General features: G+C 34.4%; 4 protein-coding genes across 5 annotated transcripts in view; all 4 read left to right on the top strand.

The window, feature by feature from the left end:
• LOC115955564 (subtilisin-like protease SBT5.4) overlaps positions 1-2,712 on the top strand; it is a 4,897-nt gene extending 2,185 nt beyond the window's left edge. Inside the window, exons 6-11 of the mRNA XM_031073736.1 lie at positions 1-355; positions 755-852; positions 989-1,234; positions 1,339-1,453; positions 1,568-1,781; positions 1,895-2,712. The exon at positions 1-355 is cut by the window's left edge and continues 189 nt beyond it. Coding sequence (XP_030929596.1) covers positions 1-355; positions 755-852; positions 989-1,234; positions 1,339-1,453; positions 1,568-1,781; positions 1,895-2,442 — 1,576 coding nt within the window. The 3' untranslated portion in view covers positions 2,443-2,712. The remainder of the gene's footprint in view (positions 356-754; positions 853-988; positions 1,235-1,338; positions 1,454-1,567; positions 1,782-1,894) is intronic.
• Positions 2,713-28,821: 26,109 nt separating this feature from the next.
• Positions 28,822-33,812, top strand: LOC115955570 (subtilisin-like protease SBT5.4). 2 transcript variants are annotated; one of them, XM_031073743.1, is made up of 11 exons: positions 28,822-28,946; positions 29,154-29,263; positions 29,421-29,476; positions 29,613-29,777; positions 30,464-30,572; positions 31,034-31,577; positions 31,956-32,053; positions 32,190-32,435; positions 32,539-32,653; positions 32,778-32,991; positions 33,105-33,812. In XM_031073743.1, the coding sequence occupies exons 1-11, from the start codon at positions 28,863-28,865 to the stop codon at positions 33,650-33,652; spliced, it is 2,289 nt and encodes a 762-aa protein (XP_030929603.1). In that variant the 5' UTR covers positions 28,822-28,862; the 3' UTR covers positions 33,653-33,812. The 2 variants fall into 2 exon arrangements, with proteins under 2 accessions (XP_030929603.1, XP_030929602.1); XM_031073742.1 differs by having other exon boundaries at positions 29,379-29,476.
• Positions 32,343-65,473, top strand: LOC115955572 (subtilisin-like protease SBT5.4). The gene is made up of 5 exons (XM_031073744.1): positions 32,343-32,367; positions 64,503-64,635; positions 64,740-64,854; positions 64,963-65,176; positions 65,290-65,473. Exons 2-5 carry the CDS (start codon positions 64,514-64,516, stop codon positions 65,316-65,318), a joined length of 480 nt encoding a protein of 159 aa, XP_030929604.1. The 5' UTR covers positions 32,343-32,367; positions 64,503-64,513; the 3' UTR covers positions 65,319-65,473.
• LOC115955466 lies at positions 61,472-61,993 on the top strand. The gene is made up of 2 exons (XM_031073589.1): positions 61,472-61,624; positions 61,712-61,993. Exons 1-2 carry the CDS (start codon positions 61,472-61,474, stop codon positions 61,991-61,993), a joined length of 435 nt encoding a protein of 144 aa, XP_030929449.1.
• Positions 65,474-72,089: the final 6,616 nt, after the last annotated feature.

Raw genomic sequence — 72,089 nt, 5'->3', positions numbered from 1 at the left:
ACCAAGAGCCCGTGTGGCTGCCTACAAGGTCTGCTGGCCACCAACCGCGACTGCTGGCGGCTGCTATGATGCAGATATCATGGCTGCCGTTGATGCTGCAATTAGTGATGGTGTTGATGTGCTCTCAATTTCTCTTGGTGGCACTGTTCAGAATGAATTTTTCATGGATGGGATATCAATAAGTTCCTTCCATGCTGTTAAGAATAATATTGCTGTGGTTTGCTCAGCTGGCAATTCTGGACCAGATTGGGGGACTGTAACAAATGCGGCTCCATGGATTTTCACAGTTGGGGCTAGTACAACAGACAGGAATCTTGCTAACTATGTTTCTCTTGGCAACAAGATGCAAATCGAGGTATTGTGTATCTTATTTTTCACGGTCCACGTATAAAAATATTCAAGGGATTAATTTCAGTATGCATATAACACAAAAGTGAGTTGTGGCTAGCCAAGTTCTGTGCTGTAGGCTTATTCAGCTATGCCCTTACATTGAGAATCTGCAACAATTAGATGATTCTTAATACTAAGGTGCTTTGCCTTTGGCATTGCAGTTGAATAAGGTGGGAGTTCAATCCTACCATTTTTTTTCCATATAATGCATATTCAATAGAGCATTATTGATAAACTAGTTGTGGAAAGGACCAGGAATTTTTAAAAATTTCCTCCAAATGCAACTTTTGACAAGAAATATGTAAGTTATCCTTATTCATTACATGAAAACAGTTGTAGTGACATTCCTAATTTTCATTGTTAGGGAGTAAGTCTTTCAGCTTCAGGCGTGCCAGGTGGAAAGTTCTATCCATTGATCAGTGCTGAAAATGCCAATATTGCAAACGTATCCACCACATCCGCGTAAGCACAACCACTCCATGTCCTCAATATAACACAAATATAATTTTGTAATATCAAATTTTATGATTACCTTTCTTCAATTCTCTACCATATAAAACTGAGTTTTTTTTTTTTTTTTCCCAATCTTTTCTGGTAGTCTGTTTTGTTATGCTGGAAGTCTTGATCCCATAAAGGTGAAAGGCAAGATTGTGTTGTGTCTACGAGGGGAGAATGCAAGAATTGAAAAGGGCAGTGAGTGTCTTAGGGCAGGTGCTGTAGGTATGATATTGGCTAATAGTGAGATTGATGGGAATGATCTTTCAGCTGATCCTCATGTGCTACCTGCTTCACTTATAAAATATACTGATGGCCAAATCATATTTGGTTACCTTAACAGTATCAAGTACTTATCTTTTTCACTTCTTACAGTCATTTTTGAACTAGTTAGACCCAAGACTATTTTCTAACAAGTTATAATTGTTATGAATGGATATTTCATTGTAATAGGAACCCCACTGCTTCCGTTACTGATGTAAAGACAGTATTAGGAGTAAAGCCAGCACCATTTATGGCTGCATTCTCATCTAGGGGACCCAGTAAAATTGAGCCAACAATTCTCAAGGTCTGCTAAGCAATTCAATCTTCGACATTTTTTTTTTTTTTTTTTTAGCATTATTTTGAAGTATACATCATGTGTAGATTCTCTTATGTGCTTAACTTTTTGTGTTAATTGCAGCCTGATATCACTGGACCAGGAGTGAGCATACTTGCTGCTTTCACCGAAGCAGTAAGTCCCACTGGATTAGATAATGACAAACGCCGGTTTCCTTACTCTATGATCTCTGGCACTTCCATGTCATGTCCTCATGTTGCTGGCATTGTTGGCCTTCTCAAAACACGGTACCCTCACTGGAGTCCGTCAGCTATCAAATCTGCAATCATGACTACAGGTAAACATTCTCTTTAAGTTCATATGGCAAATCCTTCATGCTGTGAAGTCAGAGAAGTGTCGCACATTCTTGTTCACCACCTCTAATCTTTCCATTTCCATTTTCAACTCCAGCAATAACCCAAGATAACACCAGGAAGTCAATTCTGGACTCATCCACTGTCGAAGCGACACCATTTGCCTATGGTTCAGGACATGTGAACCCAAACAGTGCAATGGACCCTGGACTCGTTTATGACGCTACAACTGAAGATTACTTGAACGTCTTATGTGCTCGTGGCTACAATGATACCATGATCCGATTATTTTCTCAGAAGCCTTATTCATGTCCCGATACTTTCAGTCTAGAGGACTTCAACTACCCTTCAATCGCAGTTCCTAACATCCAAGCACGCAATGTGACTCTTACTAGAACAGTAACTAACGTTGGTTCTCCAGGCACATACAAAGTGCGTGTCAGGCAGCCCTCTGCAGTTTTCGTCACTGTCAAACCTAGTGTTTTGGAGTTCAAGACAACTGGTGAAAAGAAGACCTTCCAGGTTATTATTACGCCCAATGTTGCCAAATTAGGCACTAGAGCCGGCTATGTATTTGGAGATCTGATTTGGTCAGACGGCAAGCACTCAGTCAGGAGTCCTATTGCAGTGAATCTTGCTAGCTAGAAATAAAAAAAATAGGTCCATTTTTAAGATGTTTTCATTTGCTAGAGCCTACGGTGTTCTATGTTGGAAGAACAGAATTCGTCTTTCCTCTTGGACACAATAATTATATAATCCTAGTTCTAGTAGAAAATGAAAACAGAAACATCAAGATGATTTGATTATTTGATTGCCTTATGTATCTTATGCCTCTTTCTTGTTCCTTCAAACTGCATCACCACGTGTAAACCCCAAAATGTCGGCTTATTGGAATAATATTCTCATTTATCATGATGACTCATAAAGTTGTGACTTCAACATATTTCCAATAAAACTTTTTTTTTTGGGTGGGCCATTTCGTCCCTCTCAATCTCCTAGGCTTTGCCTATGAATATGATAGGATTTAAACCCTGTAACATCTACTTCTTGACAAATGACAAGTACTCATCATCATTAGGCTAAGAAGGATTCAAACCTAAAAGTTTTATTTTTTATTTTTTTATTTTTTTATGTTAACTTAAGTTTTTAATTACAATAGATTTTACCTTTTTATTTTGTGGATAGAATCCAATAGATTTTATCTGTTAAACTAAACTTGAACCTAAAGTTTCTCACCAAAAAAAAAAAAAAAAAAACTATTGCCCACATTTTATATACTATGGTGAACCAACCCAAGGTTCTTCAATGATGAAGTTCACAGTTGAGACCAACTCTTTGAACCTAGTTGTCAATTTGAATGAAATGTGGTGTGCCTCATATTTGCCATAATCTAATCTTGGAATGTTGAAAACCCGTTTGAAAAATCATCATCAATATATATATATATATATATATATATCTAACTAAAAGGTAAAGTATAATATTTATTGTTGCTACGCTTCAATTAAGCTACATCAACGTCCACATCATTATCCTATTTCTTTCTTCTTCTTTTTTATAATAATTTTTTAACATTTACTCATTCTTTAAATATTTACACTTTATCCAACCTTTCTCCCTCTTTTACCTTTTCATCTCCCCACTACCTTGTACTTTAATATCACTCTTCATCTTCCCTTATTTTGTCTCTTCTTATTCACACCCTTTTACTATAAATTTGACATTCTTTCTTTCATTCTTCGCATAGTTTTTCCTCACAAAAAAGGTTATTTCTCTCTCTCTCTCTCTCTCAATTTCTTTATTGATTTTTTATTTTTCTTGCATCTCTGCTTTAGTATAATTGTGGTTTGTCATGAAATATCAAATCTCAACTTATATTCAAAGTACGACCAAAATTGTAACTTTACTTTCTAGTATTAGCAGCAACAACATTGCTAATTGCTTCTGTTACGAATTCTAGGCGACGATTGGTAAGATTTTGATTACACCGTAATGAGTATTTGGTCTAACTTTGGTGGCCTTTCTATAAAGGACTTGAAAATTTTCTCTTAATTACATATATGAATTTGCTCCACTATCTGCTTAAAATGGATTTTGGCCATTTGCTTATCATCATGTACATAAATTATTGTTGACTCATTTCATCCACACCCTTTTCAAGGCAAAATAAATCATAATTATCAGAGATTAGTTCTCTTTTAATTTTGTGTACGTAATTTTAATTAAAGATACATGTGACTACATATGAAGTGATATCCACTTTTTTAATAACTTTATGGGCAGAGAAGAGTATCACTGTATCAGGATGGAGAATGCAAGGCAGCTATTTGAGGCCAAAGAAGAATACTTCATCCGCAATGGAGCAATGTTACTAGAAAAGCAAATTACCTGCAACTAAGGTAGAGATATAGAGCCAATCAAGATTTTCTCTGCCAAGGACATCAAATAGGCTACTAATAACTTCAATCCTAATCTAATCCTCGGCCAATCCTAATCTAATCCTTGGAGCTGAAATTGCAACATTCTACAAAGGAACACTAGATGAATGGGAAGTAGCTATTAAAGTCAAAGGTCCTCCAACACATTGGCCCTTTGAGATGATAGTAGATTTCTTCTTAAATCAAGTCACAATAAAACAATTGATCAGCCACAAGAACGTTATGAGACTTTGGTTGCTACCTTGAAACTGAAATTCCCATGTTGGTTTTTCAGCTCATCTCCAATGGCACCCTCTTTGATCATCTCCATGGTCAATGCAATGAGATTCCTTGCCGGATCTCATGGCTTGACCTTGTAAGAATAGCCACTAAGATATCCTAAGCTGTTTGTTACATGGATTATGGTAGGCCAAGGCCAATAGTCTATTTGAATGTCAAATCATCAAATATATTTTGGATGAGTCCTGGACTACCAAACTATCAAATTTTGGTTTTTTTGGTTCCAATTGCACTTGAAGCAGACTTTTTTCAAGGTAATTCCATTGATGGAACCATTGGATACATATATCTAGAATATCTAGATACACTACATGTCACCGAAAAGTGTGATGTTTATGGCTTTGGGGTTGAATTGGTGGAAGTCTTAACAGGTCATCATCCCATAGAAATGTTCCTAGGGTATATAAATTTGGTAGATTGCTTTGTTTTGTCAATGGAAGAGAATTGCATATTGCGAATTGTTGATGATGTGGTGCTAAGTCAAGGAAGCAATGAAGATATTCAAGCATTCACTGAGCTTGCATTGAGATGCATCAAGAAGAAGGGAGATGAGAGGCCAGCCATGAGAGAAGTAATGCTAGAGATTAGGCGGATACAACACCTCGTATGGTCAAAACAAAATAATGAAACTAGTTCAGCCCAAACACCCTTAAAGTCATGCAACTGAATTGTCATTATTGGCATTAGAAGCCCATTTTATTGTCTACTAAGCCTGTAAAGTAAACTTTAGCATATTATTATATATTTGGGTAGGGGTTGGTTTCATTGGGATAGAAGCAACCAGTGGCTAATCAAATTGCAGAATATGATACTTGAGGACAATTTGCTTGGCATATTATAATTCATTGCAGTATGATCTCCCTAATGCATTGTTGTCAATGACTAAATTGTCTCTGGCAATAATTTCATTGGCATGTGGTCCAATTCTAGCTCAAATGCCCACACCATTGATTTTTACTCAATATTGTGTATATAAACACCTCTACGTAATACATCAAATCAACATAGTGTAGCAAATAACATAGATCATGTTAATTTTTTTTTTCCTAATCCTGTTTGTTTTTATCTTTAATATTTTCAAATAGTATAAGAGCCTATCAATCTATGGCAGGCCATTTACTAGTCTATGCCTCAATTGAAGCCTTCCTTTTCAAATCAGAGTTTTTTTTACCACCAAACTCATAATAAACATGAACTAATCAAATCCACAATCAACCCCATTTTTTGTGTGTCAAAAGAACATTACTATTCACTCTATCTTGTGCAAATTCCATAGCAAGTATCTTTGTTTCCTTTCAAAGGTTCTTCATTTCAAATTCTAAAGTCAGCGAGTCACCTCATCCAATTAGATGTTCAAACTTGTAATTAGGTTTCTTAATTTGATAAGTGGAACTTCAATTTGACAAAAAATCATTAAGAACATCAATAGCACAAAATTTGGCCTAAGTCCTAATCTTAACGATTTTAATTCTTTGATTTATTCCAAATCTTTATGTTTTCTCCCAATTGGTGTTACCAAACCCTAAAAAAATATCCCAATTACTTATTATTTTATCCAATTTGGTTACATCCTAACCAGATTGAAAAACCATAATTTTAATAATAAACTTAATACCTTACTATATCTTTTGTTAAATCCTACGGGGAAACATTGAGAAAATTAGGAGTTTAATTTTTAATTGGGACCCTTAATTACATTATTGAGAAATCAATTTGAAGAATCGATAAGCGCAAAATTCCCAATTTTTCTATATCCATACATATTTAAAAACTGAAGCGTAGTATTTATTTTTACTACGCTCTTATTAAGCCACATCAGCGGCCACACTAGCTTTTTTCTTTTTCTTTTTCTATTTTCCTTCCTTTTGCAATTAGCGTTTTCCCATTTATTACACCATCACATTATATATATATATATATATATATATATATATAAATATATATATATATATTTATTTATTTATTTATATTTATTTTTATATTTATATTTATATTACTCTCTCTCTCTCTCTCTCTCTCTCTCTCTCTCTCTCAATTAATGTTTCCCTAAATTTTTTCTTTCCCATAAATTCAATTGACCCTTAATTCAAACTTCCTTCAACTCTATGACTCTCCCTCTCTCCGATCAAGCAGTCTTGAAAACCATTCAATTGCCTCCCTATTATAATTTTTTAACATATATTCAATTCGCCTTTAATTCAAACTTCCTTCAACTCTATGACTTACTCTCTCTCTCCCTAATCAAGCAGTTATGAAAACCGTTCAGATGCTATTATAATTTTTTTTAAACTATTGATTTGTTGCCTATATATATTTGCAATTATTCTACCCCACTTTTACAAATTTCGAAAGTTCATCTCAAGTTAGTTCTTTTTCTTTTCTCTTTTTATCCCGCATATTCTTTAGGTTTTCCCGGTTAATTTTGTTGGAGATGTGCCATCGGAGATCTCAAGTACCAACAAAACTACTCTCAAAGCCATGCTAAAGAATACAATAAAAGAATTGTAGTGGGATCTGGCTGCTATATTTTATTCAAGTCTCACTCTTTTGGAGCTCATAATTGGAAACTAAATGTAGTTGCAGAAGCAATAACGGAGTTGATACTGATACTTTTGAGTTACATATGAGTAGGTTTCATTGGAGCTGTTTTTTCCATTGCTACATTTTTTTCATACAATGCTACTTTAAGTCCACCAAAGAAATGTACAGGTCTTTATGTATTACATTGAAATGTCATTCTTTTTTTTTTTTTTTTTTTTTTTTTTTTTTTTTTTTTTTTTTTTTTAAGAATCTTCTTGCTAGAATTTTTGTGGTAGTGATACTTTTCCCTAAATCATTATCACTAAGAAATTTTGAAGGTTTTGGCATATGTCAATATCCAATGACCATTAAAACTCCAACGAGAAGTGCTGCATTTTGCACTAAATCTATGTATGCTACTTATCACAGGATAAAAAGGTGGGTGATAGAAGAAAAATATCCAATACCAATGTTGATTTCTCTTTTGATTTTACCACTATCGATCAAATTGAGTTCCTTTTATGAATGAAAGTTCAAATATTGTGTAAAACACCTATGAACGTTTAGACCCCCAATATACAAATTACCAACACAAGCTTATAATCAAACAATGTATATGCGAAATATGAAAATAAGCTAAAACAAAATTGGTAAAACAATCTAAACCAAAATTAATCACAACCACAATAGTAATTAAAAGGCAAAGATTAAGGGAAGAGAGATGCAAAAACAAAGACAACACAACGATGTGTTATTGAAGAGGAAACCGAAGTTCTTGGCAAAAAACCTCTTTGCCGCCTCCAAGTGGTCAATAATCCACTAGAGAATAAAGTTGGGATACATGAATAGCAGAAGACCCTCCAAGCCTAATCTACCCAGTGCACCTAAACCCTCCAAGCTTCTTGCTCCAATAGGGTTATGTTGAACCTTGTCTTTTCTAGCTTACTAGATCCTGTAATACGCCCGATTGCATCTGCCAAAGCCTGACTTCTTCTAATGCTTTCCAATAGCATCAAAAACTCACTTGACACTCTGAAAGGGTGTGGTAAGTGTTTCGGCTATTAACCTCTCAAGGATATGAAAATGGAGAGGTAGGAGTTGAGGAAAATCCATAAGCAATTGTGTAGAGAATTGTGGGTATAACAATCTCTAACTCTCAATGTTTGTGGCTAGGGTTTCCTCTCAAAAGCACTCCTCAACATATGTGGGTAATGGAGGTATATATAGTGTGGGTGCAAACAGTGTGTATCAGATATATTAGTTCAGCAAAACAGAATGTTTCGTGGGTATCTTGCAGGAAGGCCTTACCCGTGAGACACTCATGAAAACCAACTATCTCCATCCTATCCTGGCTCTTCGCATTCTAGTCATGTGCAAGACATACGCTTCACTTTGCGGGAAACTTACTTGCGAGATACCCGTGAAAACAGCTTTAGTCTTCAATTGCCTTGAGTCTTCACACTCTCTCTCTCTCACACACAACCCTTACAAATAAATCCCACATGAAATACGAGGTACATAAGATTAAACAAAATTACAATCAAATTTGGCACAAAATAAAAGACAACAAAAACATAGTTGCAAATTACAACTTTACAATCTCCCCCTTTGGCTATTCCATGACAAAACCCCTAAAACAGAATCTAGACTTAAATGTGAGTTTTGGAACAATGGGAAAACTCACTCACACCTAATCTAGAAGCTGTGAAGCACTTGCATGTATATACCTGTAACCTGAAACATTCGCACACAAACAAAACTTTCATTAAGCTTATGACAAGTTGAATACATGGTACATATATGAGCAAGTAAAGTGCGATCAAGTTCATAAACACTATATAACTTGTAAGCATATCTTGATCAAACAAAGTCAGTCATTAAAGAATGACTACAATAAACATTTAGCTAGTAAATGCTCATCCCGATATGCAAAGCAATAAAGACCAATCACAATGATCAATTGCATGTCCAACACACAACCAATACAAAATACACAAAGTATTTGCATCTAGGATACAAAATCCTACTGGGGTACAAGTGTGAGGTACTTAAGATAGTTTTGCAACATCTAAAAGTACAATAAAAAGTGCTACAAAGCAATGAAATAAACACAAGTACTGAATATTAAACTGAAATATAAAAACAAAGTACTTAAACTTTAAAAGAAAGCAATAAAACTATCCAAGAGCTATAAACACTAATAAATTTTAAAACAAAACATAAAAATGCTAAACCGCCAATAATGATCCAATATCTATGACTAAGCACTGCTCCCCCTCAATTGTGCATGCTCCCCCTCAAAAGTTTTCTCCCCCTTTTTGACCATAATGGCCAAAAAGGCTAGAACTGCTCGGACTCTAAATCTAAGCCCTGCATCATCAACATATCCTCAATTTGAGAAGATAATGCAGTGATTTGGCCCTGGATGTATGCAAACTGGTCCGCAATGTGCTGCATATGGGAGTCAAGCATGCCAAACATTTGGTCTACTATAGCAATGAGGCGATCAAGTCTATCGGGTCCCCGTGCCTGTGCCTGAGAGGATGGTTGAGCAGAACTCTCTAGTGCAAAGGTGAATCTCTCAATCTCCTCGTTAGTATCTCCACCCTCTTCCTCAACACTATCCCTTGGTATTTGAGAAACACCGGTTTTGGATCCAGTGATGTGAGCTTTGCTTCAAGTCACTATGTGTGCACCAATGGGGGTATATATAATGTGGGTACAAAAAGTGTGTATCAGATATGACAATTCAGCAAAATAGAATGTTTCGCAAGTATCTCGCAGGAAAGCCTTACCCGCGAGACACTCGTGAAAACCAGTTGTTTCCATCCTGTCCTAACTCTTCACATTCCAATCATGTGCAGAGCACATGCTGCACTTCGCAGGAAGCTTACTCGTGAGATACCTATGAAAATAGCTTTAGTCTTCAATTGCCTTGAGTCTTAACACACACACACTCTCTCTCTCTCACACAACCCTTACAAATAAATCCCACATGAAATACATGATACATAAGATTGAACAAAATTACAATCAAATTTGACACGAAATAAAAGCCAACAAAAACATAGTTGTAAATTACAACTTTACAATACATGATGAGCATTGACACATCAGGAATTGTTGCACTATAGGAACTATAAAAAAAAAAAAAAAAAAAAAAAAAAAAAAAAGGTTTTCTTAGGGAATAGAAGTAGGGAATCACCTTGCATTTCAGTATTTGTGATTTTTTTAAGTTTATTTAGTACCTAACCTATTCCTTATTTGTTTTTTTCTTTGGTTGTTTCCAGTTAGCTATGGCCTATCCGAGGTAGCAAGTGATTGACAAGCTGAAGTTCGCTAAATTTGTAGATAATTTATTTCTTTCATTCTTTTTTTTTTCTATTTGATTATAAAATTTTGAGATATCATTTTTGTGTTTTGGATATTAAGGAGAGAAAATTTTGATTTTTATGAGATTTTATTTACTTATTTATTTTTAAACTTTTGAATCATGGTTTTGTTAGGCTTTGGGTTTGAGTTATAAAAGAGTTTGTATACATTTTTTCTGTTTGATATGAGGGTGAGAAAATTTGGGTATATATATTCCTTTTAGGTTTTGAATCATAGTTTTGTAGGGGTTTGGTTTGGGAAAAAGTTTACATTTTTGTGTGTTTTTTTTTTTAATTATAAAATTTTGAGATACGTTTTCTATATTTGCGGTTTTAAAGGTAACCTTTTTTTTTTTTTCAAAAATGTGGATTTATTGTATTTTAGGTCTTGAAAGTAGTTGTTTCATTTTTTTTCTATGGCTTATCCATTTTTTATATACGTTTTCTATGCTTTTGATATCAGAGAGAGAAAGTTTGGATATTAAGAAAATTTGTCAAATTTCTAACATAGTTTGTGTACAAAATTATATCAATAAATATTATATGGGAAATAATATTTTTATGCTTCACCTTTTGAGTTCTTAATTAAGATTGTTTTGTTTTTTTGTCTTTCTTGCAACTTTACTTTAAGTTGACGAATCATTGTATTTCTTATAACTCTATTTTGGTTTAATACTTTTTGGTGTTGTGTTTTTTGAGTTCCATATCACAAGTCCTCTCTCTCTCTCTCTCTCTCTCTCTCTCTCTTATAGCTTTTTTTTAAAATTATTTATTGAGTTAATACTTAGTCATTTTAGAAGTGCGAATTTGAATATATATCAAAACACAATCTTGGCTATGTATTTGAATGTGCCTATCAATTATTTGAGTAATATCAAGTGTAATTTTGTGATGAGTTTTGATTATAATGATAATATCCTTTAAGAGAATGAGAAATTTGAATAATATATTTGAAACTTAAAAAGTTTGGTTGTAAAAAAAAAAAAATTTATGAAACATAACACATTATAACATAATTTAGAATAATATGGACCACTTAACATTAAAAGTTTAGAAATTGTTTAATTTTTTGTGAGAGTAAATTATCTTCAAAAAAATTTAGGAAAGAAAATTATACATTATATCAAAATTACAAAATAATTATCTATTCCCATGCATCGTGTGAGTCTGTGACTAGTATATATAAAAGCAGAGACCTCATGTGAGAAAGCACGAGGTTCTGCTAAGTGGCACATTGTATGCCATTCTCTTCATTTAGGCTTCCACCTTATTTACATTTAGCATTTATGTGAAACTATTAAGTAATGACAAATGCATTCATTTCTGAAAGCTCGAAAATGTGTTAAAACACAAGAGTTGTTTATACCCCCAAATTAAAGATTACAACTCGGTTGATTTTACTCTTACTTAAACTAAGTGCGGAATAGAGTAAATGCAAGCGAACAAAAAATAAAATTACTCTAAGCCATATTCATCATATCACAGCATTAAAATAAAAGCTAAAAGAGTAGGGAAGAAGGATGCAAACACAAGATAACACGCCGATGTGTTATCGAAGAGGAAATCGAAGTACTCGGCGTAAAACCTCTCCGCCGCCCTCCAAGCGGTAAATCGATCCACTAGACATTCAGTTGGGATACATGAATAGCAAGAGACCTTCCAAGCTTAATCTACCCAATGCACCTAAGCCCTTCAACCTCCTACTCCAGTAAGACTTCTCGAAACTGTGTCTTGTCTAACTCTCTGGATCCCACAATACTCTCGATTGCATCAGCCAAAGCTTGGCTTCTTTCAATGCTTCCCAACAACACCAAAACCTCACTTGACACTCAGAATAGGGGTGGTAAGTGTTTGGGTTATCAACCTCTCAAGGATATGGAAATGGAGAGGTAGAAGTTGAGGAAAATCACAATGGATTGTATAGAGAATTGTGGGTATAACAATCTCTCACTCTCAAGGGTTGTGGCTAGGGTTTTCTCTTTGAAAAGCACTCCTTAACATCTATGGGTAATGTTGGGTATATATAGTGTGGTTAAGGACATAGTGTATCAGATATGACAAATTGGTAAAATAGAATGTTTCGCGAGTATCCAGCGGGAAGGCCTTACCCACGAGACACTTACGAAAACCAACTATCACCATCTATCATGACTCTTCGCATTCCAGTCATGTACTGATCACATGCTTCACTTCACGGGAAGGCTTCTCGCTAGCTACCCACTAAATCTTCTTTGCTCTACACTTTGCCTTGAGTCTTCACATTCTCTCTCACACACACAACCCTTACAAATAAATCCCACATAAATATATAGGGTACATAAGATTGAACATAATTACATTCAAATTTGGCATGGAATTAAAGCCAACATAAAATAATTGTAAACCACAGGTTTACAATCTCCCCCTTTGGCTATTCCATGACAAAACCCCTAAAACAGACTCTAGACTTAAACGTGAGTTTGGGAACAGTGGTAAAACTCACTCACACCTAATCTAGAAGCTGTGAAGCACTTGCATGCATATACCTGTGACCTAAAACACTCGGACACAAACAAAAATTTCATTAAGCTTATGACAAGTTGACTACAAGGTTTGTATATGAGCAAGTAAAGTGCGATCAAGTTAATAAACACTATATAGACAGTTAAGCATATCTTGATCATACAAGAACAGTCATTAAAGAATGACTACAATGAACATTTAGCTAGTAAATAATCATCCAAACACGCAATGCAATAAAGACCAACACAAAGATCAATTGCATGTCTAACACACAACCAATGCAAAATACGAGAAATATTTGCATTAAGGATACAAGATCTAACAAGAGTACAAGTGTTTACAAGATTGTAGTACTCAAGATAATCTAAAAGCACTAAAAAAATGTTACAAAGCAGTGATATAAACAAAGTATTGAATATTAAACTGAAATTAAACCAAAGTACTTAAAGATTTAAAAGAAAGTAATAAAAATATAAACAGGTGATGTGAGACAAAAAGTCCTATCACTACACTCCCCCTATTAATAACCATCTCCCCCTTTTTGTCATGGAATAGCTAGTCTCTATATTCTTCTAACTTCCTCTGAATTTGGTCAAACTGAGTCTGGAGAGATGTGAACTTTGTGTCAAAGTGAATGTGTTGGGAGTGCATGATGGTAGCTAGTCCGGATACTTTAGTGTTGATCTCTTAGAGAGTGGCCATGATGTTGTCTAGCTTTTCATCATAGGTATGTGAGCTAGAGCTGGAACTACCCAGAGCATGGCTCTCTTGCTTGGTGCTCTTTCTGGTGTGACCTATGCTGGCATTGAGTGTGTGGATGTTTATTGGACTTGGTTGTGGGTATGGGTGCTCATCTTCCATAGGATGCACGCCTTTGAGCTTTAGAATCTTTGAAATAAGGCGGCAGAAGGGAAGATAGTTTCTTGAAGCAGTCCTTTCAACTGTTTTGGCCAAGATATGGAAAATGTGAGAGCACACATCAATCTCCTCGTCAATGATCAAATTGTGAAGGAACAACACTTGATCGAGATTCATGTACCCAGTGCTTGATAACGGGTAGAGGTTGTGAAACGTGATCGTCGTGAGTAGCCTCAATTCGAGAGATAGGGATGCCACACTTACTGATTTCCCATTAGATGAGATCTCCAAGTTATCTCCTAAGGCTTCTCGAAGAACTTCCTCTTCCAAATTCAAGTCGTCATATACCGGTGGTTTTGGAAACATCGGCCAGTTGATGTGTAGGATCTCCACCAGATAAACCGGTATCACTGAGAAACTCTTTCCCCTAACCCAGCATTTGAATTCATCCTATTCAAAAATAGCATTAGCATAGAACTCTTTCACCATGTTCTCATATGCATCATCAAGGTTGGCAAGTGGGTAGTTCCAATCCTTGGTGGCAAACCATTTAGGGATTTTTTTTCAAGAAGAGACGCCTGCTTAACAGCCCTTTCAACCAATAATGAAGCTTCTCTAAAATAATTCTCATAATTCTGAAATGTAGCATAGGATCTGAACTTGTCAGGATCAAAAACCCCTGTCAGTGATTGAGTCCTCTTTGGCCTTGGAGAGAGGTTATCAACATCAATCATAGGCTCTTTTCCTTTGCTGCTACCTCCTTTCATAGTTGACTTCTTGAATAGATACTTCTACACACATAATCACAAAACAAGAGAAAACTAGTGGAAAACACAAAACAAGAGCAAAAACTTGATTAGTGTTAAGTTAGTCCAAAACAGAAGTGCAACACTTAAAATAGAACATAACAATGTCAAATGAACATGTTTTAAGTGGTAAAACATGTAAATATCATTAAAATGCAAAAAAAAAGAAAAAAGAAAAAGAAAGACAACTGTGCATGTGTGTACATCAAGTGTGCATGTAGTGTGCATAAGGTGTGCCTAGGAGATGCATGGCAAGGCATGGATAGGCACCTTTAGGTCAAAGTGTGTAAAACACACACCCAATGATTAAAACATGTTAAACAAGTTCAATCATGGGTAATCCCAGAATTTGGAACTCATTGGAGTCCAAAACAACTCAAAAATGCCACTTAAGCATTTTATCAAACACTTGATATGCAACACTCTATTTAGCATGTGGACAATGCATGATCATTGAAAATCTACCTAAATACAAGTTAAAATTGCCACATGGGGCCAACACAGATACAAACAAGACAAATGGGACAAAGCCCAATCAAAAATTTTGAAAAAAAAATCACAAAATCATAGGTTCCCAACCCTTTTTCGAAAATATCCAATTCAAGAAAAACCTAGAAATTTTCTGCATAATCTAAGGAAATAAAGAGAAAAGATTGTAGAGACATACCTTAGAATAGATTTGAAGAGCTTTTCCTTTGAGATTTGATTGGGTTTTGGAGTGAAATAAGGTTTTGGGTTAAGAAAGGCACGAGGAAGGTGAAGAGAGGGAACTCAAGTGTGTTTAAAAATCTATCACATTAGCCCTTTAAAACTGAAAATACGCATTTTTTGTGGGTTACATACTCACGAAGTTACTCGCGAAAAATGCATCTGAAGCACAAAACTTTTCGTGGGAAGCCATTAGTCGTGAAATAGTCGCAAAAGTCTCTGTCTGAATTTTGTATTTTCAAGTTTTTGCCTTAATCTCTTTACACTGGAAGAGCTTAGTCGCGACCTTCTCATGAAAATGCCTTTGAAGAAGTTTTTGAAGAACAACACAAAAATGCATTTTGAGCAAAAACTTAATGCATGAAAACATAAAAACACTTTCAAAAACATATAAAATACTCAAAAATCTTTTTGGGTTTGATCGACAAACAATTGAGCATACACATCACATTTGATTATGTACAATCACACAAATGAAATAAGCATTTGTTGAACAAAAGTCTTGTGTGTTGTGTGTGAGTATCAAATGTGAAATAGTCCTCAGTCCAAAGTAAAACTTCAATGACCAATTCAATCAAGTCATGCACAACTGGTACTAAGTCAAGTGGCCTATTTCAATTAGAGAAATGAACATATATGACCTCTCACAAGAAAATGATTACACATCTTTGGAGCTTTTCATTTGGCTTCTTTACAAATCATAACATTTGATCATTTTTGAATAATACATCTCATTTTAAGATCAATGCTTGAAATTTTTGATATTTCAATATTGCGAATAAGCCTTTGGCTTTTTGAGCACCATACATTTCAATATAAGTCAATTTCCCTTTTTCCTAGTCAAATATTAGTATATGCGATGGCTTTTGTAGCTCATTATCTCTTTTCATTTTGAGATTTACATTTGTTGAGCTCTTCAAGCAAAAATATAAAAAGTATGGGAAGATATATAGACACAAGTCTATGCATGTATCAAAACTAACAAAACTATTGACCAATCATACATGACAAGCTTGAAGATCAATTTACAACAGTCACACATAGATTTCAAGATTTTTCCCACAAAGATAGATGTGCATACATAACAAGCTAAGCTCGTAAATACACTGCGCCATTAGTACGAAGTTACTAGGCCAAACTCACATGTGATATACACAACACAAGCGATCAAACTTTTAGGAGATTTTTCAATTTTTATGGTTTTTTGAATTTTTCAACACACTAAAAAACAGAACATGTAAAGTAAGATCAACGACAACAAAAAAACAAGTACAAAGCAAAACTTGAAAAAGAAACATGCTCTAAGCCAAAAGCAATGACACAAGAAGATTATGTATGTCATGATGCATGAACCTATGACCTTAAACATTGGAAGTATTAATGCATGGACATAGGAAGTAATCATGCATAAGTACCCTTCTTCACCGACACTTTATGAGTGTTTTAGGTGGGAGCCTTAGATGGAGGGGTATGATCAACATAACCTTCAAACCTCAAAGTAAAACTAGCAAGGTAAATGATATGTTCTTCAACGTTTCCATAACATCTCCAATGAGATGTCTCTCACTATCTCTCTTAGCTTGTGCTCTCTTTGGTCTTCTCTTTGAACTTTCCTGGCCACGCATAGAGTCAGCCTTCTTGAGTGCATGAAGCTTGAAACAATTCGGCCTTGTGTGCCCTTGTATGCCACAATGATGACATAAGTGCTTTACTTGAGGCCCCCTTTGATTTTTGGGTAATGACTTCCCTTTTCCTTTGGTTTTGCACCAATGGTTCTTTTTACTACAGTAGGGATCTCAATCTTAGGCTTCACTTATTTGAGTTTCTCTTCATTCTTGGTTGATACAAACCTTACTTCCTTCTTGGGTTCACTGCTAGAGCTTCCTTCTCCAATATAGCTCAAACCGGTCTTATCATGTGACGATTTTTGTGAGGATAGCACATTGTCAAGTTTCTTGGTGGAGATGCGCTCAACGTTGACATTAGCTTGGATAATTTCAAGTTCAAGAAACTTGATCTTCAAATAAGCTTCAACCAGTTCTCCTTTGAGTCCTTCTACTTCACATTTTGCTTCCTTAAGTTGCACAAGTATACACCTATGTTCTTCTTCAACCTTTTTCATCTTTTTCACAGCTAGGTTTGCAACTTTGGCTATTTGCCACAATCTTTCAATAGAGAATCATATGCTTCTTGAAGGTTGTTCTCCCCTTCATTTTGGCATACGTCTTCATCTTCCAATTCTTCAACTTCCTCATCCTTGGAAAGATCACCAAGTTCATCAACCAAACTGCTCAACTCATCCTTAGAATCAATGAAGGTAATTGCCATGAAGGCCCTATAATTTCCTTCACTATCACATTCTCCTTCCGTGTCATAATTTGAGCTTTCAGAATCACTAAAGGTAGTGGCAAACACTTTACCCTTCCCTCTCAAATAGTTGGGACACCCCTTCTTGAGATGTCCATGACCGTTTCATTCCTAGCACACGATTCCTTAAGGGAATTGAGAATCCTTCCCATCTTTCTTCTTGAACTCCTTCCTATCACCTTTGGGGGATGAATACTTTCCTTTATTGAACGACTTCTCACTGTTTTTTATCTTCAGAAATTTTCGGAAGTTCTTTGCAAAGAATGCTACTTCCTTCTCCACATCATCTTCTTCGGAGGAATCATCCATTCTCTCATTGATGGTTTTGAAAGCAAGTAATTTGCTCGACTTGAGCAAGTGATTTGCTCGACTTGTGGGACGGCAGTCCAAGCTCATATGTTTGGAAAGATCTAATGAGTTCTTGGATCTTGATCTCATCCAAATCTTTACTTTCTTCTATAACTGTGACCTTCACACAGAAGCTCTCCGGTATGTACCTTAAAATCTTTCTCACCACTTTAGCATCCTCAATCTTCTCTTCGAGATTGAGCTTGGTAATTATGATTTCATTAAGCTTCCCATAGAATGAATCAAAAGACTCATCTTCACCCATCTTGAGCTCTTCAAATCGAGTGGTAAGCATTTGGAGTTTTGTGTCATTGACTTTCTCAGTACCCTCATAGGTAGTCTCAAGAATTGTCCAAGCTTCCTTGGCAGTCTCCTCATTCGATATCCTGTGAAATTCATCAGTAGACACACCACAGAATAGAGTGTTAATAGCTTTACTATTTGCATTCGCCAAAGCAAGAGCTACCTTGTCCCATTTGAACTTGGCTATCGTGGGTTTAACATACCCATTCTCGACGGAATCCCATACTGACTCATCTATAGCACACAGGAATGCCCTCATGCGAACTTTCCAAAATGCATAGTTGCTCCCATCAAAGAATGGTGGAGCATTGAGCGATTGTGATCGGTCCATCACAAAGGGGTTAAGGATCAAACTTAGCTAATGAAACCAAATAAGTGTACCCGCTCTTATATCAATTCAAAGCTCGAAAATGTGTTAAAACATAAGAGCTATTTAGACCCCTAAATTAAAGATTACGGCTCGATTGATTTTACTCTTACTTAAACTAAGTGCGGAATAAAGTAAATGCGAGCAAACAAACAATAAAACTACTCTAAGCCATATTCATCAAATCACAGCAGTAAAATGAAAGCTAAAAGAGTAGAAAAGAAGAATGCAAACACAAGATAACACATTGATGTGTTATCGACGTAAAACCTCTCCGCCACCGTCCAAGCGGTAAATCAATCCACTAGACATTCAATTGGGATACATGAATAGCAAGAGACCTTCCAAGCCTAATCTACCCAATGCACCTAAGCCCTCCAAGCTCCTACTCCAACAAGGCTTCTCAGAACCGTGTCTTGTCTAACTCTTCGGATCTCACAATACGCCCGATTGCATCTGCCAAAGCTTGGCTTCTTCCAATGCTTCCTAGCAACACCAAAACCTCACTTGACACTCAGAATGGGTGTGGTAAGTGTTTGGGCTATCAATCTCTTAAGGATATGGAAATGGAGAGTTAGGAGTTGAGAAAAATCACAATGGATTGTGTAGAAAATTGTGGGTATAACAATCTCTCACTCTCAAGGGTTGTGCCTAGGGTTTTACCCCTGAAAAGCACTTCTCAACATCTGTGGGTAATGTGGGTATATATAGTGTGGTTAGGGACAAGGTGTATCAGATATGACAAATTGGCAAAACAGAATGTTTTGTGGGTATCTCGTGGGAAAGCCTTACCCACGAGACACTCGTGAAAACCAGTTGTCACCATCTGTCTTGACTCTTCGCATTCCAGTCATGTACTGATCATATGCTTCACTTCGTGGAAAGGCTTCTCCACAAAATCTTCTTTGCTCTGCACTTTGCCATGAGTCTTCACACTCTCTCTCACACACACAATCCGTACAAATAAATCCCACATAAAATACAGGGTACATAAGATTGAATATAATTACAATCAAATTTGGCACAGAATTAAAGCCAACATAAAATAGTTTTAAACCACAAATTTACAATTTCAATGTTTTTTTTTTTTTTTTAAATGGAAAAGGAATTTTTTTTTTTTTATATATTTATAACTTATTGCTTTAAATAGATATGAATGGATCTAAAAAGTCATGGGAAATCTAAGAATTAAGAAAACTTTTCAATTTTGTGCATAAAACTAACTACAATACAGAATTGCAAGAGTTTGATTCAATGAATTAGGTAAATATTATTTGTCTCTACATTTGTCCAATATAAATCCTCATTTTCATTGGACTTAGAAATTAAACTTCCATAATTTTTCTCACAATATATTTGGTTTTCTTTTTTAGAGGTGTGTTAATTTTCAAAATATTATGTTCATTTTAAATATTTTTTTTAGATTTTAGGTATACGTTTTTACTTATGTAGCATTGTAATGTATTTAGGCTTATTTTTTCATATTATGTGCCGATGTATATTTTGGATATTTCGTATGATGCATATACTTGGTAAGGATTTGTTTTTGGCTACTTTCAGTTCAATTAAAATTTGTAGGTGACAATGTGAACTGTGTGATTTGGTGACATTTCTCGGTTGTATGTGTTAGGTTCTAAAGTTTAGGACTTTATGTATTTAGAACTCTAATGTATATTGTTGGCAAACTATAATCAAAATAATGTGTTTAGAAGTGTTTTAAGCTAGCTCAAAGTTGTGTGTCAATGTAAAGTTGGAATCGAGTTAAAGCAGGAAGCATTGTGCCTTTCGGCCTGGCTCGATCGATTGAAGCTTAGGCTCGACCGATCGAAGCTCGGGCAGAATGCTTTTCTGCAGATTCGTCCAACTCAGCCCTATTTGTTTTAAAACGTTTTTAGGGTTTCTTATTTGTCCTAATTATAAAAGGAAAACCCTAGCCACGTTTTAGTGTTGCTCATATTTGCGGTTTGTGTAAATCTCTTGTGAGATCTAGAGGAGTTTTCCTTTATACAAACTTAGGGTTTTCAAAGAGGAGATATTTTCTACACCTTGATGATCAATTCAATTGCTGCCATTGAAACTTAAAAAATACACAAGTGGGTGTGCTTGTAACTGGTGGTGAATCCAAGAAAGAAGGAGTCCGTGGATTCAGAGCTTGCACGTGGTCGTGTCAGTAAGTTCTACTGGTTGGTAGTAATAAGAAGTTGAGCGAAGGAGCTTGTAAGTCTTATTGTATGAACTTCGATTCTTTCAAGATAGTGGATTCAAGTTTACCTTAAGGATAGCTAAGTCAAATCCTCCCCAGGTTTTTATCAGTTTGGTTTCTTGGGTGATCATATCCTGTGTTATTTATTTTCCACTACTTTGCATGATTTGATCTTTATTATTGTGATAACTTAGACTTGTTTAATTGGACTAAATAACAACTTGGCTAATTACCTAGGTTTAATTAATTGTTTAAGGGGTCTAAAAACTATCAAACGGTATCAGAGCGGGTAGCTCTTTTGTTGTTGATCCTTTGATCGCTGAGCTGATCTTTGACCTCTGTTGTCATGGAACACGGACACTCTCTAGTTATTTCTCCTCACTTTGATGGAAATAATTATGCTTACTGGAAAGTAAGGATGAAAGCATTTCTGAAATTCATTGATGAGAAGGTGTGGAACTCCGTTGAATACGGATGGGAGAAGCCCACTACTCCTGTTAGTGAGTGGGAAACTTCTCAGAAAGAAGCAGCTTCGTTTAATAGCAAGGCTATGAATGCGATTTTTAACGCTGTTTCTATGGAGGAATTTAAGAGAATCTCGAATGTTGAGATCGCTCATACTGCTTGGAATATCCTTCAGACTGTGCATGAAGGCACAAAGGCTATCAAAATAAATAAATTGCAGCAATTGACTTCTAAATTTGAAAGCATTAGGATGTCTGATGATGAATCTTTTGATGAATTCTATGCTAAATTGAATGATATTGTTAATTCTGCTTTTAACTTGGGTGAAATCTATGATCAACCTAAAATTGTTAGGAAGATTCTTAGATCTTTGACTGAAGACTTTAGACCCAAGGTGACTGCCATTACTGAAAGCAAGGATGTGGACTTCATCCCTGTTGATGAACTTGTAGGATCTCTTCAATCCTATGAGTTGGATATATCCAAAACTACCAAATCCAAATCAATGGCTCTTAAGTCAGTTGATGATGTTGAAAGTGGTGGATTTGATAATGAGCTCTCTGCTACAGAGATTGCCTATCTTGTCAAGAACTTTAGAAACTTTCTCAGAAATAGCAATAGAAAGGCAAGAGGCACAAACATTGCTGAACCCAGAAATTTTAGGAAGTATGATTCCACTAAGGTTAACAACAATGATAAGCCTAGAGAAAGAGTAGGTCAATCTTCCAATAATTCCTTGGGATCTCAGTGTTTTGGATGTCAAGGGTATGGACACATGAAATCTGAATGTCCAGCCTACTTGAAGTCTAAGGGTAAGGCTATGGCTATAACCCTTAGTGATGGTGAAGTTTCTGATCATGAGTCTGATTATGATGAGGATGGAAACTTCATTGCTTTCACTGCTACTGCTGTAGTTGATGAGAGCATATCTGTTGAAGAGAACCCTTCTGATGGGGAACTCTCTAAAGATGCAGATCTTGAAGAGGCCTATAACAAACTTTACAAAGTTCCTGCAAAGGATGCTATGAATGTTGAACTTGGCCTGAAGAAAATTGAATCTCTTGAGCTTGAAAAGAAAATTTTGCTTGTTAAATTGTTTGATGCTAATGATCTTTTGAACAATGTGAAAACTGAAAACATACTTTTGCTTGATAAAGTTAAATCTTTGGAACTTGATTTATCTGTTGCTAGATCTGCTAGTTCTAAACTTGATCAAATGCTGAGTGTTCAAAAGTCGTCTTTTGACAAAACTGGTTTAGGTTATGATGATAGCATCTCTGTGTTCGCTCCCCATTCCACTAAGTTTGTTCCTTCATCTTCTTCTTCTGAACCTTCAGTGAGTGAGATTGTGAGTGAAACTGTCAAACCTTCTGTGAGTGAGGTTGCTAAGCCCTTAGAAGGTTCATCATCTAGGAAGATTAGGGATGATCTAAAAGAATCTAAGCCTAAGAAGCCTACCCTATCTAAGGACAAGACACATGATAAACCTGCATGGGTTTGTCACTTTTGTGGAAAGATTGGACACATCCGTCCAAATTGCTACAAGCTGCAAGCTGCTAAAAGAGCAAACAAACCAAAAGTACCTGTGCCTCAAGCACTTGATCCTATGGTACTTATTGGTGATTTGGTAAAGGCTTTAAACCTTTATTCCAATCCTGGAGTTGGTAATCATTCTCAAGTGAATAAGAACTCCAATGCTCGTGGTGCATCTAAAAGGTTTTGGATGCAAAAGACTCGACCTAACTGAGTCTTTCTGACATGGTCCTTGTGCTTCATTGCTCTAACCCTTGTGACCATTGTTCTTTGGTTTTTGTTATGTTTTTTTTGTTGTTTCTAGGATTTGCATAGCATAATATTCATGCATTTCATTCTAGGTGTTTTTTATTTTTATTAAAATAAAAAAAAATAAAAAAAAAAGGAAGAAAAAGGAAGCACATTTTGTTTTGCACTATTCTTCTTGGTTTTTGAGAACAAGGTTGGTCAATTTATTTTCACATAACATGTCTTTTGTACCTTGTTTAGCTTTGATGAGCTTATTTATTGCACTCTACTAGTTGAAGATTTGTAGTGCATGTTATGTGGGAAAGATGTGTATGGTTTTTGATTACTATGTCTTAATCTTGAAGTCACATGCTTTTAATTGTTAGACTTGATCTTTTAGAGAAAGACATAAATAACCATCTCACCACTGTTCACTAGCCAATCATGAACACCTTAGTGCATATCATAAGATTTTGTGCTTGAGAAAGTGTAGCACATGCACAAAAAGAACATAAGGTGAAGTCTCGGTTAAAGTGCTTAATTCTTAAAATCAAAATTGGTGTGTACTATTAAGCTTGATGCCAAACTCACATAACTTAAAATTGGAATGTATATTATGAGGCATAAATACAAGAAACTTACATGATTGCAAGCTTATGATCTAGGAGATGTGGGAGTTATATGATGTAACTCTTTAGGTGATAGTCTTTTTTAAATTCTTTGTGATGAATTTTGTAGACTTTGTGATTGATTGCTATTCACATATCACCTCACATGTATCTCAAGCTTTTGCTAGTTGTACACACTACACGAGTTACTCTTTGCTAAACATTATACATATTATTGTGTGTATTTATGGTCTGACCAACCAAGTGTTTGCAAATACTTTGAATTATGTGCAAACTTAATTTGTGGAGAATACAAGAAATTTTGTTTTTGGGAATATTGGGCTTAAAATCCTTGATTTGAAAATCATATCATCTCATACTCATGCATTTTTATTGCTTTGAGTTAAATCATCTTGTTTTTCAAATATTGTGTTTTTCCTCAAAAATATGGTGAGCCTCTGCCAAATTCGATCGGTCCATTCTGTTTTTCGACCGATCGAAATTTTTAAAATTTTTAAAATTTGAGAAAGGGAGTCTCTGTCTGTTTCGACCGATTGAGGCTGATTTTCGACCAATCAAAACTCGTGAATCAGGTTTTTTAAAAGACAGATTTGGACTTTTTCAAACTTACTTTTCAAATAGTTCTTTTCTTTCTCTCTCTCCGCGTTGGCTCTAGGCTCGACCATTCAATTTTTGTCATTTTTCTTCAAGATTTTTGCAAGGTTTTTGTCCTTGGAAGTCGGTAAGTCCCTTTTGCCCTTCTTTTTCAAGTTTATTTCTTGATTTCATGCATTATCATAGGTATTTTCGGCACTTTCAAACATATTGGGGTTTTTGATGATTCGAACCTATTCTTGTGAAATTGATCAATGGGTTTTTGTGCTATGATGCTATAATGATGTTCCCTATAGTTTAATTTGATCAATTTTGTGGTTTTTGAAAAATTGAAAATTCTAGGGTTTTAAATTAGATCCGAATTGGGGATTTTGTCAAATTGGCTTAAATTTATGAAATTGGCTTATCCAATTGATGTATTTGGTCATTATTTTTGTTATTATATCATGTGTAATGATCAATTCGTTAATATTTTTCAAATTGATCAAGTGGTTTTCCAAATTTTGGGTTTTTTGTGTTAAAAACCTTAATGTTCAAGCCAATTTTGTAATTTGAACCTTTTGGACTTAATTCGCTGCATTAGAACATGCATCATGACATTTAAACTTGTTCATACATCATATAGATTTTTATTCTATATTCTGTTTGTGTGCTAACTTGCAGTCTGCCCTTGGTTTTGGTTTTGTGGTTTTTGTTCTTTCGCTCGGTGTTTTGATCCTTATCTTAGCACCATGCCTAGGAAAACTAGAGCCCATAGGACCACTTCCACTTCCTCTGAGTCTCCCACTAGAGTTGAGCTGTTTAAGAATGATAAGTGTAGAGAAGACTATGACACTTTGAACTGTAAGTGTAAGATCTGGTCTGAGAGAGATGTTGTGTTAGATGCGCTTGATCCGGCCATTAGGGCCAATTTTGAGTCTAGAGGTTGGTTACCTCTCTTAGAGAGTTCTACTCGAACCTCTCTTGCCACCTCTATGATTCCAACACCTTAGTTAGGAGTTGGATACGAGGTGTAGAGTTCACCATTACCCCTCGGGTAGTGGCTGAGGCTCTTGGGGTGCCGGTTGTTCAAGATGCTGACTATCCCTATGATGAGTCACTCTCATTAGACGTTGTCATGTCTTACATCACTGGGTCATCTATCCAGTGGGGTTCTGATCCCCGGATCACGTCCACTGAGCTTACCGAGACGGCCTATCTCTTCTTTAGGATTGCGTGTCATTTCTTATGGCTTATCTCTCACTTCCACACCATCCCTTTAGAGCGATGTGTGTTTTTGTACGCCTTTGTTTCTGGAGCCTTTATCAGTTTTCCTCACTTGTTCCTTCGTTCTTTAAACAAGGTTCATAGGAGTTCTGCCGTAGGGCATGCACTGATTCATCCTATTTTCATTCATAGGATTTTGCTCTACTTAGGTCTAGAAGGTTTTCCGTCTGGTGAGCCTATTCATGTGATTGCTCCCATAGGTGCCACCTTTCTTCGTCAGAGGGCTGCTCAGTTGAGAGTTGCTCCTTCTTGTCCTAGAGGTGCGTCATCTAGTGTTGTTCCTCCTCATCCCTCTTCTATAGGTATTGTTGCTGCTGAGACTTCAAATGCTGCTGTTGATGCTGATGTTCCTCCACCGACTACTTCCGATGATTCAGACATTCGTCGCACGTTGTATCATGTCTTGACCGTTCAAGCGGCTCAAGGACAGATTTTGGTGGACGTGCTTAATGAGATCCGTGCCTTACATTCGGAGTTGGCACAATTTAGACCACCTCCCTTTTGATGATGGATGGCTTGTTTGCCCTTTGGCATTCCGTCACAAAAAGGGGGAGTACTTTGTCGGTTTTTTGTTTTTAGTGGGAGTTTATTTGTTTTTGGTTGGAACTTGTGGAGTTTAGATTGTATCTAGGTGCTTCACTTTGTACTTATACAATTTTAGCTCTTACCTTATTTTTGATGGGATATTCATGTTAGGGGGAGTTTTATGTTTTGTTGGTACTTTATTTGTTTCTTGTTTCAAACTGCTTATTGATTTATATTTATGAGTTATTCATTGATATATGTCTTTATTTGTGTGTTGTTTGAAATCAAGAAGTTATTTTGTTTACTTGTATTGTTTCCACACATAAGGTTATGCATTTTGTTTAGTGTTTCAGGAAATATACAGGTTGATTCAACTGAGCTGCTGTCTACACTTGCAACTGATGGATAGTAATTAGGATTGAATTTGGTTTATGAGCATTATTTTGTAAAGGGCTTTTCATTTTGTAAACTTTGAGCTTCTAAGTTGTGTTTTGTCACGAATTGCCAAAGAGGGAGTCTGTTAGGTTTTAAAGTTTAGGACTTTATGTATTTATAACTCTAATGTGTATTGTTAGCAAACCATGATCAAAACAATGTGTTTAGAAATGTTTTAAGCTAGCTCAAATTTGTGTGTCAATGTAAAGCTGGAATCGAGTTAAAGTAGGAAGCATTATGCCTTTCGGCCTGGCTCGATCGATCGAAACTTAGGCTCGATCAATCGAAGCTCGAGCAGAATGCTTTTCTGCAGATTCGTCCAACTCAGCCCTATTTGTTTTAAAACATTTTTAGAGTTTCTTATTTGTCCTAAGTATAAAAGGCAAACCCTAGCCACGTTTTAATGTTGCTCATATTTGCGGTTTGTGTAAATCTCTTGTGAGATTTAGAGGAGCTTTCCTTTACACAAACTTAGGGTTTTCAAGGAGGAGATATTTTCTACACCTTGATGATCAATTCAGTTGCTGCCATTGAAGCTTAAAGAATACACAAGCGGGTGTGCTTGTAGCTGGTGGTGAATCCAAGAAAGAAGGAGTCTGTGGATTCGGAGTTTGCACGTGGTCGTGTCAATAAGTTCTACTGGTTGGTAGCAATAAGAAGTTGAGCGTGGGGGCTTGTAAGTCTTATTGTATGAACTTCGATTCTTTCAAGATAGTGGATTTAAGTTTACCTAGAGGATAGCTAGGTCAAATCCTCCCCAGGTTTTTACCGGTTTGGTTTCCTGGGTGATCATATCTTGTGTTATTTATTTTCCGCTGCTTTGCATGATTTGATCTTTATTATTGTGATAACCTAGACTTGTTTAATTGGATTAAATAACAACTTGGCTAATTACCTAGGTTTAATCAATTGTTTAAGGGGTCCAAAAACTATCAGCATGAATTAGAAGATATTTCCCCCAATTTATTTAGTTTAAATTTAGTTTTAGAAGAAACCTTCATAGATTAACTGTAATTAACAATAACAGTATTCATAAAATCGATAAGGCAAATAATTTCTAACAAAATTTATCAAAATATACTGCACATCGTGCAGGATACCAGCTAGTAGTTCCAAAAGGTAGTAGGTAATAGGAGGTCATCTTGTTCCATTTTTTAGTGTGGGTTAGAGTAATGGCAGTTACATTTACATCATAGACACAAAATGATAAGAAATTTTCTTTTCTCTTCCTAGTTCCTCCTCCTTTTAGGTCAAAGAATTAGACAACAAAACTCAGTGATGATGCCAAAAATCATTAGTAAGTCACACAATCCTCACGTGCTCGAGACAACACCTGTGCAACACAGAAAAAAGAGAAGACCTTGTAGAGTACCGGTGTGGTACTGGCCAAATACCCTCCGAAGGTCAAGTTAGGGAACTTTCACAACTCTTGAGTGCCAGAGTTGGGGTAAATTATGCGTACCTTGATTTGTGAGGGTTTTAGGTTTTTTATAGTAGCATAGGTTTGACATCTGCTCCTTGGCCTAGAAGATCTTTCCTTGTAGGAGAGATCTTCTTCAACTCGTTTATCTTGCGGAATCCTTTCCTTGTAGGAGTCCTCTTGATTAGGGTTGAGCGTGGGGTTCAAGATATTTCCTTACATACATCCATGCATGAAGACCAAGTAAGGCCACATCACACCTGTCAAAGGTCTACTTATCCCCTTAAGCTTCTTCCCATCAACTTCTTATTTCGTCTACGTATTCCAGCCATCTCGTTCATGGTGCCTCCATCAGCTTCTAGGTGGAACTGTTGGCTTCATATTTTCGTCGTTTGTCTACAAACACACAAGCAAGACTGACGAGTTCACTGGGACCGTCACCTTCGCTTCATATGGACGAGTTTATCAATATTACAAAATTACACTTATCACTCGAAAACACTTTTTTTTTTCTTATTTTGAGAACACAAACGCATCATTTCCAACCATGTAACAACTGTACGTCATTTTTCGGGGAAAAAAATTTGGTATTAAAAAAAAAAAAAAAAAGAATCGCAAAGTCATTCTGTCTAATTTTTTTTATTTTTTTATTTTTTTTATTTTTTTATTTTTAGAAGCCCATTCTGTCTAAATTGACCATATTAGATTGAAAGGTTATCGTCTTGAAATGGCAAAACCATACTACTTTCCGTTATTGAAGGATGGCCAATTATCTGTATCATCCAAAGACACAGCAAAAATGAGTTATAAAAGCAGAGGAAAGCAGATTCTCTTTACTATCTCTATTCGTAAAATTTTATTCTTTGGTTTGTGACTTGAAAGAGTTGATAGGGAAAAAAAATGGCCCTTTCTTTTCTCCCCTCGCTTCTTTTATCCCTTGTTGTTTTCTTTCTGTTGCATTCCACCACCAATGGCGCTAAAAAGGTAACAACATTTTGGTTTCTCATCAATGTTGTCATTCAAAGTTCGATGTTTTTTGTTTTCATGAAAAGGTTTTGATATTTTGTGCATGTGAATAAAATTTCAAGTTCTTAATGTATGTCATTACCAGTATTCATCTAGATTTCTATAACTGTTTTATCAATGGCCTTAATTTTTACATCATGGTGCAATTTTTACATCATGGTGCAGTCTTATGTTGTGTACATGGGAGCACAATCGCATCTACTTGATGCTTCATTGCAAGAACTTGAGAGTGTGACGAATTCTCATTTAGACTTGCTTGCATCATTCGTAGGAAGGTATAAAATTTGATAACAGGTGTCCTGTATAACTTATTTTCCTCTTTCTTTTTTCTTTTTGGTCAATGTTGAATAAAAATGACACAACTTTGTTATTTATAAATTTCTTGACAAGTACTTTGAAGGCTAAGGAAGCAATCATTTACTCTTATACAAGGCATATCAATGGCTTTGCTGCAATGCTTGATGAGAAAGAAGCAGCAGAGATTGCAAGTGAGGAATACAATCTAATTCAGTTCTCTGGATTTTTATATTGATGGTTCTGTTTTCCTCTGTTTCTGTCCCTGGTGCAAGCTAAATTTATGGAAGTAGGGACTATCTCTGACAATGACTGTGTTTTCACTTACAGAGGATCCAAAAGTAATATCAGTCTTCCCAAACCTACCAAGAAAACTGCACACAACCCGGTCATGGGAATTTCTTGGGCTTACTAAAAAAGGAAAAATTCCTGTTTCATCAGCATGGAAAGCAGGGAGGTTTGGTGAAGATGTAGTCATTGGAACCCTCGACACCGGTGAGTCTTATATTCTCTTTTACTTCAAAATTGATTGCTTTTCCTTTCACAAAGCGTGAAGAAATATGAAAATGTTGCATGCATGTTTCTAGCCCCACTAACTTCTTTGTACAAGCCCTTAAAGTTGGCTATAATGAAAACCATATGCTTTGTATTACTGCTTTGACATGACCATATTTGACTCGAAACTCTTTTTTTTTTTTTACTAGATCAATTATCAGGTCAATTTTGATATGTTTCAAATCAACGTATGATGTTTCTTAGTTGATCTGACCAACCCAATTTTATATTTTTCAGATTGTGTGCTAATCTCATGTTACAAAAAAATGTATATTAGAGATTCATGGCATGTTTTTTTTTAACAACCCATAGTACCCATATATATATATATATATATATAAAATAAATATACCTTTTTTTATTATGGTTGTAACTCTCTCTCTATTAATTCCTCCATTGCTTAGGTCATCCACATTTACTTATTCTTATCTTTGCAACTTGATATTTATTATCATTAACAATTTGCAACTTTTAAGAGTCACCAAAGAAATAAATCTCAATTATCCATAAATGCAATATGTTCGCATGTATATATAAAAAATATTTGTGCAAATTTTCCTATGTTAATTGCTATTTTGTTTTGACATTTTATGGTGTACCCTCTTTTTTCAATGGGATTGTGCTAGGTGCTTGGCCAGAATCAAAGAGCTTCCAAGATAAGGGGTATGGTCCCATCCCAGCCAAATGGCGTGGCATCTGTCAACCTGGCCATAAAGATGGAGTTCGTTGCAACAGGTTTTTTTTTTTCCCCTCCACTCATGCTAATTTTCTCTAACAAATTTTGAATAGGAAATACCTCATCCGATTGTGTGTATTGCCTAAATGAGTTCATATTGAAAGAGTTTATGATTACTATCAAGAAGTATATGTTGATAACCAAAAGAGACAGTTTCGATTTTGATAACAGAAATGAGTTCATATTAGCTTCATGGGAATTATCATGTCTTAAATGCTTAAGTAAATTTTCGAAGCAAAAAACCACATGGAATGGCTAAATTTTCAAAGCAAAGAACCACATGGAGTGGCTTCTAATGTAATATGATTAGATAGAAATCACCCTCTAGTCGTTCTTGTTAAGTCAATCTGGTATTTGCTTGTATTACTACTAAGAAAGGCTTCCTTATATGCTCTCTATTCTCATATGTTCACATTTGAATATGGCCCGGCTTCACCGTTTTTAATTGTTTTGTATGCAGGAAGTTGATTGGAGTTCGGTACTTCAACAAAGGTTATGCTGCAGATATAGGAACTCCTCTTAATGAATCCCTTAACTCTGCTCGCGATCTGGACGGCCATGGCTCCCATACCTTATCTACCGCTGGTGGTAACTTTGTACCCCACACTAGTATTCTTAACATTAGCAATGGCACTGCATCAGGTGGATCACCAAGAGCCCGAGTGGCAGCCTACAAGGTCTGCTGGCCAGTCCCCAATACGGATGGTGTGTGCTATGATGCAGATATCATGGCCGCTGTTGATGCTGCAATAAGTGATGGTGTTGATGTGCTGTCAATGTCTATTGGTCGCACTGGTGGCTATGAATTTTTCACTGATGGGATATCAATAAGTTCCTTCCATGCTATTAAGAATAATATTGCTGTGGTTTGCTCAGCTGGCAATGATGGACCAACTCTGGAGACTGTAACAAATGTGGCTCCATGGATTTTCACAGTTGGGGCTAGTACAACAGACAGGAATTTTGCTAACTATGTTTCTCTTGGCAACAAGAAGCAAATCAAGGTATTCTGTATCTTATTTTTCACAGTCCATGTATAAAAATATTCAAGGGATTAATTTCAGTATGCATATAACATGAAAGTGAGTTGTGGCTAGCCAAGTTCTGAGCTGTTTGCTTATTCAGCTATGCAATCAGATGATTCTTAATACTAAGGTGCTTTGCCTTTGGCATTGCAGTTGGATAAGGTGGGAGTTCAATCCTACCATTTTTTTTTTCCATATAATGCATATTCGAGAGAGCATTATTGATAAACTAGTTCTGGAAAGACCAGGAATTTTTTTAAATTCTTCCAAATGCAACTTTTGACCAGAAATATATAAGTTATCTTTATTCATAACATGAAAAACAATTGTAGTGACATTCCTAATTTTCATTGTTAGGGAATAAGTCTTTCAGCTTCAGGCGTACCAGGTGGAAAGTTCTATCCATTGATCAGTGCTGCAAATGGTAATTATGCAAACACATCCACCACATCAGCGTAAGCACAACCACTCCATGTCCTGAATCTAACACAAATATAATTTTGTAATATCAAATTGTATGATTACCTTTCTTCAATTCTCTACCCTATAAAACTGAGTTTTTTTTTTTTTTTTTCCAATCTTTCCTGGAAGTCTACTTTGTTTTGCTGGAAGTCTTGATCCCAAAAAGGTGAAAGGCAAGGTTGTGTTGTGTCTACGAGGGGAGAATGCAAGAGTTGAGAAGGGCAATGAGTGTCTTAGGGTAGGTGCTGTAGGGATGATATTGGCTAATAATGTGACTGGTGGGAATGATCTTTCAGCTGATCCTCATGTGCTACCTGCTTCACATATCAACTACACTGATGGCCAAATCATATTTGCTTACCTTAACAGAACCAAGTACTTATCTTTTTCACTTCTACAGTCATTTTTGAACTAGTTAGACACAAGATTATTTTCTAACAAGTTATAATTGTTACAAATGGATATTTCTTTGTAATAGGGACCCCACTGCTTCCATTACTGAAGTGAAGACACTATTAGGAGTAGAGCCAGCACCATTTATGGCTGCATTCTCGTCTAGGGGACCCAGTACCATTGAGCCAACAATTCTCAAGGTCTGCTAAGCAATTCAATCTTCAACATTCTTCTTTTTTTTTCTTTTTTTTTTTTTGACATTATTTTCAAGTATACTTCATGTGCAGATTCTCTTATGTGCTTAACTCTTTGTGTTAATTGCAGCCTGATATCACTGCACCAGGAGTGAGCATACTTGCTGCTTACACCGAAGCAGCAAGTCCCACTGGATTAGATAATGACAAACGCCGGTTTCCTTACTCTGTACTCTCTGGCACTTCCATGTCATGTCCTCATGTTGCTGGCATTGTTGGCCTTCTCAAAACACAGTACCCTCACTGGAGTCCCTCAGCTATCAAATCTGCAATCATGACTACAGGTAAACATTCTCTTCCAGTTCATATTGCAAATCCTTCATACTGTGCAGTCAGAGAAGTGTCGCAAATTCTTGTTTACCTCCTCTAATCTTTCCATTTACATTTTCAAATCCAGGAAAAACCCGAGATAACACCAGGAAGTCAATTCTGGACTCATCCACTGTCGAAGCGACACCATTTGCCTATGGTTCAGGACATGTGAACCCAAACAGTGCAATGGACCCTGGACTCGTTTATGACGCTGCCACTGAAGATTACTTGAACTTCTTATGTGCTCGTGGCTACAATGATACCATGATCCGATTATTGTCTCAGAAGCCTTATTCATGTCCCGATACTTTCAGTATAGAGGACTTCAACTACCCTTCAATCGTAGTTCCTAACATCCAAGCACGCAAGGTGACTCTTACTAGAACAGTAACTAACGTTGGTTCTCCAAGCACATACAATGTGCGTGTCAGGCAACCCTTTGCAGTTTTCGTCACTGTCAAACCTAGAGTTTTGGAGTTCAAGACAACTGGTGAAAAGAAGACCTTCCAGGTTATTATTACGCCCAATTTTGCCAAATTAGGCACTAGAGCCGGCTATGTATTTGGAGATATGATTTGGTCAGACGGCAAGCACTCAGTCAGGAGTCCTATTGCAGTGAATCTTGCTAGCTAGAAATAAAAAAATAGGTCCATTTGTTAGATGTTTTCATTTGCTACAGCCTACGGTGTTCTATGTTGAAAGAACAGAATTCGTCTTTCCTCTTGGACACAATAATTATGTAATCCTAGTTCTAGTTGAAAATGAAAACAGAAACATCAAGATGATTTGATTATTTGATTGCCTTCTGTATCTTATGCCTCTTTCTTGTTCCTTCAAATTGCATCACCGCATGTAAACCCAAAAATGTTGGCTTATTGGAATAATATTCTCGCTTATCATGATGACTCATAAAGTTGCGACTTCCGCACGTTTCCATTAAAAACCTTTTTTTTTGGGTGGGCTATTCGGTCCCTCTCGATCTCCTAGGCTTTGCCTACAGATACGATATGATTTAAACCCCGTAACATCTACTACTTGATAAATGACAAGTACTCATCATCATTAGGCTAAGAAGGATTCAAACTATTCATCAAAAAAAGAAGGATTCAAAATTATAGTTTTTTTTTTTTTTTTTAATTTTTTTTTAATGTTAACTTAAGTTTTTAATTACAATAGATTTTACCTTTTTATTTTGTGGATAGAATACAATAGATCTTACCTATTAAACTAGACCTTTTTTTTTTTTAAGGAAGACCTGTTAAACTAAACTTGAACCTACAGTTTCTCAACAAAAAAAAAAAAAAAAAACCCTATAACCCACATGTTAAACAAACCCGAGGTTCTTCAATGAAGAAGTTCACAGTGGAAACCAACTCTTTCAACCTAGTTGTGAATGTGAATGAAAGGTGGTGTACCTCATATTTGTCGTAATCTAATCTTGAAATGTTGAAAACCCGTTTGAAAAATCATCATCAACATATATATATATATATATATATATATTTATATATCTAAAAGATGAAGTATAGCATTTATTGTTGCTACGCTCCAATTGAGCCACATCAGCGTCCACATCATTATCCTATTTCTTTCTAATTTTTTTATTATAATTTTTTAACATTTACTCATTTATTAAATATTTACACTTTCTCCAACCTTTCTCCCTCCCTTACATTTTCATCTCCTTACCACCTTTTACTTTAATATCACTCTTCATCTTCTCTTATTTTGTCTCTCTTATTCACACCCTTTTACTATAAATTTGACATTCTTTCTTTCACTCTTCACAAAGTTTTTCCTCACAAAAAAGGTTATTTCTCTCTCTCTCTCAATTTTTTTGTTGATTTTTTATTTTTCTTGCATGTCTGCTTTAGTATAATTGTGGTTTGTCATGAAATATCAAATCTCAACTTATATTCAAAGTACGACCAAAATTGTACCTTTACTTTCTGGTATTAGCAGCAACGTTGCTAATTGCTTCTGTTACGAATTCTAGGTCTAACTTTGGTGGCCTTTCTATAAAGGTACTCGAAAATTTTCTCTTAATTACATATATGAATTTGATCCACTATCTGCTTAAAATGGATTTTGGCCATTTGCTTATCATCATGTACATAAATTATTGTTGACTCATTTCATCCTCGCCCTTTTCAAGGCAAAATAAATCATAATTATCAAAGATTAGTTCTCTTTTATTTTTTGTACGTAATTTTAATTAAAGATACATGTGCTTTAACTACATATGAAGTGATATCCACTTTTTTAATAACTTTATGGGCAGAGAAAAGTATCACTGTATCAAGATGGAGAAAGCAAGGTAGCTATTTGAGGCCAAAGAAGAATACTTCATTCGCAATGGAGCAATGTTACTAGAAAAGCAAATTACCTGCAACCGAGGTAGAGATACAGAGCCAATCAGGATTTTCTCTGCCAAGGACATCCAATAGGCTACTAGTAACTTCAATCCTAATCTAATCCTCGGTGCTGAAATTGTAACATTCTACAAAGGAACACTAGATGAACGGGGAGTAGCTATTAAAGTCAAAGGTCCTCCAACACATTGGCCCTTTGAGATGATAGTAGATTTCTTCTTAAATCAAGTCACAATAAAACAATTGATCAGCCACAAGAACGTTATGAGACTTGGTTGCTACCTTGAAATTGAAAATCCCATTTTGATTTTTCAGCTCATCTCCAATGGCACCCTCTTTGATCATCTCCACGGCCAATGCAATGAGATTCCTTGCCGGATCTCATGGCTTGACCATGTAAGAATAGCCACTAAAATATCCTAAGCTCTTTGTTACATGGACTATGGTAGGCCAAGGCCAATAGACTATTTGAATGTCAAATCATCAAATATATTTTGGATGATTCCTGGATGGCCAAACTATAAAATTTTGGTTTTTGGGTTTCAATTGTACTTGGAGAAGACTTTTTTCAAGGTAATTCCATTGATGGAACCATTGGATACATATACCCAGAATATCTAGACACACTACGTGTCACCGAAAAGTGTGATGTTTATGGCTTTGGGGTTGAATTGGTGGAAGTCTTAACCGGTCATCATCCCATAGAAATGTTCCTAGGGTATATAAATTTGGTAGATTGCTTTGTTTTGTCAATGGAAGAGAATTGCATATTGCAAATCGTTGATGATGCGGTGCTAAGTCAGGGAAGCAATGAAGATATTCAAGCATTCCCTGAGCTTGCATTGAGATGCATCAAGAATAAGGGAGATGAGAGGCTGGCCATGAGAGAAGTAACGCTAGAGCTTAGGTGGATACAACACCTCATATGGTCAAAACAAAATAATGAAACTGGTTCAGCCCAAACACCCTTAAAGTCATGAAACTGAATTGTCATTGTTGGCATTAGAAGCTCATTTTATTGTCTACTAAGCTTGTAAAGTAAACTTTAGCATATTATTATATACTAGTCACAGACCCACGCGTTGCGCGTGATTATTTTTTATGGTGATCTCATCATCATTATTATTATTATTATTATTATTTTGTAATTTGAACTAATTTAATGAAAAGTAATGCATTTCTTAATCATATTTATCACAAAATAATTTTTTATTATTGTAGAATTGTTTTATTTAAAATTTGAAACCTTAATTCTACCATAGTTGGTTGTCTAATTTTTACATCTCTAAGTCAATTAAACATATTTTGCATGCTACATGTAAACCTTCTTTTCCATAAGGGTTGAAATAATATGCGTAATATTTTTTTTTTCTATGGAAGTTAAAAAGAATAAAATTCACCTTATCTTGATGTTTTCTAAAAATTAAATTTGGAGATTCTGTTTCAATAATTGTGAAAATTCCAAGCAATAATTGAGAAGGTAATACATGTTACATGTTCATGCTTTGATTGTATAATTGTATGATTGATTTGGGTTGTAATTTATAAGTTGAATATGGTGGTGTATATCCAAAATGGCCTAACTATGTTGTTTAGGATATTGAATATAGTGTTGTGTGTGATTTATAGAGTAGCGACAGTTGTAGTAATTAAAAATTGGTTGTTCATTGTCTTTTAAGTTAATAAAAACCTTACATCTACTTTTTTATTTTTCAAAAAACCTTTACATTTTTTTTTTAATGTGAATCTTTACATATATCTTAATAAGTAAACCCTATACATTTCATTTTCTTAGATGCATAAAAAAAAAAAAGACATTTATTCCATAATAATAGTGGCTAATTAGTTTTTTCATGTTCTCATTTATAATGTTTCTTACTATTATCATATTTTACCGGCTGTTGATTTTCATAATAGAGGCATTAAATTAGAGTTAAATTCTTCAAACCTTTCATTAGATTTTAAAAGTCATGGTGTGTGAAGAATATAAGCATTTAAGGACTTTTTTAAATATTTTATTATTTATAAATAATGTTAAATGAAATGTCCAAAAAAAAAAAAGATTTTGAAAATTTTCATCTCTATTTCTTATATATTTCTATTACTACTAAAGAACGTTTTCCTCTTAGTTTTGATAATAAATATGATTTTCTAGATTAGAGTTTGATTAGTTTCAAGTTTAAATTTTGTATGATTTTATTTAATTGTTGATTATATGATTTAATTAAGTGAATTTAACGATTTATTTATTTGCATTGTAAAGTTTATAATAACATTCGTAGGGTCATCTTTAATTAATTTTTTACTCCTTTAGCCGTCGGTCTCTTTGTTTTCCAATTAACGGTTACTAATTAATTTATTTAATGGACGTTTGATTTCTTTTACTAATCTCTTTCTCTCCCTCGTTGTTAACATCGTATTGTTTTCCCAAATTTGATGATAATTCTAATGTACTAAATATGCATATTGTAATGTTTATTTTTATTTTTATTTTACTCCATTTTGCTGCCATGAAGTTAGTACCTCCATAACTATTAGTTTATTATTTTATGATATGTTTGGTTTGATATTATTATTGTTAATATTATTATTATAAATTTAGTGTTTCTAAAATAGCATGTGTTTTGTATTCTCTTTTTCTATTAATGCATTGTAACATTTTATGGGAATACTTTATAAGAAAATTGTTTATTCTTTTTTTTTTTTTTTAAATTGAGTCTTTCTAAATTGATATTTGTTTTGTATTTCATTTTTCCATTGATGCATTGTAACATTTCATGGGAAGACTTTATAAGAACAATTTTTATTTATTGATTAAAATATTATACGTTTAATTTTTAAAAAAATGAGACAAAATATAAATAATTATGATATGGAGGATGTTGCTAAATTTAAATGTTGAATAAAATAAAATGAGAATAAAATAATAAAAATGAAATGTATAGCAATAAACACCATATTATTTTAGTTATGCTATGTAATAAAATAATATTATATTTTTATATACTATCTTTATAATGCAATAATATAACATTTAACAACCAATGAGAATAAAAAAGATAACAACATAAAATATAAAAACTAAATCATATCAAGCTGGATTACCTGTCAATTCCAATTTTAGCAAACTAACTGACTTCTAGTAGTCTAAAACTGATTTCTACGATGCATTTGGTGGAGCTTTCAATACTGCATCAGTATGTTTTGATGGTCAACCTGTTACACTAAAATTATATATATATATATATATAATATACCAAAAATTGAAGGAAAAAAAAAATATATATATATATATATATATATAAAGAGAGAGAGAGAGAGAGAGAGGCTTTTGTGTGTGGAAAAATAGAAATTATGCATGGAATAAGAGGGAGAATGACAATTTTATAGCATGGGGATAAGAATAAGAAGAGTAAAAAATAAAGGAAGATAAAAAGATAGAATAATATTAATATTGAGAGTAGTGGGGATATGAAAAGTTAAAATGGAATGAGAAAGGTCGAAGAAAGTTAAGGTAGAGAGTAGTGGGGATATGAAAAGTTAAAATGGAATTGAAAATTTAATAATAAATAAGAATAATTAAAAATAAGATAAATTAAATATGATATTTTGATTGTAATATAATAAAGTTTTTAATTCACTTTAAATGTTAAAAAATTGTATAAAAAAATTGGAAAAAAATTGATAATGACATGGCTGCTGACGTGGCTCAATGGAAGCGTAGCAACATTAAATGCTACGCTTCAGCTTTTAGTAATATATTGATTGATTTGGGTAGGGGTTGGTTTCATTGGGATAGAAGCAACCAATGGCTGATCAAATTGCAGAATATGATACCTGGGGACAATTTGCTTGGCATATTATAATTCAGTGCAATATGATCTCCCTAATGCATTGTTGTCAATGACTGAATTGTCTTCGACAATAATTTCATTGGCATGTGGCCCAATTCTAGCTCAAATGCCCACACCACTGATTTGTACACAATATTGTGTATATAAACACCTTTGTGTAATACATCAAATCAACACAGTGTAGCAAATAACATAGATTATGTTAATTTTTTTTCTTAATCATGTTTGTTTTTATCTTTATTTTTTTTCAAATAGTATAAGAGCCTATCAATCTATGGCAGGCCATTTACTGGTCTATGCCTCAATTGTAGCCTTCCTTTTCAAATTAGAGTTTCTTTTACCACCAAACTCATAATAAACATAAACTAACCAAATCCACAATAAACCCCATTTTTTGTGTGTTAAATGAACATTACTATTCACTCCATCTTGTGCAAATTCCATAGCAAGTATCTTCGTCGCCTTTCAAAGGTTCTTCATTTCAAATTCTAAAGTCAACTGGTCACCTCATCCAATTAGCTGTTCAAACTTGTAACTAGGTTTCTTAATTTGATAAGCGGAACTTCAATTTGACAAAAAAATCATTAAGAACTTCAATAGCACAAAATTTGGCCTAAGTCCTAATCTTAATGATTTTAATTCTTTGATTTATCCCAAATTTTGATGTTTTCTCCCAATTGGTGTTACCAAACCCTAAATAAATATCCCAATTACTTATTATTTTATCCAATTTGGTTACATCCTAATCGGATTGAAAAACCATAATTTTAATAATAAGCCTAATACCTTACTATATCTTTTGTTAAATCCTACAGTGAAACATTGAGAAAATTAGGAGTTTCAATATTTAATTGGGGCCCTTAATTACATTATTGAGCAATCAATTTGAAGAATCGATAAACACAAAATTCCCAATTTGTCTATATCTATACATGTTAAAAAGCTGAAGCATAATATTTATTGTTACTACATTCTTGTTAAGCCACATCAACAGCCACACTAGTTTTCTTTTTCTTTTTCTTTTTTCCTTCCTTTTGCAATTAACATTTTCCCATTTATTACACCATCACATTATATATATTACTCTCTCTCTCTCTCTCTCTCTCTCTCTCTCTCTCTCTCTCTTAAATAAAGTTTCCCTAAATTTTTTCTTTCCCATAAATTCAATTGACCCTTAATTCAAACTTCCTTCAACTCTATGACTCTCCCTCTCTCCGGTCAAGTAGTCATGAAAACCATTCAATTGCCACCCTATTATAATTATTTTTAACATAAATTCAATTCACCTTTAATTCAAACTTCCTTCAGCTCTATGACTTTCTCTCTCTCTCTCCCTAATCAAGCAGTTATGAAAACCGTTCAAATGCTATTATAATTTTTTTTAAACTATTGATTTATTGCCTATATATATTTGCAATTGTTCTAACCCACTTTTGCAAATTTCGAAAGTTCATCTCAAGTTTGTTCTTCTTCTTTTCTTTTCTTTTTTATCCCGCATATTCTCTAGGTTTTCCTAGTTAATTTTGTTGGCGATGTGCCATTGGAGATCTCAAGTACCAACAACATTGGTTCCCATAAACCAACAAAAATACTCTCAAAGCCATGCTAAAGAATACAATAAAAGAATTGTAGTGGGATCTAGCTACTATTGTTTATTCAAGTCTCACTCTTTTGGAGCTCATAATAGGAAACTAAATGCAGTTGCAAAAGCAATAACGGAGTTGATATTGATACTTTTGAGTTACATTTGAGTAGGCTTCATTGGAGAAGTTTTTTCCGTTGCCACAATTTTTTCATACAAAGCTACTTTAAGTCCACCAAAGAAATGTACAGGTCTTTTATGTATTACATTGAAATGACATTCTTGGTTTTTTTTTTTTTTTTTTTAAGAATCTTCTTGCTAGAATTTTCGTGGAAGTGATAGTTTTCCCTAAATCGTTGCCACAAAGAAATTTAAAGGTTTTGGCATACGTCAACATTCAATGACCATTAAAACTCCAACAAGAAGTGGTGCATTTTGCACTGAATCTATGTAAACTACTTATCACAAGATAATAAGGTGGGTCATAGAAGAAGAAAAATATCCAACACCAACGTTGATTTCTGAAAGTTCAAATATGTGTATAAAACACCCTTGAACGTTTAGACCCCCAAATACAAAATAACCAATTCAAGCTTTATGACAAAAAACTAGTGTGCGGAAAATTAACATAAGCTATAAACAGAATTGGAAATCAATCTAAGCCAATTATAAATCACATCCACAGTAGAAAATAAAAGGCAAAGATAAAGGGAAGAGAGATGGAAACACAAGGACAACACACGATATGTTATCGAAGAGGAAACCGAAACCCTCGGCGTAAAATCTCTCTGCCGCACTCCAAGCGGTCAATAATCCACTAGAAAATGTAGTTGGGATACATGAACAGCAATAGACCCTCCAAGCCTAATCTACTCAATGTACCTAAGCCCTCCAAGCTTCTTGCTCTAATGAGGTTGCGCCGAACCTTTTTCTTTTCTAACTTACCGGATTCCGCTATAATCCATAGCATCCGCCATCCTTGGCATCTTCCAATGCTTCGTAAAGCTCCAAAAACACTCAACACTCTAAATGGGTGTTGGTAGTGTTTGGATAGAAATCTCCTCTCAATAGGTATGACAATGAGAGAGGGAATGAGAAGAGACTACAAAGATTTCTCTCTAAGAATGAGTAGCTCTCTCTAATTGGGTGGGTGTTTTGAAGAAACCTCTCTTAGGGTTTTTCTTTCTAAATGACCACGCATATTTTGTGGGAATGAGGGGTATTTATACTGGTGTGAGAATGAAATGCAAATAGTCAATTTTTCCAAAACAGGGCTGGCTGGCGACTTGACCTCGCGACTTGACTGAGTCGCGAGTTCAAGCTGCGAGCTAATCTTAATAGCCAGTCTGGATTTTTGTCTTGTAGTGCTCTAGGTGGCATGATTGTTTAGCTCCCCTGCATGCTCTGCGTGTGTGCAACTTTTGGCGGTTTGCAAGACGTGAGCCTCCCGCGAGATCAAGCCGCGAGTCCCTACTTCACTGCACAGTCTTGAGCATTTCTTCACACTCTCTCACACACTACGCTTATATGATTCCCACCTAAATACAGGGTTTCTAAGTGCTGTATTACAAGCAAATTTGTCACGGAATAAACCCAACACATGGTTGATTAAATTCAACCTTACAATTTCTCTTTTGATTTTATCACTATCGATCAAATTGAGTTCCTTTTATGACAAACATGATGAGTAATGACACTTCAGGAATTGTTGCACTATAGGAACTACCAAAAAAAATTGGGTTTCTTAGGGAATAGAAGTAAGGAACCACCTTGCATTTCAGTATTGTAAAGTTGTAATTTACAACTATGTTTTTTTTGGCTTTTGTTCCATGCCAAATTTGATTGTAATTATGTTCAATCTTATGTACCCTTTATTTCATGTGGGTTTTTATTTGTAAGGGTTATGTGTGAGAGAAAAAGAGTGCAAAGACTCAAGGATAATTGAAGACTAAAGTTGTTTTCGTAGGTAGCTCTCGAGTAAGCTTCCCGCGAAGTGATACATGTGCCCTGCACATGACTAGAATGTGAACAGTCAGGACAGGATGGAGACAGCTGGTTTTCGCAAGTGTTTCGTGGGTAAAACCTTCCCACGAGACACCTGCAAAACATTCTGTTTTGCCAGATTGTCATTTCTGATACACACAATCTGTACCTACACTATATATACCCAAATATGTTAAGAAGTGCTTCTGAGAGAAAACCCTAGCCACAAACATTGAAAGTTAGAGATTGTTATACCCACAATTCTCTACACAATTATTTGTGGATTTTCCTCAACTCCTGCCTCTCCATTTTAATACCATTGAGAGGTTGATAGCCCAAACACTTACCACATCCTTTTAGAGTGTCAAGTGAGGTTTTGGTGCTGTTGGAAAGCATTGGAAGATGCCAGGTTTTGGCAGATGCAATCAGGCGTATTGCGGGATCTGGAGAGCTAAACAAGACATGGTTCCAAGAAGCCTTGTTGGAGTAGGAGCTTGGAGGGTTTAGGTGCATTGGTTAGACTACGCTTGGAGGGTCTTTTGCTATTCGTGTATCCCAACTAATTATCTAGTGGATCGATTACCGCTTGGAGGGCGATGGAGAGGTTTTACACCGACTACTTCGGTTTCCTCTTCAATAACACATCGACGTGTTATCTTCTGTTTCCATTCTTCTTCCATATTCTTGTTTATTTGTATATATTTTTAGACCCCTTTAAACACAACTAGATTAACCTAGTTAATTAGTCAAGTAATTACTTAGTCAAATTATCAAATCTAGGTTAACACAAATATATTATATCATTGTAAAATGCGGAAAATAAATAACACAATGATATGATAACCCAGGAAAACCAAACCAGTAAAAAACCTGGGGAGGATTTAACTTAGCTTTCCTCAAGGTGAAACAAATCCACTATGAAAGAATTGAAGTTTACACAATAACGGCTTAGACCACTAACATCCTATAGCTACCTCGAGTAGGAAACTTACTACCACGACCATGTGACAGCTCCGAGTCCATGGAATACTTCTTTCTTGGATTCACAACAAGTACAAGCACTCCTGCTTGTGTATCTTTAATCTCTTGAAAACAAAAACTGAATTGATTACCAAACTCTTAACATCAATCTTGAGATTGGAAAACCTAAGCGTGTATGAAGGTAAGCACCTCTAGATCTCATAAGAGATTCACACACAAAGCATAAAGAGCAACCTCAAAACGTGGCTCGGGTTTTTCCTTTTATACTTAAGGCAAAACATAAAACCCTATACGTCAAACAGGCTTGGGCTGAGTTGAAAAATTCTGCAGAAAAACAATCTGCATGAGTTTCAATCAATCGAGCTAGACAAATTTACACAGTAAATCCTACAGTACACTCGATTCCAACTTAACACAAAAACATACTTTGAGCAAGTCTAAAACAAAACTAAACGTTTTGATCATGGTTTGCTAGCATTATAAAATGAAGTTCTAATACATTTAAACCTAAAGTCTTAGAGCCCAACAGACTCCCCCTTTGGCAATCCATGACAAAACATAAACTAGACAAAGTGCTCAAAGTTACAAAAATAGCCCATTACAAAAACATTGTCCAACACAACAAATTCAACCTAACCACTATCTATCAGTTGCAAGTGTAGACAATAGCACAACTAAATCAACCTTTATATTCCTGTAACACTTAACAAACACATAAACGCATATGTGGAAAGTACAAGTAAAACAAAAATAAATTCTTGGTTTCACACAACATAAACTATAAGAAATATATCGTGAATAACCTTATAAATATAAATCAATAATCAAATGTAGCATAATGTGAAACAAAATACATCATGAGCCAAAAAATAAATACATGATGAAGCACCTAGATACAATCTAAAAGCTCCAAAGCTCCACAACAACAAAAAAAATCTCCCCCTATCAACAAAATCTCCTATCCATATGTACTCCCCCTTTTTATGACGAATGGTCAAAGGGCAATCACTCATCATCAAAAGGAGGCGGCGGCGGTGACTGTCTAAAACTCTCCAAATCCACTCGCAAAGTCTGAAGCTAATCAAGCATGTCCACCAAAAGCGGACTAGGAGCTGCCTGAACGGTCATGACAGTCTCTAACATACGACGAATGTCCGAGTCATCCGAAGTAGAAGGTGGAGGAATAGTAGCAGTGGTCGAATCGACATAAGCATCTGCAACTAGATCACCTGAAGTAGAAAGAGGTGGAGAAGGAGGAGGAGGTAGAAGAGGAAGAATCTACTCTAGGGTGTTTAGAGCTAGCCCGCATCTGAGAAGCCCTTTGCCTAAGAAAAGCGGCACCTATAGGAGTTATGATATGAATAGGCTTAGACGTCGGAAACTGCTCTAATCCTAAATGTAACAAAATCTCATGAATGAAAACAGGAAAGAAAAGAGCATGAGCAGTAGAACTACTCCTATGAACTTCAATCAAAGAACGAATGAAAAGATGAGGAAAACTCATAGAAGCGTCTATGACAAGAGCATACAAAAAAGCACGTCTCTCCAAAGGATAGTGTGCAGGTGAGAGATAGGCCAAATGGAATGGCAAGAAATCCGAAAGAAAAGATAGTGAATCTCGGTCAACTCATGAGAGGTGATCCAGAATCTCGGTCAACTCATGAGAGGTGATCTAAGGATTAGAACGCCACTGGATAGAAGTCCTAGTAAGATATGACATAATGTCATCAAGGGGTGGAGACTCATCATAAGGATAAACAGGATGCTGGACCATAGGCACTCCATGAGCAAAGGCCACTACTGTAGGAGTAATGGTGTACTCTTCACCCTAGTTTTTCTCACTAAGGAACCTCTCACTATCAAAGGAAGGAGAAGAAGTAGAGGTGGAGGTCCTATGAGCTCTAGTCTTCCTAACCATGATGATAAAGAGCAGAGAGGAAAGACAAAAAAGAGACAAAAGACAGAAACAAGAAAAACCAAGGGCAGACTACAAGTTAGCACAAAGAAAATATAGAAAATAACTATTTATATGATGCATGAACAATATCAACACACGATGCATGCTCTAATGCAGTGAGAATAAGTTCAATTGCACTTTAAAATCACAAAATTGGTTAGAGCATAGAGTTTATCTCAAAAACCCCAAATTTTGAAAACCCATTTTCACAAATCTCAACAAATTGATCAATTGATCATTACACAAGTTAGATAACAGATTATAATGACCAAATCAATCAAACAAACAAGCTAATTTCATCAATTAATGCTCAATTGAATGAAAACCCCAATTCAGGTAGTTTCAAGCCCTAGAAAATTAAAATTTTCCCAAATCAACAAATTGATCAAATTAAATCACAAAGATCAGTTTTATATCATCTCATAACAAAAATCCATCGATCAATTTTACAAGAAAAGAATCAAAACATCAAAAACCCCCAATTTTTCATAGGTCCGAAAATTACCCTTAAATGCATGAAAAAAAATGGATGAACAATAAAAATAAATTAAAAATGAAAGGTAAAAAAGTCTTACTGGTGTATGAAGACAAAAACCCTTGAAAAAATTTAAGGGAGAACGACGAAAATAGTGACTTTGAATTTGACCAATCGAAGAGAGAGAGAGAAAGAGCTTTTTGAAAAAGTTTTGAATAGTGAAGAACACGTGAAAACTCAAGGTTTTAAAAAAACTCTCTATGCGATTTTTGATTGATCGAAAATTAGATTTGATCGATCAAAAATGCTTTCAATTGATCCAACAGCGATCGAGCACCAATCAAAACAGGCAGATTCAAACCAAATTTTTAATCACAATTTCAATCGGTCGAGCAACAAGTTCGATCAATCGAACATTTGGAAAAATTAAATTTTTTGAAAAACAAAGCAATTTTATGCAGAAAACCCTCAAAGCATAGTATTTTATGAATAAAATGCATGAATATGAGATGAAATGCTTTTCAAAAACAGTAGTATTGAACCCAGATCTCCCAAAAATAAGATTTTCAATCAATTTTCCTTAAGTTCTCAAACTTCAAACACATTTTGCATTAAACTTAAGGAAGTTTCAATCTTGGATGGCCAAAACAAAATCACATACAATAACATGTACAAAGTTTAGCAAAGAGTAACTTGTGTAGTGTATGCAACTAGCAAAAGTTTGAGATACATGTGAGGTGATATGTAAATAGAAATCAAGCACAATTTCCACAAAATTCATCACATAAATTTGAAAGAGACTATCACTTGGAGAATTACATCATATAACTCCCACATCTCCTAGAAAACAGGCTTACAATTATGTAATTTTCTTGATTTGCCTCATGTTGTACACACTAATTTTATTTGATCAGAAACTTATTAAAATAGCCATGATAATATACACACCAATTTTATTTGATTGAATTAATTATAGTCCAATAATGTACACACCAATTTTGCAATTAAACCGAGGCTACACGTTATGTCCGTTTTGTGCATATGCTATACTTTCTCGAGCACAAAATCTTATGATATGCACTAAGGTGTTCATGATTGGCTAGTAAACAATGGTGAGATGGTTATTTATGCCTTTCTCAATAAGTTCAAGTCCAACAATCACAGGCATGTGACATCAAGATCAAGACAAAGTGATCAAAAACTATAAACATCTTCCCACACAACATGCACTACAAAGCTCAAACTAGTACAGTGTAATAAATAAGCTCATCCAAGCTAAACAAGGTACATAAATATGTTATGAAAAAATAGAATGGCCAACCTTGATTTCAAATCCAAATAAAATAATGCAAAACACATTTTGCTTCCCTTTTCCCTTTTTTTGTTTTTATTTTTTATTTTTGAAAAGAAATAACAAAAACCTCCTAGAATAAAATGCATAAATGTTATGCAATGCAAATCCTAGAAAAACCAAATAAAACAAAAGGATGAAAATATTTGTTGCAATCATGTTGTAGTACCCGATTTTGTGTCTATTGTGTGTTCTACTTCAAAGGACAAATCGGTATACATTCCTCCACATAAAAGAAATCAAAAGGTGGAGAGAAAGACTGTTAAGTCAAAACCTCCGTTTAGGTCTCAACCTAAGGCTTTGGATGGATCTAAGTTTGTTCCAACTTGCCACCATTGTGGTATGATTGGTCATATAAGACCTCAATGTCATAAGTTGAAGAGTGAACAAAACCATGTTGCTAGATCCTTTCCCAAAAAGCCTAGTGGACCTAAACGCATTGTTTGTCACCATTGTGGTGTCTTTGGTCATTTAAGACCTCAATGCTCTAAGTTTCATGCTTTTAAAAGAATCAAAAGAAAAGAAAAACTTGAGCATTTTGGAAGTTGTGCTAAAAAGAGTAAACCGGTTTTGAGTGAAAATAGCATGTTGTTAAAGAAAATGTTTAATACTCTTAACTCGTTGACTATGTGCATCTCCGGTTCTCATTGTCCCAACCCTCATCTCACTTCTCATGAGACACTCATTCCGAACAATCGCTGTGTTTGGATGAGAAAGGGTTCCTATGGTTGAGCTTATGCTCTTTTGATCCTTGATCTAATTCTTTCGATCTTTGTAGGACCCTTCATGCATTAAATATCATATCTTCATGCATTTTGTGCATCTTGCATTTATTTGTATGCATTGTTTTTGTTTTTATCTTACTTTTATGTTTTAGTTTTGTGTGAGTAAAAAATCCAAAACCACATAAAAAGTGAAAAATTTTAAAAGTTTGATCGTATATGTTTGAGCACCCTAGTACCTTCGTACTAATGGCATAGTGCATTTACGAACTTAGCTTGTTATGTATGCACATATATCTTTGTGGGAGAAATCTTGAAATCTATGTGTGATTGTTGTAGATAGATCTTCAAGCTTGTCATGAATGATTGGTCAATAGTCTTCTTTGTCTTAATACTTGCATAGACTTGTGCCTATATATCTTCCCACTTTTATTTTTATGTTTTTGCAAATAGAGCTCACCAAATGTAAATCTCAAAATGAAAAAGAGATTATGAGCTGCAAAAGCCTGTCGCACATACTAGTATTTGACTAGGAAAAAAGAAAAGCGATCTTTTAAATTGAAATGTATGGTACTCAAAAAGCCAAAGGCTAATCCCCAATGTTGAAATATCAAAAATTTCAAGCACCGATCTCAAAAAGAGATGTAGTTATCCAAAAAGGTTCAAATGTCATGATTTATGCAGAAGCCAAATGAAAATCTTCTAAATTTTGTAATCATTCTCTTGTGGGAGGTCATATATGATCATTTCTATAATTGAGATAGACTACTTGATTTCGTATCAATTGTGTATGACTTGATTGAATTGATCATTGAAGTTTCACTATAGTCTAAAGACTATTCCACACTTGATTCACACACAAAACACACAAGGTTAATGTTCAATGAATATCTATTTCATTTGTGTGATTGTACATGTTCAAATGTGATGTGTGTGTGCTCAACCATATATGGATCAAACCAAAAAGATTTTTGTTCTTTTTGTTTGTTTTTGAAGTGATTTGTATCACCCATGTTTTTCAAAGTTTTTCAAATTGTTTTTGTGTGAAAAACATGCTTTCTGGGTGTTTTCGTGACCCATTTCATGTGTAAGCTCAGCTAGGAGTTAAATGGTCTAATTCTCAAGTTTTTCAGCTTTACATAGAGAGTTTCACGACTGTTTCGCAGCTATTTTGCGAGTAAGGCTTACCAGCAAAATACCAGCAAGATACTAGCGAAATTTTCACGGGAAGCTAACTAGCGAGATACCAGTGAAAATTTCCAGATCAGCTTTTTAAAGGGCATTTTGTGGGTTATTTGTTTTAAACGTCTCCCATCTTCTTCGAAACCCCTATTTTAATGTTTCTACATCAAAACCCAACTAAATTCAAGTGTTTTTCATTCCATTAACATCTCTAAGGTAATCTTTAACACTTTTCATTGATTTTGATCCTTAGATTATGTTTTTGGGGGTTTTATGTTCATAGTTGGGATTTTCTCAAATGGGAGTTGGAAAACTTAATTTTTGTCTATCTTTTTTATTGGGCTTTTTTTTAAATGATGATTTGCTTTGGTTGTTAGCCCCTTGTGAAAAAAATAACATGTATTTAGGCAAGATTTTCATATGTTCATGCATTGTTTAACATACATGAGTAGTGTGTGCACTCTAAGTGTTTGATAAAATGCTCAAATGACATTTTCTCGATGTTTTGGACTTCGATGAGTACCAATTTTTGGGGATCACCATAATTATTCATGTTTATCATGTTTTGATAATTGGTGGTGTGTTTTATGCACTTTGCCCCATGAGTGCTTATTCATGCATTGGTCATGCATCTCACATGCACACTAGATGCACCTTTGCTGTACACACTCTAACACTTGACATGTTTTGCACTTCTCTCATGTTAGTCAAGTCTTTTTAGACCTTTTAGCACTTAACATGTTCTTGTGTCTTTGTCATGCCTAGGTTTACATCATGTTCCATCATCCTTAGCATGTCATGTTCTTTATGCTTTGTAGCATTTTTTAATGTTTTTGTCTTATGTTTGAACTTCATTTTCTTATTCATCTTGCACCCCTCATGCATCATACCCTTGCTCATATCTTCTTTTCTTTCCCTTATTCCTCTTGATTGTTTTGTCTATTTGTGACAAAAAGGGGGAGTGTAAACCGGAGAGTATACAGGTTTGTATTGTCATTTCTATATGACTCATGTGCACACTCTTAGAGGGAGTAATTCTACCTCGTACACATTTGTAGGGGGAGAAAGTTATTGGGGAGTTGCAAATACTAAGGGGGAGAAGACAGTTTCCTTGTTTTGTTTTGGTTTAGATTACTCTTGTGCCCTAGTAGAATCTTGTTCCTAGATGCATATACTTCATGTATTTTGCATTGGTCGAGTGTTGGACATGTATTTATCCTTATGCTATTGTGCTTTATTGATTGCATGTTCGGATGATCATTTGCTTTACTATATGATCATTGTGGTCATTTTCATATGACTGTCATGTGTTTGATAAGTTGTTCATATGTTTCACAACATGTTTACTTGATCACATTTTACTTGTTACATTATACTTGTCCTTTTATCACTTGATTTACCCTGAGGGTCTAATGTGTTTTGCGCAAGTGTTTCAGGTTATAGGTATATATGTTCCAAGTGCGACACAACTTCTAGATTTAGGTGTGAGTGAGTTTTGCCATTGCTCCCAAACTCACATTTAAGTCTGGAGTCTGTTATAGGGTGTTTTGTCACGGAATAGCCAAAGAGGGAGATTGTAAAGTTGTGATTTATAACTATGTTTTATGTTGGCTTTATTCCATAACAAAAAGTGTTGTAATTTCTCTAATTTTGTTCCCTGTATTTTGTGGGATTTTATTGTATTGGGTTTAGTATTAAGTTGGTGAAGACTTAAGCTTAAATGAAGAATCAGTGGATTTCGCGAGAAGCTCGCGAGAAGCTAAGCCGCGAAAGAGCATGTGAGGAGCATATGACTGGAAGTTGAAGAGTCATGCCAGGCTGTCGTTTTCATGAGTGTCTTGTAGGTAAGGCCTTCCCGAGAGACAGACGTGAAACATTCTACCTGGAGGATTTTTATATGTGAATTCCTTACCCTTCACCTATACTATATATACCCTCATTACCCAAAAATGTAAGTGATGCCATTCAGAGAAAAAAACCCTAGATAGGTTTTCTACAACACACACACCCATCTTTTTGAGAGAGAGCTACTCATCCTTAGTGAGAAATCATTGTAGCCTTTTCTCCATCCCTCTCCCATTGTCATACCTTGAGAGGAGATTTGTACCCAAACACAACACATAGCTATTTAGAGTGTAGAGAGTGTTTTGAAGCTTGGGAAGCTTTAGGGAATTGCCAAAAGAAGTTGATGAGGCTTGGTGGATGCAATCGAGTTGATTGTGGGATCCGGAGAGCTAGACAAGACATGGTTCCGAGAAGCCTTGTTGGAATAGGAGCTTGGAGGGCTTAGGTACAGAGGGTAGATTAGGCTTGGAGGGTCTCTTACTTACCCATGTATCCCAATTGATTGTCTAGTTGATCGATTACTGCTTGGAGGGCGGCGGAGAGGTTTTTCACCGAGTTTTTCAGTTTCCTCTTCGATAACACGTCTCAGTGTTATCTGTGTTTGCATCTCTCTTCCCTACTCTTGTTCATTTCATTTTACTGCTGTGTTGCTTTAAATATGAATTAGAGTAGCTCTATTTCTTGTTTGCTTGCGTCTATACTATTCTGCACTTAGTATTAAGTTAGTGTAAAATCAATCAAGTTGTAATTTGAATTGAGGGTCTAAACAAGCTCTTGTGTTTTTCACACATTTTCGAGCTTTCAACGCACTATAACATAATTTAGAATAATATGGACCACTTAACATAAAAAGTTTAGAAATTTTTTAATTTTTTGTGAGAGTAAATTATCTTCAACAAATTTAGGAAAGAAAATTATACATTATATCAAAGTTACAAAATAATTATCCATTCCCAAGCATCGCGTGGGTTTACGACTAGTCTATATCATATATCATATCATATCATAGACTATATATAATAGCAGAAGCTGAGAGAAAGTGGATTCCTACAATTAAAGAGGTGTTGAAAAATTGGATAACTGCCTATCTAAAATTTAGACACGTTTAAATAAAAAAAGCGATAAATTCAATTGTTTGGTAACGCTACATCACCGTTTAAAAGCAGTAAAATGATAATGTTTCACACTGTCAAAACACTGTTTGGAGTCCACTAGGTATAAAAGGAAAGGAAACTAACTGCTTAAAAAAAGAAAAGAAAGGAAAAGAAAGACTGCTACACTGAGAAAGGAGAAAGAAAGATCGTGAGAAAAGAGAGACAGAGAAATAGAGAGATAGAGATAGAGAGAAGTGCACCACCCATATCTTCTACCATCACCGTAAGGGTGCCACCCAGAGAGAGAACGAGAGAGTTCGTAAGCTGTCAACCGTTCCCTTTATAGACTTAAAGCACCGCTGCAAGCACATAAAGAGAGAAAAATCTATGGGCATCAACACCGTTAGGCTATATATCTACCACCATTAGATCGTCGGAACCGGCTCTAGTACGTTTTTCTTCATTTTTTTAGATTTGGGTATGAAATATTACTTTTAATTGAGTTTTTTTGTTGGATAGGTTTAGATTTGATCTTGGTTTTGATTTCCTTTTTTGTTTTGGGTTTTTGGGTTCTCCATGAAAATGTTTGATTTCTCAAATTTCCAATTTTTTTCCCCTATTTTGGATTACAGAAATCACTAAGCCTTTCCCGGTTTTCTAATATCTGCTTTCATAGTTTTTTTTTTTTTTTTTTTCTTGGCTGGGGTTTTGATTTGGAAAACTGGTTTTGCTGTTGATTCACCTCTTTTTTCTCTCTTTGGAGCACTAACCATTCAGGTTTTTCTCTCTTACTCTTTGGGTTTTCAGTTTTGGTAGATATTTGGATTCCAATTGGTTCTTAATTTTTCCAATCCTACTTTGAATTTTGATTTTAGGTTTTTGAATGTTTTGGTAGATATTTGGAGTTGAAGTTTCCCTCGAATTATGAAGTTCTTCTTCGGAAAGTGTTCAATCATTGTACTACGGTATTGCTCTCTCTATCTCTGCGTGTGTGTTTGTTTTCTGTTTGGGTGCTGAGAAAGTGTGTGAAAATTAAAAGTTTCGAGTTTTTAGATATGGTTTTTGATTGGTTGTGATGGGGTTTTTGTTTATTAGGAAATAAATACAACCCTATGATGGGGTTTTTCGTTTATTAGGTTTTGAGAAAATGAGGGGAAGAAAATAAATTTTACTTTTGAAATCTTAGATTTTATTTTAATTAATTTGAGAGGGGAATAAAATAATTTGGTTTTGTTGTGATAAAGTTTTGGTATCTCCCTGATATGGTTCTCTGGCTTATTTCCTGTTTGGATTATTCATATTATATGATTTTCTTGATATGGATCTGTTTCTGATGGATTTGTTGAAAAATTGGCTTTATGCAGGGAGTTTGGCTGCATAAAAGAACGAGTGGTGTTTGTTTGTCCATTGCTTCAAAAGGGTTAGCGATCACCGGGATAGGTGATTGAAGATATTGGAATCATATCCCAACTGAAGAATCTAGGTGAGATTCATTCAATTTTTTAACCCTCTTTTTTTAGTTTTTATGTATTGATTTTTCAATGGAAGTGGGAGAAAAATAGTATTTTTCTTGCCATGTATGTTTTAGATGGACGATTGAAACTCCAGCCAACTATGGAATTCCCTTGCTGGAATTTGTCCAAGTAGGTTTTTTTTTTTTTTGGTTATCTTTTCTATCAATTATGATTGAAATTTTAAAATTTATTGTGTGATGCTATCATAATTGCAAGTGGTTTCTTAAATCATAATAACTTTATTAGCAAGTTTCCTTAAATAATAAATATGGGTCATTTGAAGGATGTGGTCATTTAAAAGGATGTCCAATACCATTGACTTTGTTTGGAAGTTCTTAATGTTTATGGCCGTTCTTATTGGTAATAAAATGACCATCATATTATTGAACTTGAAGTTATGCTCTCTTTGAGTTGGACTAACACATTTGATCCTTTAAAAACTAATTGCTATATGAGAAGAATCATGACAAGCCTGAAAATCCTCCCTTCAAACTTTCTATTTTTCCTTTTCTTATGTTGTGCTGATCCAAAAGTAGGCATTTGTAGTCTTTCAATTGCTATTAAAAGATGCTAACTTTTGTTTTTTGCTTGACTTTGTGATTCATTAGATTGATTAGAAAAGCTTTGAGAAATTAAAAAGCTTTTGTTGGTTTTTAAAGTGGTACTTCAATTTTTCAATAGTGGAGAACTGCAAACCTTTTCAGCTGTTCTGGTGCTCTTTTTCCAATTGTATTTGCTAGAACTAAATATGTCATGATTAAATACATGTGAATAGCTATTTTTATCCATTTCTTTTCCTGCTTAGTGTAATGTAGAGAACTTTTTGATTGAAGTCCAGTATGTCTTCTTTTTTTGGTTTGCATGGAATTGGACATTTATTAATATACCATAAACTGGCTGTATCTATCCTCTCTCTCTCTCTCTCTCTCTCTCTCTTCTTGGGAATTCTAGATTTTAGATAAAGGCATTTGATTTTCATAGGAATTGAAACTTTATGGAATATGTTAGTGTATTGGGTCAAATATTTTCAAATCTTAGCATCTATCCAGAGATGGTTTCTTTGAATAGAAGGGTACCCCTATGCATGGCATAGGTAATAGAAGGAGGTGTTGCCAAGTTAGGAAAAAATCATGCTTAAAATTCTGACACGTGTTCATATTAATAAAAAAAACTCAAAAAAGTCAGTTTTTTTTTTTTTTTTTAATTCTAACCTGCATGTCACATTTTATTTTCATTTTGGAAGTGGTATCGCGTTTTGTTGTGTAGAGTTTAGGAAATCCTTATTCATATTTGTGTTTGGCCTTTGATTCAAAATGAAACTTAGCACTACTATTAGATTTTTGTTGAGCCACATCAACATAATATTTTGGTCTATTTTGGTCCATTCGGTCCAAATGGTCCACTTCGGTCTACATTGGTCTTTTTGGTCCAAATAATCTACTTCGTTCCACCCATTTAGTCTCCTTTGGTCCGTTTGGTCTAATTTGGTCCACTGCGGTCTGTTTAGTTCACGTTCATTTTTTTGGTCTTTCTGAATCTCTTTCCTATGAAAACCAATAGTCTAGGAATAATTGAAGGTGATTAGTGGTACCATTCAACTTGAGTGTATCTATTTGAATGATATATTTATTTTTGAAGCATTGAAGAAAATAAAAAAGTAACCTTTAGTAATATATAATTAATTGGATAGAAATTTTAATATGCATCTTTAAATATATATATATGTATATAAGAAATCCAGAGGTGCTTTTAGTTTATTTAAGCAAAGGAGATGACGTGTATGTAATATATTTGATATATATATATATATATATACTCTCACTTTCTAGAAAGGTTTCATTGTTTTTGATAAGTTAAAACTTAAAAAGGAGTTCCATGGTACGTATATATTTGCCTTAATTTGGTTTTTAGAAAGGATTACAGTAATGTGAATGAAAATTTGGAATTAGTTCCTCGGTGGTTCATTGTCAAGAATTGAAGTGGAAATTGTTATTACTTTAAAAGTAATGCAGCATAAGAATTTGTGGCTGAAGCTGATTCAAATTAACGGTTATTTCCAAGAATAATCTGCCTTCCAGAATTCTGAGAAAAGAAAAATTAGAGCCAAACATTATTAGAACCAATTTTTTTTTTTTTTTTTTGAGAAACAAATGTAATGCAAATGTTATTTATTTCCACGTAATTTGATATTGCATGATATGGAATAAGTTTTTCTATGGGAACTTTGTAGATGATCATGGGCTGAGCATCAAGCCATCAACTTGAAGTTATTGTAGACGATTTCAAGTACCAATCACTCATCAATCTTGAAGGTGCCAGCCATTTCAAGTTTGTATCAGCCATCACCCACTTAAGCCATCAACAAGAAGCAACAATCAACCATCAAAATGTGTGTATATATTCAGGGAAACGGTATTTCTAAATTTAAGTTAAGCATATGGATATCTTATCCAATGTAGAAAATATTTGCATATTAATTAATCCTTTGAATAATTTACAAAATCATTTATTAAGGCTTAGCAGTCATAATTGGGTAAGAATTGAAGAAGATTTTCATTATTTTAAATTGTGTTAGTCATGAGAGGATGAAAAATGAAAGACCATGTTACTTAATGCAGAAAAGACCATGTGGACACAGAAGCTCTGACATGTTTTGTATGTGTTAGCATATGGGACAGCAACAATGGTTTTGGATACCACAATATTGATGGTAAATTTGTGACTATCAAGACTTGATTTTACACAAATCTGTGAGTTTTTCCTCTTGGGTGATTTCACAAATGTTAGAGTTGATTTGTCATGTTCATTGTGTGTGCATTATATTGTGATTGCTTTAATATATTGTTTTCAAGTTATCGTACAATCCAGGATATGTTAGCACTTAGCACAATTAGGCAATATAAGGGGTTCCTAATAATATTTCATTTTTTAAATCATCATTTGTGAAATTATGTTTAGTTTATGAGAATGTTGTGGGCTAAAGTTTTCCAATACTTTTTGTAATACCGAAAAGAGAAAAGGGGAGGAATGGGGTTAGAAGTGGTGATAAATTGGGTTTAATCTATAGAAACAATAAGAGATATTTCTTTTATTTTAACTTTTTATATGCTCCTTCATACCCTCACACAAATTATGATACATACCTCAAAGGCTCTAACTAATATTGTCATATAAGTTTTAGTTTGTTGTGATTCATTGTGGTTCCTAGGAATAGCAGATATGGTGTTTGAAATTGTCATATAATTTTTAGATTTGTGTGTTTCAAGCGTTTATGTGATTTTTAAATTTTTTTTTTTTACTTAGGTTAGTTTGTTTTTGTGTATCATTTTTTGTAGGTTCTTGCTTGGAACAAATTAGTAAATGCTTTAAAAAAAATGACCTTTGTTGATTGTTAGTGAGATTAGTAAAGGGCAGATTATTGAAAGCCAAAACTGTAGAGCACTCCACTGCAAATTGTACTATCCAAGCCATAGTCCAAGTATAAATTTTATAAATGTGGTTTTTTTTTTTTTTTTGGGTTTGTTTCTGTGAGGAATAATGGTTAATGGGTGTTTAATTAATTATATATTGAACTGAATTTACAATGATGGGCATGGATATCTAATGTTATCTACACTTTTTTGTGTCAATTGCATTGGATTCAGTTGCCAAGGTTAGATCTTTTTGGGTCCTGTTTATTGTGGTTGTTTTAGTGAGGAATAATGGTTAATTATGCATTGAACTTAATTCACAATGATCTATACTACTAGACATTAAGTACATTTTTGTTGTGAATTGATGTGGACTTATTGACCGGTTATGTATCGCATCATAATTCAGCTTCCAAATTGGTTTGTAACAAAATTGCAATAGAAATTATGATACCTAGAGCAATTTTCATGTGAATTGGAATTACAGGAGAGGACACATTATATGAGTTTGTAATAATACTATTAATACTAAATAGAGATGAGTTGAAAGGGACTATTCTTTATAAAAGTTGCCTTTTAATATATTTTCTTGATGGTTTATATATTATCTAAATTACAGACCTATTATCTTGCCATTATGTAATTATTTGTGTTCATTTTTTGTATTAGGTTTCATCAAACTCCTGACAAATTCGGTGCTATAGCTGTTTCTTACAGTGATATTTTGGATTTGCTTAATTTTCAAGTGGCTTATTAGAAATAGGCCCCCATAGATTAAGAACAAATGTCCCATCATAATATTTTTTACAACAAACCCTTGATGAATATCCTCCTCAATGTACTGACTTGACTTTGAAGATTAGTCCCAAATGTTTAGACAATGATGTTATACCAACTCATTTGGATATATTTGCACTATTTTCTAAATGATTTCCACTGTAATGAATTGTAATTATTTGTTTCCACTTATTTCTAAGTAAGTTATGATGCCAAAGTAAGCCAAGTTTTAATTGCTTTGAAGATATTGGATAGTTTTGAAGATATTGCATTTTTGCATGCAAAATAGAGAAGCGTTCTAGAGAATTCCCTTCATTCAAACTCATTTGAACGCAATGGAAGTAATAAAAGTGGTGGTTGCTCATTTCATATGTTCCTCCAAGTGGTCTATTGGATACTATATGCTTAAATATAATAAATTCTTTAGGTTTGAATGTATGTAGTAGAAATATGAGAACTAAGTTTATGTTGGATGCAAAGATCATTAATATGAAAAATGATCCCGCGCATTGCACGGGTTAAACACTAGTATTACTAAAAGCTGAAGAGTAGCGTTTAATGCTGCTACTCTATATATTAGTAAAAGTTGAAGCGTAACGTTTAATACTACTGCTCTCAAGTTACGCCACATCAGTTGCCACATCATTTTAAAAAAAATATAATGTCTTACAATTTTAAAATGTTTTTTAAAATTTTTAGCCTTACAAATCCCAACCCTATAAATGCAGCCCACTACTTATTTATTTACTTCCACTATCACCCTATAATAAATCAAGCCCACTACTTATTTCTTTACTTCCACTATCACCCTATAATAAATTTGTATAACTAATCTACCCCACCTGTTATTTATTTAGTGCCACTATCAAGCCCAACCCAAAGCCTTTTCAGTTCAACTTTAAAAAAAATAAAAAAAAAATAAAAAAAATAAAAAGATGAAGCCTATAGGTATTGCGTGAGAAAACAGAGAGTTTGAAAGCTACCCACCTTCCTGCTCTACATTTTCACAATAATGGCTGCCTATCTAATTTCCTTCCTTCCTATCTTTCTTTCCACACGGTGTATAATACTGACAGAACTTGCCTGCTTCGGTTGAGGTATCTCCACATCTCAGTTCTTTTTTGCCCCATTATTTTGCTTTATGGTTTCTATTTCCCTTATTAGATTTTGTTATAATTCTATGTGATTCCAACTACTTAGTGTGACTTTGATTTCTTAGCATAGTGCTGTGGTGTTTGCTTCCACTGTCTACTTCAATATCATGATTGTATAACCTGGATTGGGTTTTAGAATCAAAGCAAATTGTTTTCTTGGTGTTTCAATTTTCTGCAGTAATTTTTTTGCACAATTGTATTTATCGTGGTCTTTGGTTTAGACTTGGTTTGATATTCATGGTTTTAATTTTAAGTCAATGTGCAAGTGTTTTTATTTTGTGCTAAGATTGTTTTTTTTTTTTTTTTTTAATTGAGACTTATAAGACTGCTATGGTGTGGCTGACTGTTAATAGCATCTTTTTTAGGGTGTTGAATTTTTGATTGTTGAGTTTGTTAATTAGATCTCTACCAATTTTGGGTCAGTTCATTTTAAGTTTTTTGATTGCTGGGTTTTTAATTCTATTTGCTTCTACTATTTTTCAACAATTGATATCAAAGTGTACTTCAATATCATGATTGTATAACATGGATTGGGTTTTAGAATCAAAGCAAATTGTTTTCCTGGTGTTTCAATTTTTGCGGTAATTTCTCTACATAATTGTGTTTATCATGGTCTTTGGTTTAGACATGGTTTGATATTCATGGTTTCAATTTTAAGTCACTGTGCAAGTGTTTTATTTTGTGCTAAGATTGTGTTTTTTAGTCGAGATTTATAAAGCCTAAATCTCTCTCCCCACCTAAGATGTATCAGTTTCAACTTCCCATTAAATATGTAATTAATTAGAAATACGTCAGGAAAGTTGATGCATCCCATTAAAATTCATCTTTCAAGAAGAGCAAAATATTATAGTAAACATTTTATCTATCCTATTAATCTGGGTGGTTCTTACTTGCAAGTTTCAACTAACCATTAAATATGAAATTAACTTGAAAGACGTATTGTAAAATGTTTTGCTCTTATTTAGTTAATTAGTTAATTACATACTTCAAAAAATTAGTTCTTTAATTCAAATTAGTTAAAAAATTTGTTCTTTAGTTCAAATTAGTTTAAAAAAAAAAAAAAAGAAAGTAGAGCAAATTAGTTCTTTAGTTCAAACATTATATAAACTAGCTTGTAACTCCATGCATATGCATAAATACACTTAAAGATATATAATAAAATACATAGTATAATTCATATATATATATATATATAATTTAAATACTATTGATAGTCATTTTTATATTTTATTAACTCTTTAAAAAAATTTGTATGGATATTATTATGTATAAAATATAAATTGCCCTTTTTTTTGTGAAGCACTTTTTTTTTAATTTTTTATTTTTTTTATGATTCATTTATTCTAGACTCTTTTGGTTTTTGTACTTAATAACTCACTTTGATGAATATTTCTGATGTGATCACATATTTGATTCTAAAATTAAGAAATAAAACTCTTTAAGAATAAATAATTTAGGACACATGACGCAAAATTGGAACTCTAATTTGGAATTTTAATTTGAGTTTCTCTTAGCTTCACCTATTATTATTTTATATATATATATATATATATATATATATATAGATATATAGATTATGTCTTCAATTCTTTTTTGAGCAACACGTCTTCCACATATTTTCAATACGTCTTTCCCATTTAATATCTGAAGTTGAAAGTATGTAATTAATTTATGAAAAAAAATATTTTTAATTAATTTTATAGATCTATTTCATGTGAGAATGATATATTTTTAATGAAATTGGAAGAAAGAACTAAATTGCAGGCAATTTTTTATTTGCAACATCTCAATAGGGGATATGTAACTTTTCAATTTGACAATTTTTAAACTACTATTGCATACTGTTCAATTAGAGGCATTTGTAAAAATATTAATGCCCAAGCCAGTGATAGTTGAATGATTACTCCTTATGTTACTCTGATCAAATAAGCTGCATTTACTCAAGAACTTCTCCACTATTAGATTTGGTCACATGTATTTAGGGTTTCTGTTTCCCTCATTGGGTTTCCATAATACTTTTTCTATGTCTTTTTATTTTTATACTTTCCTTGGGAATTATATACAATTGAAAAGTTGTTTGACAACATTTCAAATGATCAAATGGCAATGAAACTTAATCATAGCACAACAGTAAGCTGTCAACAATTACAAACTTACCATTATTTGCAAAATCAAACATTGTGTTTTAATCCACAGACTATGTTTAAGGAACCATCGCAAAAGGATGGAATCAAGCAAAGTCTAGAACAAACTTCTAACAACAAAACATCTGAAGTTATTGATACAAAACCATTCCCACACACAAATAATGATCCAAGTGATCCACCCACAAATAATGTTGATACCACAACAGTAAGCTTTCTACTGCTATATTTATTTGCAAATTCATTCAAAAAAAAAATATCTACAATATAATTTAATAAACATACTTTGGTGTAGGAAACATTGGAGAATTATGAAATCAAGAAAAGAGCAGATCAAACTTCAGACAAAAACACATTTCAAATTCTTGATACAAAACCATTAACAAATGCAAATAACGATGCAAGTGGATCAAAACAAGAAGACAATGATGATGCCATCCCATCAATGAGTTCTGCCTCTAATGTTGAAGATGCGGAACCAAATGACGATAACCTGTTCCTTCAAGATCTGATCAATCATCGAAGAGCTACAAAACAAAAGTCATCAACGAAGAAGAAGCTTCAAAGATGCAAATGATATTGGAATTTTATATTTTCCTGCCTATATGAACTTATTTCAGAGTTGTATTATTTCTTCATAATATGTCAAAAAAATAAAATCAAATACTTTCCTGCATTAATAATAAAAGCTTTTTGGAAAATCAAATTGTTATCCAATTAAGCATTAGCACTGATAAAATCAATACCAGCCAGCAATTATAGCTACTTCTATTTCATGAAATATACTCATTTAAGTTTAATTACAAACTTCATTATTTGACAATCAAAACATCATCTTTTAATTTAACATCTAAATTAAACCGCATCCTCCAAATCTATTAAAATATATATCTTTTTTTCTCTCATCTTTTAATTTTTTTTATTTATAAAAAACGTGTTAAAATACAAACAACGTTGTATTTTAAAAAAAAAAAAAGATTAATAATTCAATTATGTGGATTTCATTTGATTGAAGAACCTAAATATACTACCACCAACTACTGTGCCAAATTCTTACCCATTACCACCACACATATACTGCTTTCAATAATTGATTCATTAGTAATTTTTAATATCAAATTTTATAACTGAATGTCGTTAGAAAAATAAAAGGACCTCTTTATGTTGCTCAATATTGCTGTAACTTAACACCCAAAAAAAAAATTTTATTTTACCTTTAAACATAATTTACAAATTTTTTATTGCAAAGACCCTTCAACATCCTCTGTTTTCGATTATCTAATAAATTAGTTCATGAAAGTATATTACCTTTCCATTTATTTCAAAACATACACCATCCCAGTCCGAATCAAACATGAAGCTTTCAAATCATTTGCCTTTCACAACCAAATACTTCAATTATTTGTGACAATTTCCTATTTTTAAAAATATAATGAACCTATCATCTCTTCTCCATAATATTCTAATATTCTTACAATTAAAATCATGCAAATATTTTATTGTTATCAACTAAAATTATTAAAAAAAAAAAAATCTATATTACATCATCCTATTTAAACATAATTTATATGAATCTATTAAAAAATGGTGGCAAGCATATCTTTCACTGTAAAAAGGCAAAGGTTGAAGAGGATGAAGATTGAACAATTCAAACGACTCCTACACTAATGAACATCACTCACATGCTACTTCAAGGTCTATCTTTAGGTAGCCACGTGTTTATGTTATTACACCATATCATGGGACAAGATATAAATTTAAAAAATAAACTGACAAACACCAAAATTAATAACTTTGTCTTAATTAAATGATGTGGACATTAATCAATTTGCAACTATTTACATGTATTTAATAATACATTTTTTGGGTCCCTGTTATATAGATATTGTCATAGGAACGTTATAGGTTGTGCTATTTAGCGTATACAGATTATTAGGATAGGATACATATGTTAGTGTCTTTTGTCTTGTTGTGTAGAGATTTCTTTTCCCTATCTTTGTTCATTTGGATGCCTCTCTTTCAGTTACTTCTGCCAAAATTCAATACTTGCTCATCAATAGATATCCAACAGTTGTAAGTGAACTTTTGTTGCTTGCTATTCTCCTTATTCAAACAGCCAAGAAAATGAATAAACTTCTCCCCTTCTCTACTCTGATTTAAAGAACAAAAAATCAACTCGCAGGTGACAAGGTAATACTTTCTTAATTACTTCATGATTTGCGTAAATGAAGTTTCACATTTCTTAATTACTATTTCAAATACTAATCTCTAATAATACAAAACAAATTCCATGACCAAAACAACCAATCACCATAAAAGAAATTATTACACACAACGTGCGGGTCCACGACTAGTATATATAAAAAGCAGACCTCACATGAGAAAGCATGAGGTTCTGCCAATTGGCACATTGTATGATATTCTTTTCATTTAGGCTTCCAACTTATTTACATTTAGCATTTATGTCAAATTATTAAGTAATGACAAATGCATTTATTTCAAAAAAAAAATTTTAATGGGAAAAGGCAAATTTTTTTTATAAATTTATAACTCATTGCTTTAAATAGATATGGATGGATTTAAAAAGTCATGGGAAATATAAGAATTAAGAAAACTTTTCAATTTTGTGGATAAAACTAACTACAATGCAGAATTGCAAGAGTCAGATTCAATGAATTAGATAAATATTATTTGTCTCCACATTTGTCAAATATAAATCCTCATTTTCATTGGACTTAGAAATTAAACTTCCATAATTTTTCTCACAATATCTCGGGTATTCTTTTTGAGAGGTATGTTAATTTTCAAAATATTATGTTCATTTTAAATAATTTGTTTAGATTTTATGTATACATTTTTTCCTATGTATTTAGGCTTATTTTTTCAAATTATGTGCCAATGTATATTTTGGATATTTCGTATGATGCATATACTTGGTAAGGATTTGTTTTTGGCTACTTTTAGTTCAATTAAAATTTGTAGGCAACAATGTGAACTTTGTGATTTGGTGACATTTATTGGTTGCATGAATTAGAAGAATTTTTCCCCCAATGTATTTAGTTTAAATTTAGTGACATTTAGGGCAGGTGCTGTAGGTATGATATTGGCTAATAATGTGACTGATGGGAATGATCTTTCAGCTGATCCTCATGTGCTACCTGCTTCACATATAAACTATACTGATGGCCAAATCATATTTGCTTACCTTAACAGAACCAAGTACTTATCTTTTCCACTTCTTACAGTCATTTTTGAACTAGTTAGACCCAAGATTATTTTCTAACAAGTTATAATTGTTATGAATGGATATTTCTTTGTAATAGGAACCCCACTGCTTCCGTTACTGATGTAAAGACACTATTAGGAGTAAAGCCAGCCCCATTTATGGCTGCATTCTCATCTAGGGGACCCAGTAACATTGAGCCAACAATTCTCAAGGTCTGCAAAGCAATTCAATCTTCAACATTTTTTTTTTGTGGGTATTATTTTCAAGTATACATCATGTGCAGATTCTCTTATGTGCTTAACTTTTTGTGTTAATTGCAGCCTGATATCACTGGACCAGGAGTGAGCATACTTGCTGCTTTCACCGAAGCAGTAAGTCCCACTGGATTAGATAATGACAAACGCCGGTTTCCTTACTCTATACTCTCTGGCACTTCCATGTCATGTCCTCATGTTGCTGGCATTGTTGGCCTTCTCAAAACACGGTACCCTCTCTGGAGTCCGTCAGCTATCAAATCTGCACTCATGACTACAGGTAAACATTCTTTTTAAGTTCATATTGCAAATCCTTCATGCTGAGAAGTCAGAGAAGCGTCCCACATTCTTGTTCACCACCTCTAATCTTTCCATTTCCATTTTCAACTCCAGCAAAAACCCGAGATAACACCAGGAAGTAAATTCTGGACTCATCCATTGCCAAGGCGACACCATTTGCCTATGGTTCAGGACATGTGAACCCAAACCGTGCAATGGACCCTGGACTCGTTTATGACGCTACCACTGAAGATTACTTGAATTTCTTATGTGCTCGTGGCTAAAATGATACCATGATCCGATTATTTTCTCAGAAGCCTTATTCATGTCCCGATACTTTCGATCTAGAGGACTTCAACTACCCTTCAATCGCAGTTCCTAACATCCAAGCACGCAAGGTAACTCTTACTAGAACAGTAACTAACGTTGGTTCTCCAGGCACATACAAAGTGCGTGTCAGGCAACCCTTTGCAGTTTTCGTCACTGTCAAACCTAGTGTTTTGGAGTTCAAGACAACTGGTGAAAAGAAGACCTTCCAGGTTATTATTACGCCCAATTTTGCCAAATTAGGCACTAGAGCCGGCTATGTATTTGGAGATATGATTTGGTCAGACGGCAAGCACTCAATTAGGAGTCCTATTGCAGTGAATCTTGCTAGCTAGAAATAAAAAAATAGGTCCATTTTTTAGATGTTTTCATTTGCTAGAGCCTACAGTGTTCTATGTTGAAAGAACAGAATTCGTCTTTCCTCTTGGACATAATAATTATGTAATCCTAGTTCTAGTGAAAATGAAAACAGAAACATCAAGATGATTTGATTATTTGATTGCCTTCAGTATCTTATGCATCTTTCTTGTTCCTTCAAAGTGCATCACCGCGTGTAAACCCCAAAATGTTGGCTTATTGGAATAACACTCTCATTCATCATGATGACTCATAAAGTTGTACTAATTGTGATTACTCTCCAATAGGCTGCTCTAGACCATGTATATGACCTTCCATGAAACTTCACCTGGTATTAGTTTATGGTCAGAACTTGCAAGTCTTTATTAATTACGAAGCAAACGTTCCCTTCCTTAAGGACATCCAATAAAATTAGAATGCTACTAACAACTATCAGGTTAATCTAACAAGCTATAAGGCTGACTGGTACAACTTTATTGGTGAAGTTGTGATTTCAGCATATTTCCATTAAAAACTTTTTTATTTTTGGGTGGGCCATTTGGTCCCTCTCGATCTCCTAGGCTTTGCATATGAATACGAGACGATTTAAACCCTGTAACATCTACTACTTGACAAATGACAAGTACTCATCATCATTAAGCTAAGAAGGATTCAAACTATCCATCAAAAAAAGAAGGATTCCAAATTATAGTTTATTTTATGTTTTATGTTGACTTAAGTTTTTAATTACAACAGATTTTACCTTTTTATTTTGTGGATAGGATACAATAGATTTTACCTGTTAAACTAAACCTTTTTTTTTTTTTTTTTTGAGGAAGACTTGTTAAACTAAACTTGAACCTACAGTTTCTCCAAAAAAAAAAAAAAAACCTATAATGATGAAGTTCACAGTGGAAACCAACTCTTTGAACCTAGTGTTGAATTTGAATGAAATGTGGTGTACCTCATATTTGCCGTAATCTAATCTTGGAATGTTGAAAACTCGTTTGAAAAATCATCAATATATATATATATATATATATAAAAGATGAAGTATAGCATTTATTGTTGCTACGCTCCAGTTGAGTCATATCAGCGGCCACGTCATTATCCTATTTCTTTCTAATTTTTTTATAATAATTTTTTAACATTTACTTCTTCTTTTTTAATATTTACACTTTTTCCAACCTTTCTCCCTCCCTTACATTTTCATCTCCTTACCACCTTTTACTTTAATATCACTCTTCATCTTCCCTTATTTTGTCTCTTCTTATTTACACCCTCTTGCTATAAATTTGACATTTTTCTTTCATTCTTCGCATAGTTTTTCCTCCCAAAAAGGTTATTTCTCTCTCTCTCTCTCAATTTTTTTGTTGATTTTTTTTATTTTTCTTGCATCTCTGCTTTAGTATAATTGTGGTTTGTCATGAAATATCAAATCTCAACTTATATTCAAAGTAGGACCAAAACCGTAACTTTACTTTCTGGTATTAGTAGCAACAACGTTGCTAATTGATTCTGTTATGAATTCTAGGCGATGATTGGTAAGATTTTGATTACACCGTGATGAGTATTTGGTCTAACTTTGGTGGCCTTTCTATAAAGGTACTTGAAAATTTTCTCTTAATAACCTATATGAATTTGCTCCACTATCTGCTTAAAATGGATTTTGGCCATTCGCTTATCATCATGTACATAAATTATTGTTGTTTCATTTCATCCACACCCTTTTCAAGGCAAAATAAATCATAATTATCATAGATAAGCTCTCTTTTATTTTTTGTACGTAATTTTAATTAAAGATACATGTGCTTTAACTACATATGAAGTGATATCCACTTTTTTAATAATTTTATGGGCAGAGAAGAGTATCACTTTATCAGGATGGAGAAAGCAAGGCAGTTATTTGAGGCCAAAGAAGAATACTTCATCCGCAATGGAGCAATGTTACTAGAAAAGCAAATTACCTGCAACCGAGGTAGAGATATAGAGCCAATCAAGATTTTCTCTGCCAAGGACATCTAATAGGCTACTAATAACTTCAATCCTAATCTAATCCTCGGTGCTGAAATTGTAACATTCTACAAAGGAACACTAGATGAACGGGGACTAGCTATTAAAGTCAAAGGTCCTCCAACACATTGGCCCTTTGAGATGATAGTAGATTTCTCTTAAATCAAGTCACAATAAAACAATTGATCAGCCACAAGAACGTTATGAGACTATGGTTGCTACCTTGAAATTGAAAATCCCATTTTGATTTTTCAGCTCATCTCCAATGGCACCCTCTTTGATCATCTCCACGGCCAATGCAATGAGATTCCTTGCCGGATCTCATGGCTTGACCATGTAAGAATAGCCACTAAAATATCCTAAGCTCTTTGTTACATGGACTATGGTAGGCCAAGGCCAATAGTCTATTTGAATGTCAAATCATCAAATATATTTTGGATGATTCCTGGACGGCCAAACTATAAAATTTTGGTTTTTTTGGTTTCAATTGCACTTGGAGAAGACTTTTTTCAAGGTAAATCAATTGATGGAACCATTGGATACATATACCCAGAATATCTAGACACCTACGTGTCACCGAAAAGTGTGATATTTATGGCTTTGGGGTTGAATTGGTGGAAGTCTTAACAGGTCATCATCCCGTAGAAATTTTCCTAGGGTTTATAAATTTGGTATCATCCCGTAGAAATTTTCCTAGGGTTTATAAATTTGGTAGATTGCTTTGTTTTGTCAATGGAAGAGAATTGCATATTGCAAATCGTTGATGATGTGGTGCTAAGTCAGGGAAGCAATGAATTGCATATTGCATATTGCTTTGTTGCCCATGTGGATCATGCTCAATGGGCCTCCACGAATTTGCTTGAGCTCATAACTCTTGGATGAGTCCGTTGAGTACATCCTTGAACTTTTTTGCTTGTGCTCTTGTAACCGGCCCAATTGGTACTTGAACGAGATCCTTCGAAGCGGTGCCTTGATCTCCATCATTCCCCTCCTCTTGAAAAGGATTTTCCCTCAAATCTTCACCTACATCAAAAGGACTCAAATCAGTAACATTAAAAGTGGCACTTACATCGTACTTACCAGGTAAATCGAGCTTGTAAGCATTGTCATTGATACGCTCAAGGACTTGGAAGGGACCATCTCCTCTTGGGAGCAATTTGGAACATCTTTTCGCTGGGAATCTTTCTTTTCTCATATGTAGCCAAACCCAATCTTCGGGTTCAAAAACCAGTTTGCGACATCCCTTGTTGGCTTGTGTGGCATATTACTCCGTTCTTCGCTCAATGTTGAGTCTTGCTTTCTCATGAATCTGCTTCACAAAGTCAGCTTTCTTTTTGCCATCTAAATTAATGTGCTCCATCAAAGGTAAAGGAGATAAATCCAATGGAGTTAAATGATTAAACCCATACACAATTTCAAATGGCGAAAATTTGATAACAGAATGAACAGCTCTATTATATGCAAACTCAATATGTGGTAAACATTCTTCCCATGTTTTGATGTTCTTTCTAATGATTGCCCTCAATAGAGTAAACAAAGTCCTATTTATTATTTCAGTTTGACCATCAGTTTGTGGATGACAAGTAGTAGAAAACAATAGCTTAGTATCTAGCTTACACCACAAAGTCTTCCAAAAATAGCTCAAGAACTTAGCATCTCTATCTGAAACAATTGTCCTAGGCATGCCATGTAATCTCACAATCTCTCTAAAGAACAAATCAGCAACATGTGAAGCGTTATCCGTTTTGTGACATGGAATAAAATGTGCCATTTTAGAAAATCTATCCACGACCACAAAAATTGAATCTCTTCCATGTTTAGTCCTACGCAATCCTAACACAAAATCCATTGAAATATCAATCCAAGGCTCACTAGGAATTGGTAAAGGAGTATACAAACCGTTAGGCTGCACTTTGGATTTAGCTTGCCTACATGTGACACATCTACCACAAATCCGTTCGACATCTCGTTTCATGTGAGGCCAATAAAAGTGTTCCTGCAAAATAGCTAAAGTATTTGCAAGTCCAAAATGTCCCATTAATCCCCCACCATGTGATTCCTGCACTAATAACTCCCTCATAGAACAATTAGGCATGCATAGTTTATTTTCTCGAAATAGGAATCCATTAAGCTTCAAGAACTTACCAGAGGCGATTTTATCACAAGCTCGATATTCCTCACAAAATTCGTGGCCTTCAGCATATAATTCTTTAATGTGTTCAAAACCAAGCAATTTTGCATCAAGTGTGGAAAGTAAGGCATACCTGTGAGAAAGTGCATCGGCAACCATGAGCTGCCTAAACGGTCATGACAGTCTCTAACATACGACGAATGTTCGAGTCATCCGAAGTAGAAGGTGGAGGAATAGCAGCAACGGTCGAATCGACATAAGCATCTGCAGCCGGATCACTTGAATTAGAAAGAGTTGGAGAAGGACGAGGAGGTAGAAGAGGAAGAGTCTACTCTAGGGCATTTACAGCTAGCTCGCATCTGAGCAGCCCTCTGCTTAAGAAAAGAGGCACCTATAGGAGTTATGATATGAATAGGCTTAGACGTCGAAAACTGCTCAGCTTAGTCGAGCAACCATTGCCTTCTTGTCTTACAGCGTTACCGGATACCGCCAAGGAAGATTGATGAGCTATCCTCGGCACAAAGAGCAAGAGAAAGCGGATGCTAAAATGAGTTTGATGGGCAGCCCTTTATTCTATTCCTTCCTCTGGTCAGGAATAGCGGGCTGATTGCTTAGACCGTTTGGAGCCACCGTCGCGTATACCTGCATGTGAATGGCGAAAGGCTTTGTAGGGGTCACCACTCCCCATCCTAAGCGCCAAAACATGCTCAATGTCAGCTCAGCATTGGGAAACAGAGAGCATACATCGCTGTCACTCCCCTATCACGCACTACGTCAATTCTAAATGTAACAAAATCCCATGAATGAAAACAGGAAAGAAAAGAGCATGAGCAGTAGAACTACTCCTATGAACTTCAATCAAAGAACGAATGAAAAGATGAGGAAAACTCATAGAAGCGTCTATGACAAGAGCATACAAAAATGCACATCTCTCCAAAGGATAGTGTGTAGGTGAGAGATAGGCCAAATGGAATGACAAGAAATCTGAAAGAAAAGATAGTGAATCTCGGTCAACTCGTGAGAGGTGATCCGAGGATCAGAACCCCACTGGATAGAAGTCCTAGTAAGATATGACATAATGTCATCAAGGGATGGAGACTCATCGTAAGGATAAACAGGATGCTGGACCATAGGCACTCCATGAGCAAAGGCCACTACCGTAGGAGTAATGGTGTACTCTTCACCTTGTATCCAACTCTTCACCCTAGTTTTTCTCACTAAGGAACCTCTCACTATCAAAGGAAGGAGAAGAAGTAGAGGTGGAGGTTCTATGAGCTCTAGTCTTCCTAAACATGATGCTAAAGAGCAGAGAGGAAAGACAAAAAAGAGACAAAAGATAGAAACAAGAAAAACCAAGGGCAGACTACAAGTTAGCACAAAGAAAATATAGAAAATAACTATCTATATGATGCATGAACAATATCAACACATGATGCATGCTCTAATGCAGTGAGAATAAGTTCAATTGCACTTTAAAATCACAAAATTGGTTAGAGCATAGAGTTTATCTCAAAAACCCCAAATTTTGAAAACCCATTTTCACAAATCTCAACAAATTGATCAATTGATCATTACACAAGTTAGATAACAGATTATAATGACCAAATCAATCAAACAAACAAGCCAATTTCATCAATTAATGCTCAATTGAATGAAAACCCCAATTCGGGTAGTTTCAAGCCCTAGAAAATTAAAATTTTCCCAAATCAACAAATTAATCAAATTAAATCACAAAGATCAGTTTTATATCATCTCATAACAAAAATCCATTGATCAATTTTACAAGAAAAGATTTAAAACATCAAAAACCCCCAATTTTTCATAGGTCCGAAAATTACCGTTAAATGCATGAAAAAAATGTATGAACAATGAAAATAAATTAAAAATGAAGGGTAAAAAAGTCTGACCGATGTATGAAGACAAAAACCCTTGAAAAAATTTGAGGGAGAACGACGAAAATAGTGACTTTGAATCTGACTAATCGAAGAGAGAGAGAGAGAGAAAGAGCATTTTGAAAAAGTTTTGAATAGTGAAGAACACGTGAAAACTCATGATTTTAAAAAAACTCTCTATGCGATTTTTGATTGATCGAAAATTAGATTCGATC

Source organism: Quercus lobata, chromosome 8, assembly GCF_001633185.2.
Source record: "Quercus lobata isolate SW786 chromosome 8, ValleyOak3.0 Primary Assembly, whole genome shotgun sequence".
Classification (NCBI taxonomy): domain Eukaryota; kingdom Viridiplantae; phylum Streptophyta; class Magnoliopsida; order Fagales; family Fagaceae; genus Quercus; species Quercus lobata.
Note: the sequence above shows the minus strand (reverse complement) of the source record. Positions and strands in the feature narration are given on the sequence as shown.

Coding starts and splice junctions, on each gene's coding strand:
- LOC115955570 (XM_031073742.1), top strand. CDS start 28,863: ATGGCCCTTTCTTTTCTCCCCTCGCTTCTTTTATCCCTTGTTGTTTTC. Junction 28,947..29,153: donor CCACCAATGGCGCTAAAAAG/GTAACAACATTT, acceptor ATCATGGTGCAG/TCTTATGTTGTGTACATGGG. Junction 32,654..32,777: donor TTGAGCCAACAATTCTCAAG/GTCTGCTAAGCA, acceptor TGTTAATTGCAG/CCTGATATCACTGCACCAGG.
- LOC115955466 (XM_031073589.1), top strand. CDS start 61,472: ATGTTTAAGGAACCATCGCAAAAGGATGGAATCAAGCAAAGTCTAGAA. Junction 61,625..61,711: donor ATAATGTTGATACCACAACA/GTAAGCTTTCTA, acceptor ACTTTGGTGTAG/GAAACATTGGAGAATTATGA.
- LOC115955572 (XM_031073744.1), top strand. CDS start 64,514: ATGATATTGGCTAATAATGTGACTGATGGGAATGATCTTTCAGCTGAT. Junction 64,855..64,962: donor TTGAGCCAACAATTCTCAAG/GTCTGCAAAGCA, acceptor TGTTAATTGCAG/CCTGATATCACTGGACCAGG. Junction 65,177..65,289: donor ATCTGCACTCATGACTACAG/GTAAACATTCTT, acceptor TTTCAACTCCAG/CAAAAACCCGAGATAACACC.